The 71,877-nt window shown below is 42.9% G+C and overlaps 3 protein-coding genes across 6 annotated transcripts; all 3 read left to right on the top strand.

The window, feature by feature from the left end:
* Positions 1-26,269: 26,269 nt before the first annotated feature.
* Positions 26,270-58,877, top strand: phc2b (polyhomeotic homolog 2b (Drosophila)). Of its 3 annotated transcripts, XM_076096809.1 has the most exons (16): positions 26,302-26,402; positions 34,457-34,541; positions 37,802-38,096; positions 39,088-39,246; positions 39,391-39,468; positions 39,713-39,874; positions 40,173-40,307; positions 40,564-40,846; positions 45,604-45,914; positions 47,140-47,374; positions 52,673-52,887; positions 54,064-54,193; positions 54,911-55,016; positions 55,378-55,492; positions 56,257-56,581; positions 56,673-58,877. In XM_076096809.1, exons 3-16 carry the CDS (start codon positions 37,860-37,862, stop codon positions 56,825-56,827), a joined length of 2,646 nt encoding a protein of 881 aa, XP_075952924.1. In that variant the 5' UTR covers positions 26,302-26,402; positions 34,457-34,541; positions 37,802-37,859; the 3' UTR covers positions 56,828-58,877. The 3 variants fall into 3 exon arrangements, with proteins under 3 accessions (XP_075952925.1, XP_075952923.1, XP_075952924.1); XM_076096810.1 differs by lacking the exon at positions 34,457-34,541 and having other exon boundaries at positions 26,270-26,402; positions 52,676-52,887; XM_076096808.1 differs by lacking the exon at positions 34,457-34,541 and having other exon boundaries at positions 26,270-26,402.
* Positions 58,878-59,307: 430 nt separating this feature from the next.
* LOC142955358 (T-complex protein 11-like protein 1) lies at positions 59,308-65,664 on the top strand. 2 transcript variants are annotated; one of them, XM_076096856.1, is made up of 8 exons: positions 59,308-59,434; positions 61,116-61,206; positions 61,324-61,453; positions 61,582-61,702; positions 62,437-62,657; positions 63,166-63,302; positions 64,451-64,632; positions 65,477-65,664. In XM_076096856.1, exons 2-8 carry the CDS (start codon positions 61,128-61,130, stop codon positions 65,660-65,662), a joined length of 1,056 nt encoding a protein of 351 aa, XP_075952971.1. In that variant the 5' UTR covers positions 59,308-59,434; positions 61,116-61,127; the 3' UTR covers positions 65,663-65,664. The 2 variants fall into 2 exon arrangements, with proteins under 2 accessions (XP_075952971.1, XP_075952970.1); XM_076096855.1 differs by lacking the exon at positions 59,308-59,434 and adding an exon at positions 60,266-60,409.
* Positions 65,665-66,065: 401 nt separating this feature from the next.
* Positions 66,066-68,554, top strand: LOC142955359 (T-complex protein 11-like protein 2). Its single transcript, XM_076096857.1, has 2 exons — positions 66,066-66,290; positions 66,905-68,554. The coding sequence occupies exons 1-2, from the start codon at positions 66,068-66,070 to the stop codon at positions 67,135-67,137; spliced, it is 456 nt and encodes a 151-aa protein (XP_075952972.1). The 5' UTR covers positions 66,066-66,067; the 3' UTR covers positions 67,138-68,554.
* Positions 68,555-71,877: the final 3,323 nt, after the last annotated feature.

Below are 71,877 nucleotides of genomic sequence, written 5' to 3'. Positions count from 1 at the left end.
GGCACAGAGGCAGGAGGAGAAGCCTCCTGGATGATCAGTCCCCGTCCGCAGTCGGTTCCCGATGATCTTTCAAGGGATCCTGTTCGTGACGCCAAGTTTGTGGTGGAAAAACGATTCAATAGGACCGAGTGAGTCCTATAATACTGAAACAAGAAACATTGAGAGAAGGAGTTGTTAAAGTATTTATTCTCTGCGCAGAGAAGGCTTCACCGTCATACTGACTGCAACACAGTCCGCAGAGGATGAGCCAAGAGTTCAGTTTGTCTCCTGCTCTTAAACATCTCAGCACACAGCAGGGGGGGATCATCAGTTATTTACATTACAACAGTGGTGGGCCGTCAGGGCCTGCAAGGCCTTCTCTGCTGGCCTAAACAGAATCACAAAGTTATAGCTATTTTATAATTTAATCATTTTTCTTAAATACCCTACATGTATTATAATTTATAAAATTATTTTTCCCATTATCTTATTTTCTCAATGCACAGCTACTGTCTTCCTCAGTTGCTCTACTTCCAGTGCAGCTTGTTTTAAGTAGAGCTTTTATCCAATCAGATTTCACCTCTGAGTCTCTAGGTAAGAAGAGAGGCCCGAGGCCTGCAGACTCACAAGTGCATCCCTTTGCAGTTTAAGTGAATGGGGACGATATTGTTGATTGTCATATTCTTCAACCAATCAGATCTTTAGTTTGACATGTTGGGCGTATTGTTTGACGTGTCAGCGCCTGCTAGCCGGCCTATGGCTACGTCAGCATTACGTCCAGTTGCAGCTCTGCCGCGAGGTGCAGAGTGTGCTGTGATTGGTCTTTATTACCTTTGATTATCTCTGGGAATCTTCACACCTCAACATTCTCTGGTTAAACTGCAACCCCCATTTGGTTACTTCCCCTTATCAAAGCAAAGGCAGAGATAACCCATATGGTAATGTTACCACTCTCCTAGATTACAATCATATGTCACATATATAATTTTGTTAGTGAGTAAGGCACAAACTAAATCACAGTAGAAATGTACTAGCACAACCACATTTCCTATCACACATTGCATCTGCATTTCATGGGAAAGGGAAGAAGACAGCATGGCAGACTTGGAACATTTGTGATGAAGTTTCTGAAACCATCACCAATCTCAGCCAGCATCCAACATCAATAAGTGACCTGGACCTGCAACAGTTAGAGAGATTTGTTGTCCTCATGTACGATAGATCAAGCGCAGTTACTGGTGTGGATGAAGCAAGACTGGATCTCTTTGCCCGCAAACGAAGGCCCCACAACTCGATTCCACCAACTCAGGCAGCCCTGAGAGAACATGCAAAGAATCAGAATCAGAATCAGCTTTATTGGCCATGTATGTGTGCGCATACATGGAATTTGACTCTGGTTACACATTACTCTCATAGTACATACACACATATGAAATATATACAATAAACAAGAGAAATATAAGAAAAACAAGGACATTTAACAGCTATGTACAATGTAAGTATAAATATATCCCTAACAAAAAGTATATGTACAGAACCCTCCAATGTGGCTGAATTACAACAATTCTGCAAAGATGAGTGGGCCAAAATTCCTCTACAGTGCTGTAAAAGACTCATTGCCAGTTATCGCAAACACTTGATTGCAGTTGTTGCTGCTAAGGGTGGCCCAACCAGTTATTAGGTTTAGGGGGCAATCACTTTTTCACACAGGGCCATGTAGGTTTGGATTTTTTTTTTCCTTAATAATAAAAACCTTCATTTAAAAACTGCATTTTGTGTTTACTTATGTTATCTTTGTCTTATATTTAAATTTGTTTGATGATCTGAAACATTTAAGTGTGACAAACATGCAAAAAAATAAGAAATCAGGAAGGGGGCAAACACTTTTTCACACAACTGTATATATGATACAATAGTGCAAACAGAGGTAGTAGTGCAATATGACTTATTTATTGTTCATGAGAGTGACGGCCAGTGGAAAGAAGCTGTTCCTGTGTCTGGTGGTTTTGGCGTACAGAGCTCTGTAGCGCCTACCAGAGGGGAGGAGTTGGAACAGCTTGTGTCCAGGGTGTGAAGGGTCTGCAGTGATCTTTCCAGCCCGTTTCCTGACTCTGGAGGTGAACAAGTCCAGGATGGAGGGCAGGCTGGAACCAATGATCCTCTCTGCAGACCCGTCAATCCGTTGTAGTCTGTTTCTGTCCTGTATGGTGGCCGATCCGAACCACACAGTGATGGAAGAACAGAGAACAGACTGGATGATGGCTGAGTAAAACAGGATCAGCAGCTCCTGAGGTAGGTTGAACTTCCTGAGCTGGCGCAAGAAGTACAACCTCTGCTGGGCCCTTTTCCGGATGGTGTTGATGTTGGGAGCCCACTTCAGGTCCTGGGATATTGTGGATCCCAGAAACTTGAAAGTCTCCACAGCGGACACAGTGTTGTTGAGTATGGTGAGGGGGGGTAGTGTTCGGGGGCTCCTCCTGAAGTCCACTGTCATCTCCACAGTTTTGAGCCTGTTAAGCTCCAGGTTGATCTGACCACACCAGAGGACCAGATGTTCAACCTCCCGCCTGTACGCAGACTCATCACCGTCCCTGATGAGGCCGATGACCGTTGTGTCGTCTGCGAACTTCAGGAGTTTAACAGATGGGTCCTCTGAGGTGCAGTCGTTGGTGTAGAGGGAGAAGAGCAGTGGGGAGAGCACACATCCCTGGGGGGGCGCCAGTGCTGATAGTCCGGGTGCTGGATGTGATTTTTCCCAGCCTCACCTGTTGCGTCCTGTCAGTCAGGAAGTTTGTGATCCACTGACAGGTGGAGGCTGGCACAGTGAGCTGGGAGAGTTTGGGTTGGAGTATTGCTGGGATGATGGTGTTGAACGCTGAGCTGAAGTCCACAAACAGAACCCTTGCATATGACCCTGGGGAGTCGAGGTGTTGCAGCATGTAGTGCAGTCCCATGTTGACTGCATCATCCACCGACCTGTTTGCACGGTAGGCAAACTGCAGGGGGTCCAGCAGGGGCCCTGTGATGTACTTCAGGTGGGTCAACACCCGTTTCTCAAAGGATTTCATGACCACAGACGTCAGGGCGACGGGCCTGTAGTCATTTAATCCTGTGATGGAGGATTTCTTGGGGACCGGGATGATCGTGGAGCGTTTGAAGCATGAGGGTACTTCACACAGCTCCAGTGATCGGTTGAAGATCTGTGTGAAGATGGGGGCCAGCTGGTCAGCACAGACTTTCAGGCACGAGGGTGACACACCGTCTGGGCCTGGTGCCTTCCTGATCTTCTGTCTGTGGAAGAGCCGACTCACATCCTCTTCGCAGATCCTCAGTGCCGGAGGGGGGTCGGTTGGGAGAGATGAGGAGGCAGGGGGTGTAGATGGTTGTTTGATGATGATGGGGCAGGTGGGGGGTGTGAGAGTAGGCTTAAACCTGCAGTAAAACACATTCAGGTCGTCAGCCAGTTGGTGATTGGTCTCCTGTAGTTGGTGAGTACTTCCAGGCCTCTCCAAACTGACGAGGGGTCGTTGGCTTAAAACTTTTTCTCCAGCTTTTCAGGCCATGTCCATACTAGTCCGTTTTTACTCCGGATTTGCTACGTTTACACTGAGCGGCCACACTACGCCGGAGTTTTGGAGCACCCTAAACGGAGGAGTCTGAAAACTCCCCAGAGGTTGGAGGTATTTGAAAACTCCGGGGCTGCGTTTGCGTGTGGACGGTCGGATACGGATGTGTGTTAGAAAAAATGAGCCCACACCCGTGTTCGCTACTGGATTGGTTATTAGCAGCCATGACGTCTCCGTCCCTGATTCGTCACACTCACTATCACGTGACGGAAGAAAACAAACCAAAAAAGACCAGTAATTCATTTCAACATGGATAACTAATTTCAAGCGTTGCTGCTAGCACAGCAGCTAGCAGCTGTTGTGCAGTAAAGTCTGCATTTCTGTGGAGGAAGCAGCTGTTGGAGCGATTAGTGAGCAGCGTGACCAGCATCAGCCCTATGGAGCAGCTCGTTGTTTTTAGATTCTACTGAGAAGACACGTTGCACTAACGTTTTACTTCTTCCGTTTGGTAGCCTTGAGAGACCTTAGTCTGTAAGTATGTCTTTATGAAGCATGAAAAGATTTACGTAGATATATTCTATTCGCGTGTTTAGTATAACATTTGTGTTGTATTAAATGCTAATCGCGGTTAGCATTTCTCCATTGGCGGTAATGTTAAAATGAGCTTAGAAGCTAGCTAGGCGGACATGTTACATGCTGGCTATATCATGGATTGTTGTTTTGTATTCATGTATGTGTATATGGACAGTTTGTAAAGCCATATTTCATATTGTGTTTCCACAGTTTTACAAATAAGAAAGATTCACACTGAAGTCTTGAAACTCTTCTATGGATTCCATGGTCTTTATTTCACGGATCTACTGTTAACGATCTGCTAAGCTTTATGCACGAAGCAAGAGCAGAATAGAGTGAGAGACGTGTGTTGACCACATTTATGGACCCATAATCTAGTAAACGTTTACGTGTAAGTGTTGATGTTAAAGTAAATTTGATGTGAGACAGAGAGAGATAGACCCGCAGCGCTGTAACTACGTCTGAAAAATAAAACTTCTAAAACTTTCCACGAACTGTGTCTGTTTGAGTTTATAGAGGGAGATTTTAGAGTATTTTTTTTTTTTAACTAAGCAAGCAATCCACTTCCTGTTTACACCGTCACGTGCATGCCCAGTGTACGTTAATGGTCACGTGCTGTCCACCTTCGAAGGCTGCCGTGTGGATGCAGATCAACTCGAGAATGATGCTGAAACTCCCGTGTGGACGGAGATCGTTTCTATTTGACAAATCTGCATCCAAGTAAAAACGGAGTAATGTGGACAGGGCATCAGTGTAGCTCCTCTTAGCTACCTTGATCTCCCTCGTCAATGTGTTTCTGGCCTGGTTGTACAGGATCCTGTCCCCACTTCTGTAGGCCTCACCCTTGGCCCGACGAAGCTGCCCGAGTCTTGCAGTAAACCATGGTTTATTGTTGTTCAATGTGCAGAAGGTTTTTTTCAGCACACACATGTCCTCACAAAAACTGATGTATGTCAGTGTCAGTGAGCCCATCCAGGTCTGTAGCAGCAGCCTCAAAAACACTCCAATCAGTGCAGGCAAAGCAGGACTGTAGCTCCAGCTTTGCCTCGTTAGTCCATCTCCTCACAGTCTTCACCACATGCTTTGCAGATTTTAATTTCTGCCTGTAGGTCGGGAGAAGATGGACCAGACAATGATCAGAGAGTCCCAAAGCTGCACGAGGGACAGAGCGATATGCATCCTTTATGACAGTGTAGCAGTGGTCCAGTGTGTTTTTGTGCCTGGTGCTACACTTAATATGCTGTCTGTATTTAGGCAGTTCTTTGCTGAGGTTTGCTCTGTTGAAGTCCCCAAGAACAATGAGAAGGGAGTCTGGGTGCTTGTGCTCCATGTTGATGATCTGCTCAGCCAGGTGTTGGAGAGCCTCACTCACACAGGCCTGAGGTGGGATGTAAACACCGACCAGGATGAATGAGGAAAACTCCCGCGGTGAATAAAAAGGTTTGCAGTCTATGAAAAGTGTTTCCAAGTGAGGGCTGCATGATTCCTTTGACACTGTGACATCTGTACACCAACCTTCGTTAATGTAGAAGCAGTTCCGCCTCCCCTCGTTTTCCCCGACAGCGCCGTGACGCGGTCCGCTCGGAGGAGTCGGAAGCCCGGCAGATGTAGTGCGCTGTCCGGGATGTGGTCACCGAGCCAGGTTTCAGTGAAGCACAGGGCGGCGGATCTGCTAAAGTCCTTTTTTTGTTTGTTGAGGAGCAGCAACTCATCCATCTTGTTGGCCAGAGAGCGGACGTTCGCCAGGTGAATTGACGGGAGCGCAGTTCCGAGTCCCCGTCGGCGCAGATTAACGAGCGCTCCTGCTCGCTTCCCTCGTCGGCGTCTCCGATAGATTCCGAGTAGAGCTGCTGCTCCCCCAACTAAAATCTCTGAAAAACTTTCTGGTTCTATGAAATGTGGCGAAAAAGTTTGGCCAGTGGATAGACCGATGTTTAAGAGTTCCTCTCTACTGAATGCGATCAGAGAGGGAGAGCTGGAAACAAGACAAACACACAAAAACAGAAAAAGTACGAGAGAGCGCAGTACCGAGGCTGCCATCTGCGGCGCCATCTTGCATCTCGAGCGTGCTGCTTATCAGGCTGGGATCATCTGGGGCCAGACAACTATCTCCAGGCCAGACATCGGCAGTCCTACTGATTGGGGGTGGACACAGAAAGGAGAGAAATGGCAGGTATGTTGGTCGACGTTACCCCCCATCGCAGCCAGCTGTCAGGAACTGGCCAAGTGTTCCTGTAAGAAAAGTTGCCATGGGAGGTGCAAGTGCTTTCAGTTGGGACTTCCATGTACAGCACTCTGCAGCTGCATATGTGAGCAGTAGCAGTTGGAAGATGAATGTGCCCGATGACCGTACCTTTGTGCGGAGTTACTGCAGACATTCAGATCGGAATGATACCCCCTGAACAGTGACATTGACATTAATGCACCTAAATTTGGTGCTACATATTAGTTTGAGGCCAAGTCCTCAGCAATTGTAAGTAAAATTGCATTTAAAGAACTGAAAAACGATAAAAACAAAAAAAAATGTTCATGTTACAATTGGTTATAATCACTTTATGGCAACTGCAAAATTGTTGATTTTCATATCAGTTCAGTATCTAGTGCTGTAAGATAATTAGTTTCCGTCCAGATTGACTAGTCTAGCAATGTTTCATGTGTTATGTAAAGTTATAATCTCCATAAAGAATCTCAACTACTTTCCAACGGTGCGGATATATCCTAGCAACTAGTCTTATAATGTTGTACATGTGAATTTAGCTGCTTTGATTTCGTGTTTAGAATAATATTGTAGATCTTATATGAAAATGTAGCATCTTTTACAATGTTTAAAATGTGAAGTACAGTTCTTTCATTTATTGAATGAGTTACAACTTTTGTACCGTCCATACTGACTAGACTAGTCTGGGAATGCGCTATAAGTTACACATTTATCTTTAATATCAAATGTATTATTGTTAGATGAATTTAGTGTCCAGTGCCATACAGTTTGTTTTGTCCAGTTTGATATATTCTTGTAATGTTCAATTTGAACATAGTTGAAGGAAATGATTTTAATAAAAGAGTTGAATTATTAATTGACAGTTATATTTGTTAATTTTTCCACTAAATGTCCAATGACATCAGCACATTCATTATTCTAGTGTTATAGTTGTGGGTAATTATTAAAGCATCTTTTATTACCTACAAATTGACACCAAGATCATTCAAATCGGGGAAATACAAATTTTCGGGAGGCCCAATTAGCGGCCATCTTGGATTTTTGAATGGCCAATCAGGCCGGTTTGACCAGATACCTCTGGAGAACAACTCCACCAAATTTCATGCTTGTATCATAATTTGCACGATTAATCTACTATCTGCCCCACTACATAAAACATTACACGATCATTTATATCAGTATTTTAAGAGGATATATATATATATATATATATATATATATATAGTTTAATTTCTTTGCCATATTTTAAGATGAAGATGAAGATTGTCTTCAACAGTTTCTAGATGTTCTCCACGAAAAGAACGAAACCGCGAAGTCCACCGAGGGGGAGATGGAGGTATCGAAGAACCTCTGTCAGGCTACTGTTGATAAACACTTAGATGTCATCAGTCAGCTCAAGGAGGCTCTTCATAAGGCCGAACAGGAGCTGAAAAATGGTCAACTACAATGGCAAGAGGAGAAGTCCTCCCTCAAAGCACGCCAGCAAAAGAACTGTGACCACTTTCACTCCCAGGTGCAGGTCATCGCATCCATTCGAGCACAAGAGCAGGAAGCAGTAAAACAGAAGCTGGAAAAAGCTCAGGCTTTCTATAAAGCCGAGATGGACGAACAGAGAGCGGAGACGAACAGGATCACAGCAGCTCTGAAAGAAACACAGGACCTGCTGGAGACTGAGCGTCAGGCTACAGTTGAACAGTTAGATGTCAGCAGTAAGCTCAAGGAGGCTCTTGATAAGGCCGAACAGGAGCTGAAAAATGGTCATCTACAATGGCAAAAGGAGAAGTCTCTATATCATGCCAAGGCTTTCTGTCAAGCCAAGACTTTCTATAAAGCCCGGATGGACAAACAGACAGCGGAGACAAACAGGATCGCAGCAGCTCTGAAAGAAACACAGGACCTGCTGGAGACTGAGCGTGTTCAACATAAAACTACCACCAAGGCTGAGTTGGAGATATTTAAGAATCTCTGTCAGGCTAGAATTGTTGAACTGGTAGATGAGAACAGTAAGCTCAAGGCAGCCTTTATCAAGGCTCAGAATGAGCCGAAGAATGGACATTTACTGTGGCAACAGGAGAAGTCTTCCTTCATGGATCGGAATAAAAAAGCCTGGGGACTTTATCATACTCAGGTGAAGACCACAGCTGATTCAAGAAGAATGGAGGAGGAGGCTAAGCAGACGCTGCAGAGATTCCAGGCAGACCATGAAGGCCAGCTGGACGAACAGAGAGCGGAGACAAACAGGATCGCAGCAGCTCTGAAAGAAACACAGGACCTGCTGGAGACTGAGCGTCTCCGTTTCCAGGAACAGTCATCCCTCACGGCACACCTGGAAAAAACCTGCAGGGACCTCGATCATGCCCAGCTGAAGAACATAGCTACTCTTCAAACATTGGAGGAGGAAGCTATGCAGATGGTCAAAAGAGACCAGGCGTCCCAAGCCCAGCTGGAGGAGCAGAGAGCGGAGACAAACAGGATCAAAGCAGCTCTGAAAGAAACACAGGACCTGCTGGAGACTGAGCGTGTTCAACATAAAACTACCACCAAGGCTGAGTTGGAGATATTTAAGAATCTCTGTCAGGCTAGAATTGTTGAACTGGTAGATGAGAACAGTAAGCTCAAGGCAGCCTTTATCAAGGCTCAGAATGAGCTGAAGAATGGACATTTACTGTGGCAACAGGAGAAGTCTTCCTTCATGGATCGGAATAAAAAAGCCTGGGGACTTTATCATACTCAGGTGAAGACCACAGCTGATTCTAGGAGAATGGAGGAGGAGACTAAGCAGACGCTGCAGAGATTCCAGGCAGACCATAAAGGCCAGCTGGATGAACAGAGAGCGGAGACAAACAGGATCGCAGCAGCTCTGAAAGAAACACAGGACCTGCTGGAGACTGAGCGTCTCCGTTTCCAGGAACAGTCATCCCTCACGGCACACCTGGAAAAAACCTGCAGGGACCACGATCATGCCCAGCTGAAGAACATAGCTACTCTTCAAACATTGGAGGAGGAAGCTATGCAGATGGTCAAAAGAGACCAGGCGTCCCAAGCCCAGCTGGAGGAGCAGAGAGCGGAGACAAACAGGATCAAAGCAGCTCTGAAAGAAACACAGGACCTGCTGGAGACTGAGCGTGTTCAACATAAAACTACCACCAAGGCTGAGTTGGAGATATTTAAGAATCTCTGTCAGGCTAGAATTGTTGAACTGGTAGATGAGAACAGTAAGCTCAAGGCAGCCTTTATCAAGGCTCAGAATGAGCTGAAGAATGGACATTTACTGTGGCAACAGGAGAAGTCTTCCTTCATGGATCGGAATAAAAAAGCCTGGGGACTTTATCATACTCAGGTGAAGACCACAGCTGATTCAATAAGAATGGAGGAGGAGACTAAGCAGACGCTGCAGAGATTCCAGGCAGACCATAAAGGCCAGCTGGAGGAGCAGAGAGCGGAGACAAACAGGATCAAAGCAGCTCTGAATGAAACACAGGACCTGCTGGAGACTGAGCGTCTCCGTTTCCAGGAACAGTCATCCCTCACGGCACACCTGGAAAAAACCTGCAGGGACCTCGATCATGCCCAGCTGAAGAACATAGCTACTCTTCAAACATTGGAGGAGGAAGCTACGCAGATGGTCAAAAGAGACCAGGCGTCCCAAGCCCAGCTGGAGGAGCAGAGAGCGGAGACAAACAGGATCAAAGCAGCTCTGAATGAAACACAGGACCTGCTGGAGACTGAGCGTCTCCGTTTCCAGGAACAGTCATCCCTCACGACACACCTGGAAAAAACCTGCAGGGACCACGATCATGCCCAGCTGAAGAACATAGCTACTCTTCAAACATTGGAGGAGGAAGCTACGCAGATGGTCAAAAGAAACCAGGCGTCCAAAGCCCGGCTGGTGGAGCAGACAATGGAGATAAACAGGATCAAAGCAGCCCAGAAAAAGACAGAAGATCTGTTAGGAGCTGAGCGTTATCTTCGGCAGCACGAGAAGTACATCCTTCAGGCCACCGAAGAAGATCTTCAGAAACACATCACCAACATGCAGAAGAAGAAGAAAAAATGGTTCAAACTCTTCTAATGCCTACTGTCAAAACATCAGACAGTAAAACACTGACGGGGTACATTTTACTGCACGGGTACTTCTACTTTTGGTACTTTAAGTACATCTTGCTGAATATAACATAATTGACTAAGGTTTTGAATGCAGGACTTTTACTCGTCGTGGATTGTTTCATCAGTATGGTATTAGTACTTTTACTGTAGTGAAGGATCTGAATAATTTTTCCTCCACTAATTACTTGTAAGTGAGTTTGGCAAACAGTTAATATACAAACAGTGGTTCTTACCCTGGCTCCAGATCCTTGACCGGATTAAGGATCTGGAGCCAGGGTTAGGAACCACTGTTTGTATATTAACTGACTTACTTGGCAAACAGTTAATATACAAACAGTGGTTCCTAACACTAGCTCCAGATCCTTGACCGGATTAGGGATCTGGAGCCAGGGTTCGGAACCACTGTTTGTACATTAACTGTTTGCCAAGTAAGTCCTTACTTGGCAAACAGTCAGTCCTTACTTGGCAAACAGTTAATATACAAACAGTGGTTCTTACCCTGGCTCCAGATCCTTGACCGGATTAAGGATCTGGAGCCAGGGTTAGGAACCACTGTTTGTATATTAACTGACTTACTTGGCAAACAGTTAATATACAAACAGTGGTTCCTAACACTAGCTCCAGATCCTTGACCGGATTAAGGATCTGGAGCCAGGGTTAGCAACCACTGTTTGTATATTAAATGTTTGCCAAGTAAGTTCCCAAACTTGGATCACTTACAAGTAATTAGTGGATGAAAAATGATTCAGATCCTTCACTACAGTAAAAGTACTAATACCATACTGATGAAACAATCCACGACGAGTAAAAGTCCTGCATTCAAAACCTTAGTCAAGTATGTTATAATCAGCGAGGTGTACTTAAAGTACCAAAAGTAGAAGTACCCGTGCAGTAAATAACCCCACGCCCCTAGGGTTCATTCTGTACACACGACATCATTGCACTTCTGTCCATCCTGGGAGAGGGATCCCTCCTCTGTTGCTTTCCCACAGGTTTCTTCCTCTTTTCTCCCCGTTAAAGGGGTTTTTGGGGGGAGTTTTTCCTGTTTTGATGCGAGGGTTCTGGGACAGAGGATGTCGTATGTGTACAGATTGTAAAACCCTCTGAGGCTAATTTAAAAAAAAAATAAAAAAAATAAAAAGAAAAAAATAAAAAAAAAATTAAAAAGAATTGAATTGAATGTGTGTTTTAATTATGTCATGCTTGTGAACCGTTGTTGAAAATTCTAAGTTGTACTACGGTCATGTTTAATATTTTAATGTGTAAAAAATACATTTTGATGTATAAATTCAGGGACAATCACTGATGAGTTCTCATTTGCACCCAACAGCCTGAAAATATACAGTAAGTTGGCTCAACTGATTTGACATGTTGGCCCAAATATAGTGTCTATAGTCTGTTGGTCATCTAAAGAGAATAATTCAATTAAAAACACCTGAACATTACTTTCTGCAACATTTTGCTGGTTTAGTACGAGTCTAAAGTGGCTTGAGAACTTAAGGCAAGAAGGTTCATTTAATGTCACAGCACCTTTCAAACACAGCTGCAATTCAAGGTTTTATGGCAAGGAAATGCATTAGAAAGGTTAATATATCCAGCATCCAGCAGCAGAAGTGAGCAGAGGGCTGTAAAGACCCGCTGACGACATCATCAACTGTCTGAAGAGACCCGAAGCCCCGCCCACGCTGCTGCACAGAGCGCCAACGCTTGTATAGTATTAATTATCGTTAATATTATTTATTTATTCAGATGCATCAATACGAAACATATTTCTGATATCAGTCCAAAACTGACTCAAATAGCTGAATCAGCTATCGGTGACGACATGCAGATCCGGTATTGGATACCAATATTTAAATAAATAACAATTCAGTACATTTTTATCTATGTATTTATTTGTCTAATTTTGTTTTTCAAAGTTAGGAAAGCAATGTTTAAGTCAAGCCTGATTTTGCCTTAGACATGAAATAACGATCATAGGAACTTCCACACAGTGAGGCATACAGTTAATTAATAACACCGGTATCAGATCGGTACTCTGTATCGGCCGATACACAAAACCCAGGTTTCATTATCGGTATAGGGACGGAAAAAGTCAGATCCTTGTACTTCTATTTATTTATTTGTATATTTCATGTATTTATTTATTACTGTGTTTATTTATACATTTATGTTTACATACGTACATTTAAAAACTTAGGTATCATATACTGTGTATATATATATATATATATATATATATATATATATACATAAAATTGTGAATCAATTAGTATAGTGGTTGATCTGCTGTTCAGAGGCAGTTTACAGAATAACAGCGGCAGTGAATTAAAATCACTGGCATTTGAACCCACGCCTCCATACAAACAAACACATACTAACTTTACACAGGTTCAGGTGGTTATATGTGCATGACTACTAATCCTCAGATGAGGTGAGTGAAGGTAGGTGACTTTGGACCTACCTGACTTTACAAAGCTGGTCATCTCGTGGTCTTCAAACTGTGCTCCCTTTTAAAATCAGGTCCCACCATCATTTGTCTTCGGATATAGGTAATGCCAATTTACGTCAACGTTCTGAAAGAGTTTTTACAAACACTTTATCTTGCGTTGATTTGGTGCAAATGTTACACACTGAATGATGATGATGTCCATTCAGTTTTCCAGATTAATGTATTGTGCTGTGAATACAAGACAGTGTCAGATGACTCTCCTTTCTGGTTTAGCTCGCTTATCTTAGACAGGAATTACATGAATTGTGAACACACAACTTGAAATATACAGCCTAACAAACTACTGCTTATATCTGTCACAGGACACACCATTTATCTGTATATAACCTTACATGGGAACAATACAATTATCAGGCCAGGTTACTGACGTTACAATGGCGCTAAACCGCTAGCGCGCGAATAGCCTCCTTTAGCTAATGATGCTAGCCTTAGTTAGCCGCCCTACGTTTCAGTATTAAACACTTTATAAACATCAAAACATGGCACCGCAAAAGCGAGCGAACTTAATATAAATGTATATGGCGCCTGTGTACTTCTCTCACCTGTGAATACAACAACAAGACAGTTTCAGATGAATATCTGCTTCTGTGATCTCGTGTCCTTTCTGGTCTAGCTCGCTTATCTTAGACAAGAATTACAGCGCCAGTCAAACCAAAACCCGCTACTGCCACCTATTGGCGAAAATGAGTATCGCCCTGCAGCTACTTTAGGTGAAAATGGGTGAGTTTAAAAGTCACACAAAGCGTTTTAAATTCTAATAACCAGAAAACAATAGCGAGGGGGGCAAGGTAATGACACAACTAATACAATAACAACTGTGCAAATAATTGTAGCCATTAAATGGTACAGGGTGCCACACATGCATGAATCACAGAGTAATTACACAGTTAAACCGTCATAGTGTGAATTCAAGTTTCAATGGAGCGTTGTCGACCGTTACTCAGACAAAATATGCGATCGAGATGTCGGCATTAATGATTTATATTTGCCAATCCCTGATATTGCTACAACATGTTGGAATACAGCTACGGTTATTATTTGTTTCGTGTAAAAATGAAGCCAACACCTGTAGATACACTATCTGCCTAGAGTGCGTCTCCTCTCTGCTCTGACTGCAGCGCGAGGCTTCTGTGGGCGTTGGCGGAGGGGCTCACGGCAGCACCCGCTGCGTAATGTACGTGCTTTAACGTCAAAACACCAGAAAATTCTCCGATAACACCAGAACAAGTCGCTAGATTTGTCACTAGTAGCTTTTGCCATGAGGGTTTGGAAAGTCGCAAGATTTAGCGAGAAAGTCGCCAAATTGCCAACACTGGCACCGGCTAAATATGTCCCCAGAGCAACTTTGGACGTAACAATGGTTCCTCTCACATATAAAACCAAACAAAATCTTCATAAAAACAAGTTGTACAAATAATAATATATAAACAAGCATATTAAAGCTACTGCAGATGTAGAAACAAACGCATTTAACTTACCAGAGCTGCTGTTCACTATTTAAAGACAAAGTGCATCCTCCTTTCTTTGTCCCAGTGAGCACTAACCCGGATTTCAACGTTGATTTCTGATTGAAAAAGCGTTGATATGGGGTCTGAACGTCTTAGACGTATTTTAACCGTCTTTTGAACCAGCTAAATTACGGTTAAAATATCAACGTGTCACAAAACACCAATTTGTTTTAAAATATTGATGGTTTGTTCAGTTGTAGGTTGAAAGAGACGCGATTTTGGTTACTTTAAACGTATTTCTCCAAAATCATATTACGCTGGCAGTTGATATGTGGTCTACACGAAGACGTTATTTCAACGCATTCAATGTCTCATACAAAACACGTAAACTACACGTGTATTTTCCGTATTTTTCTTACTGTCCGTAGTACTACGGACAGCGAGTCGGGCTGTACACATTTTATATACTTGTTTTATTTACAGATGTCCATCTTGGAAATATGGAAACCGGCTCCTGTGTGGCTTTGAAAACGACATTTAAAGAAGGAAAAGGAGATTATGGTTTTATATAATGAACATTGTTTATATTGATATTGTGCTTTAATAAATACAAATGAACTGCTGCCTGTGTCACTTGGTCTTTTGTCCTGTAAGTGGAAACTGTTGATGTGTTACTAACATTAAGTATTTAGTTGCTACATATTGCTCTGAGAGCATTTTTTAGCCGACTATTTGAAGACGTTGATTCAACGTTCAAGTTTAGACCAGATATCAACGTGATGTCCAATACTGGCTTTCAACTGATAAATGTGGATGTGGTTTCTTAGTAAGCCTCTAAATCATGATATATTATTATTAGCACAATGTAGAGGACATACAATTATAGTATTGCAAATCACGTTTAAATCTGGTCTAAGCGTGAATGTTGAATCAACGTCTACAAATAGTCGGCGAAAAAACTTTCACTTTTGAACCAATTCTGAACGTCTTTTCAACGTTGGGCGTAGACGTCTTTTAAACGTCTATTCAACGGAAAAATGCTCACTGGGGTTAATAAAGAGTTTAATCTCACGGTTGTTCAGTACATCCGTGCGTTTTAGTTCCAGTAAGAAGTCCTTCTCCATTCATGGATGCCAGTGAAGACAGTCGAGCCTCCCCAGTTGTATTTCTTGAATACATTTTAATGCGTTTGAGGGCTGAAAATGTCTGCTCGGCAGAGGCAGCAGAAATTGGGATTGTCACCGCCCAACATGTCAGGCTAGCCCACTGACCAATCACGTACTTGTAGGCCAGCTAGCAGGCTATGACACATCAAAGAATACGCCCAACTTGTCAAACTAAAGATCTGATTGGTTGAAGAATATGACAATCAACAATATCGTCCCCATTCACTTAAACTGCAAAGGGATGCACTTGTGAGTCTGCAGGCCTCGAGCCTCTCTTCTTACCTAGAGACTCAGAGGTGAAATCTGATTGGATAAAAGCTCTACTTAAAACAAGCTGCACTGGAAGCAGAGCAACTGAGGAAGACAGTAGCTGTGCATTGAGAAAATAAGATAAAGGGAAAAATATTTGTATAAATTATAATACATGTAGTGTATTTAAGAAAAATGATTAAATTATAAAATAGCTATAACTTTGTGATTCTGTTTAGGCCAGCAGAGAAGGCCTTGCAGGCCCTGACGGCCCGCCACTGGAAAATACATTGCAGTAATATCCTTTAGGATCATCTGCTGGGGGACCATCCAAATCAAAACCAAATGTCACAGTTAGTGGCTGTGAAGACATCTTGGAGAGACCAACAGATTGACAGACCATCATTAGGGAACCAGCTGGCTGACCATCACTATCATTCTAATTTTTTCGGCCCTTTCACAAGTGACTGAAACATATTTATTGTGTACTGGAGAAGACTGTGATTTATTTCATCAGGCGAGGCGGCGAGAGCCGTACGTCGATGTGAACTCAAGAGGAAACCCAAGGCTGGCTGTTGTTTTCAGGATGGTAATGCATTATTAAGACCTTACAAATAAGGAGGGACTGTTGCAGCAGCCGGCACATTCAGGATGACACTGGTTCAGCTTCACGCACTGATATGTCACTATGACTAGTCACAGACTCCCCTCTCTCCTTTTTTCTCGCCCTACATTTCTGCCTGCACATCTCGTCTTTACTGTTTTCAGTTTTAGTCATAAAGACAAAGGGGAAAAAGGCACCTGGTAGCACTATATGGAAGGATAATATACTTTTTTTCAATTTAAGAGTGGAGAATTATTTGTGTACACCTTTCAACATTTAATAAAGTTCTATCTTATCTTATCTTTTTTGGCTCACTCACTGCCTCTGATGATTTCCATTATCCATCTCTTCCTCATTGTTTAAATTCAGTTTAGTATACACAAGAAGATGAGCAACATTATTTACTCAGGCTCCTATCTCGTCTGTCTCTTCTTTGTCAGTTGAAAACATGCATGCGCTCATAAAAATGCACACGCGTGCACTACATGAGAAACAACGACTGGTTTGCATATTTCTAATAACACAAATATAGAGTGCTACTGGAATCAGATCAGATAAGATATACTTTATTGTCCCACAGGGAAATTTGTCTTTGGCTCCAAGCCGCTGCATCACACGATACACTTGCCAAGTCGACAATAGTTACGGATAATAAATCTAGGTGTGATCAACACAGATAATAAATAATAAAGTCACAATATATTAGTCCCCAATAAAATCTTATCATATAATACTACTTGAATGAGTCCTAAAACACAAAATTGAGTTTGCATTTATGCACTTCCGGCTCCCTCGTTAACGTTTTGTGTGCTGCACTATAAAATACGTCAGTAAATATCCCTCTTGTGAATTTTGAAGCTTTAAAATGTCTTAAAAAAGGCGGTTGCTAACGGAGACAACAAAACTTCATCACTAGAACAATAGTTCGCCTTTATCTTATTGGTGGTGACGTTGAAGTCATGTGATCTGAATTTACATTTTCGCCTCAAAAATCATAAAAGCAGTGTTCCTTTGTGAAGATTATCTTTCTGAACAAAACGTGTACGTACCAATCGTTTATAACCACAGACCTTATTTTCTGCAATAATCCAAAAAGTTGTGTCAAGGGAACCAGTGCGATGTTAACTTTTAAGGTGGCCTAAAACATATGTCATCCCTTCACACTCTACTGCTTTATCTAGTTTTGTTCAGCTATTTATTTGTTCATTTAGCATTTGGTGTTTCCGTCTCGTTTCGTCGATATTTTTCAAGTGTATGCCACGGCCACTGTTTTGTGTACCGCCCGTTGCGGAAAAAAAGATATATATTTGTGACACTACGCCATAATTAAGACCAAGCCTTGGTAACCAGTTTGTGGTAACAGGTGTAGCTCTTCCCATTGTGCAGCCATCTTCCAGTACACTGACAGGTACCTGGCTCAGTTCACCTGTTCAGTTTCAATCACATCAGTGACGTCAGTCATTCATGATATAATAATGATCTTGTGACTTTCCTAGGGATTGATGATGATGCAGGCACCTCTTCTTGTTCGGCGTCATACTGTCATGGTGAACGTGCACAGTGTCTGGTATACTCATTCTCGTTGTCTCTGTCTGAGTCACTGTTAGTTGTCTGACTACACTTGAAACTTTTTTTTTAGGTTCTGCCTCTTCACAGATCAGCCTCAACGCTCTCTCACAGTGGCAGACTGAAAATAGAAAGTGTGTGCGTGCAGGCAGGCATGCTGCACACACTCGGTAAGCTGCAGCAGTCCGCCCGGCTGTAGACAAACAGAGTGTCATACAGCAGAAAGACATCGAGTTCACCATATGTAGCTACATATGATCAGGTTTTCAAGTTAAAAGAAATTAAGCTTTATAGGTCAAACCACTAACGCATGTCTGGTAGTGCATGTCCCGCCTACACTGTTCCTGTTAGGTCACCTCATTTAACCTGCAATGCTCACTCTCACACACACACACACACACACACACACACACACACACACACACACACACAAACACATGCAAGAAAGAAGAGGGAAAATGAGTTTCTAAATAAATGTCATGTTATCATTCCTTAACTCCGCAATGATCTTTGCCAAGGGAATTCACAATAATAATCTTATCACCATATCTATAGAAAATTTAAAAAATATGAGTTCCTGGATTATTTACACGATTTTATCAAATGTGTATTGTAACACGATATTATCATTTGTGTGTTCACACAATATCAATATTTAATTTGTAAATATCAGTTGTCATTAAAGGCCTGACAAATAAGCCTCAAGTATTCTTGATTTTTTATTTTATCATGTGGCTATGAACAGTGACAATCATTACCACGCGTACATCCAACTAACACACCACCTTTTATGAAAAATACAATAATTACAAGGACACATTGCAGTAAAATCTTTTTTCAACCGGTGTTTTGTTTTTGTCTGTGCAGCTTTGACGCATCAGGATGCTTTTGATTGACGTCATTTTCGAACCTTTTACACCAATTTGCATATCGACAACATTTAACAAAACGGCTTGCATGAGCATTTTTACAAAATGTACAAAATGTATAAATAAGTTATATTAATATAATATGTTCGTTTCCTTTCCAATTAACTTCCTTTCCTTTTTTTTAAAGATATATAAATTACAAACACACATGTATCTGCACAGCCTGACAAGGAACTATGTATTTTTTGTTATATTTGGCGTTTTGTGTACTGCTTCAAAATATTCTTGGTTTTATGCAAGTATAGATAATAATTGTGGAGACTAGCTATACCTAACACAATCTTCACATTGATTTAGAGAGGTTTCTGAAGGGCTGGGGATGTCCCTTGAAACATTTCCTGAGAATTTAACATTTAAGCACACATCAGAAAGAACAAGAACCGAAAACAGTTTAAACACAATTTTACTGGAAGGGCATTATGTGGACTTGAATGACTATGACTGAGATATTTAGCAAGTAGAGAGGAAGGAAGCAGATACAAATATGTTCCTAGTATTCAGACTTTCGATGTGATGCACAGATAACACTCATAGTAAAGCAATCATGATCACATCCATAATGATTTATATGTTTCTATTTGTCATACATCTCTTTGTTAGGAGCCGTTATTTTTGTGATAACCGATATGAACTTCATATTTTTTTCCAAATATAATTTGCAACTTGACAACTTAAAGGAAAATGATGAGAGTAAGCCGAGCCAAAAGGCAAAGAGGAGGCAACAACACACAAAAACCAGAGCCGTTCATTGGCAGTGAAAGCGCTGGCAACACACTGGACCCTTGTTCCTCCTCATACATCACTGCACACAACCCGGCATGTTGGAACTTTGATGGCAAAAATCCTATTATGATCGGGTGTAAGGAAATTGAAATAATGAGCGTATTCGATGTACTCTGCCATGCAGGTTCCGCCGAGAGGGTGAGAGTCTTTTAAGCTGCTGTAAATCAGCTGGGAGGTTTTTCCACAAATGAAACTTTGAAGATCCACGTGCTCTTATTAAAGAAGAAATACAAGGAAACAGGTCTGAGGGATCAGAAAAGGATATGATGCAGAGGAAATCCTCCCCAAGTTCTTTTTTTTTTTTCCAGGATGCCAGTCTTAAGTCATTTTGATTTGTCAAGAACAGTAACTGGAAAGACCAAAAGGTCATTTCTGGGTTGAATTGTAAATCAGAGGAAGTTGGCAGCGAGTCATCCTCCTGTGTTGCTTCATACAGGACTGACAGCTCCTTTAACTGGTTACCTCTACTCGTGAATAAGTGTAAATGCTGGTAGTATTGGTGTAAGCACACCACGACTGAGTAGACACAGAGGTCAACATACAGGCAGCCTGTAATCCCAAAACCTGTTTTATGCGGCAGGGAGGGGATGTCTGCTGGTCCTGAATCAGACTAAATATCCTTCCTCACAATAGTCATCCCTGCTGTACAAACACCGAGTGAGACAAATCGGAGAACTACACAACAATGAGGAGAAAACCGAGTAATTCTTGAACTAATAAGCAAACTTTGATGCGAGAGGCCACTCTATCGTCATTCCCAAGCTCTTTCATGCAGAGAAAAAAAAAAAAAAAAAACGGTTCAAAAGGCATCAAGGTGGTGGTTTAGTCTCTCTCTTTGTAGAGGATAATAAAAGCAAACACAACCGGACTAACCAGAGAGGAAGCAAACGCACGCAGCCTTTCATTTCAGGAATTTTCATTGTTTCAGGGGAACAATTAACCACGTTCCTGAATGCTATTTTAAACACATTTCACTGGCCTGAATGACGACAACGTGTTGAACTGAGACAACTGGTTGAACATTTATTTTACAAATGTTTATCCATCCATCCATTTTCCTCCGCTTATCCGGGGTCGGGTCGCGGTGGCAACAGGCCAAGCAGGCTGACCCAGACTTCCCTCTCTCACAAATGTCTATACATTCTTTAAATCTCTTCTTTGAATACCAAACAATTCATAGATTTTGTGCATAATGCTCACACTAACATCATTTTCCAAAGACAACCACATAATTCTCCACTACTTATAAAAATGAATTCGGGAAATCACACTTGGTCGGTAAATCTAAGGCTATTTTATATGATGTCTCATCTTTGGTTTGTCCAAATGAGTGTGTGCCTGCCTGGAGGAGCCTGAGCAGTGAACGTGCTTTGTAGACAGATTACATGATGGCGCCCCCTTGTGGAAGACAAATGCAAGAACATCACACGACTTAAAACATCTGTAAGAGAGATAAACATGTTTTCTGCAGTATAGATGTACATCCCCCCATACATCTGGATCCAGTAGTCAGATAAGCTTTTTCCTGGATGAATAAATGTAATGAGGGACACACCCTCCGCCTTTAAAAGTCTTGCTTTTGCTGGGTGTTTTCACATGTTGTTATAGTGAATGTAGTGTAGTGTTGGTTTGGATCGTTCCATCTTGATTGTGACTCACTAAAATGCTATGATGCCTGACTCTGTGGTTGCTTTTCTTGATTTTTGTTATTATCGTGTCGTGCATGGATAATATGCCCAAACCAAACAGCCTCACAAGACACCATCATTGAGAAAAAGAGACCAGAAACCAGAGAATCCATTTTGTCATCGAGACTGAATGAAAACATTTCAAGATTTCATTTAATATAGATTTTCTAAATAAAATACAATGAAGTAAATACAAAAGAAAATGTGATTCATTCTCAACTTCCCCTAATTTGCATGATTCACACAACCTGGTTTATTTTTAAACTGCCAACATCAAGCGCCCGAGGTAGGATTCCTGATCTCAACTGTGCTACTAAAAGACCTTTGACTTCTTGGTACATTTACTAGAACATAAGGTTCATTGCCATGATCGCGCTTGATTTGAATATAAGTTTTTCATTTTGGTATCTTTCAGCCTTTTTTTCCAACTTTACCAAGTAACTTTCCTCTAATTGTATGTTGAATTATAAATGATTGCTGTTCATGTATTGTAAATTGGCTCCCTCAAAAACATCATGAAGTTCCGTTGCCCATGGAAAAGAAGAAACATTTTCTTATTGACCCTGTGTTCTGAGATATTAATCAAACGATTCTTCTAATCCATGCTGCAACTCAAACAAAAAAACTTCAGCTCAGGGTTTGTCTTATGTGTGTATTGCTACGTCTTGTAGGTCTCCTTGTAGTTACGGACAAGATGTTCAATCAGAGGGTAAAAGCAGATTTTCAACCTCAAGTTGAAGACAAGTACGTGTTGCGTCATAAATAATCCATCCTCTCGGTATAAATATTTGCACAAACACGCAAAGTGACTCATCCGGGGCTCGAATGATTCACGCTGCATCAACGGGGCCGACGACTTCAGTGACTGAATTTCAATTAGAGTATGTGCGAATTTAAAAAAAAGGAAATATTGCATTATAATAATGAGAAAGTAATATAAAAGTCACATTTTATACTCATGCCGGTCTAACTATCAGGTCAAGATGTAACCTGATAGTAACTTACCTACTGACTGAACTTCTGTAGACTCTTTGGACTCTTCCTGACCTCCACCTGAGGCTAAATCTACTCCTTTATTCAGTCACAAGAGAGTCACTATACAATATGTATAACGTGTACAAACTGCATGTATAAGCTAACAAAAGTGGTGCTTTCCTTGGTTTTATGGGGGGTTTTGACAATATTCTCTGGGACAAAAATCGATGTTGTGTTTTCTTTAAATGACAAAGCGTTAATGCTTCCAAGTGGCAGTCAGTTCTGCTCACTCACAGTTTACTGTTCCCTTAAAGGGGCATCTTCCCGCTCTCCCATCACCTCAATCTATAATGTAGTGCAGTCATTATGTGTCAGAGAAGAGCTCGTCATGAGTTTTAAGGCTGATTTATTCAACCTTGAGATAAAGCGACAGATTGCTTTAGCTGTGAACTGTTAAACATGGAGGTCGTTTAAAACTTGCCACACTAAACTGTATTCAAGATGGCGTTGAATTAACATACAGTTTTTTCTTAGAACGAATCACGAGCGTAATGGAAGATTAGACACCGTCTATTTAGATAGCCGGTGGTATAAAGATATAATTGCAGATGGCTGAATCTTTGAGGTTCATTTAGGTCACAATATAAAATCGCAGCAAGTAATGCAACAGCTTTAGATTATCGAAAAGAGATGTGAAAAGAGACGATATTCCTGTCAATTCAAATAATTTCCCCTGAGAATTAAACCTTTACATTGTAAGAATTGTACTTTACTGGGTAAGATCAGTGTTTTATCATCATTTATCAAAACATATTACATGAGCAAACACTACCTGTGTGTTTCTCCAGCAGGAGGCTGTGCTATCATGTATTCTCACAGAAAATATTTTCTTCAGCTTTGATCAGCTATAATACTCAAGATAAATGCTTCTTCTTATCTAATTCCCCCCTGGGGATGAATAAAGTTTATATCTATCTATCTATCTTTCTATCTATCTATCTTCTTCATGTTTTGTTTTGACCCTAGCGCTGGTCAGCAGGGTTGAAATGGTAAAACACATTCAACTAGAGGCCATCTTACGATGCGATCACACCAGCAACGATGCATAGTCACTGGGGAAGGGGCCAATTCTCATAGCACCCCTTACTTCCGGCGCCCTAGCTCGACCCACACCCATCTTCGAACTCGGCCTTCATTTTGATCTAAACTACACACCTGGATAATTACGGGCCTCCATCTTCCACGGTGGTGGTGCTATCACTGTCATAACATCTGTCCAAGGACAGAAATATAAACACCTGGAAAAGTACTTGAAACCTCTTCTGTAGTAGTTCTTGCTACAGTAGAAGTCTACAGGACCACATTTTGCCATGACACACACACACACACACACACAAACACGGTAAAAATAATAGACCGTATATAAGAAGTCGACATAGTAACTATGACGTCACCATTGATTAGTGCGCTGCCGTTTTGAAGCCTTAAGTTCGACATTTTGGCCTTTGCTATCTTGGCTTTTTACAACCAGATGTAAAACCAAACGCTGAATAAGGCGCTTTTAGGCGACCACAATGTTATAGTTAATTTTCGTGAACTGCAAATACACGGAGAAAGGGTTAAAGTTGTGAGACGAAATAATAATATCTCATAATGTTCCGTTTCAAACCAGTGAGCAGCACCGTGCAGACACAGAGACACTTTGCTTGCTGATAGAGAAGCAACCACCCAATCCCTGACCTTGTTGAAATGGAGGATCAACCAAGCTGAACGGGAGCCCACATAAATATTCCATTAGGATTCTCATGTATTATCTACACATTACATCTGGCCCATTATCTTGCATAAACATCACCGTGCAGGTATGTTCCAGCCCAGCAGAGCAGTGCTTGAATTTAGCGTCACCTCTGCAGCAACATTAATATCACACAGTGTGTCTGGCTGCGAGCCCATTATGCGCCTTTGGGGATTAACCGAGTAGCTGGAATGATACTGTGCTCATGCTGATGCTGCGAGCGAGGTATCAAGGGAGCTATGAAAGACCAGATAATTAACTCAAGGGCCAAGCAAATAAGTCATATTCTGATAAATTATTCAGTATTTGCGGGCGGATGTATGCACTCCCTGCTCATATTGCGAGGAACACAATAGCGACTCACTGAAACATTAGCCATTCATGGCTGATCGATTTATCACCGTGCTCGGTCGCTTGGATTCAATGCTTGTTGTCCAGCACGAGAGAGAGGATCTTCAATCATCTTTACTGTATTTGATATTACCGGGCCATCACAATATTTCTCATAGGACGCACAATATATACACAAGAGACCAAGTAAAGGTTTTGTGGATGTATGCACAGTCTCATCATTCTCCTCTAGAGAATGAAAGAACATCACAATAAGAAAAGAAAAAGAAGTTCAATAAAATATTTTTAAAAAGCAGTTAAAAGAATATAGAAATAAAGTACTACATTTGAAATAAATATATTAATTTAATTTAATAAATGTCCAGGCTATGGTTTTTTTTTTGCTGATGAAGACCGAGCAATGGCGAGGGAGAATTCAGAGAAAGCAAATACACACATTTTTCAATTGAGATTATTTTGTCGCACGAACACCAAAATGGTCTTAATTTAGGGGCAACAATCCTCTATTGTTTATGGAGATATTAAACAATAAATTGTACTTTGTAGTGATTAGCCTATGGACAAGCAAGTAAAACAGTTGTGAAAGAAAACAAAAGCTTCCTCTGACCTGCTGAAGTGCTCAAAATCCCAAATCTCGACCAGCTAGTGGTCCCGTTTAGAATATATCTTCATCTTTAAGACTTTGCTCTGGTCCTATGGTCACTATTAATATGAATAGTAGAATGTGACTAAGTGCATTTACTCATATAGCCGTCTCACACTCGCAGGTCCTCCTCAACACGAACACTGTTCACACAAACTGCAACACCTCCGAGCGCACGCAGTCCAGCATCCACAATATAGTCAGCCTGCTACTGCTTAAAAAGGTCAGAGATAATTAGCAACAGGTTATATCTGTGCCAATTAACCCTGAACCACTCCCACACATCTCTCCCCTGCAGCTGAGCACAGACCATGCCCACTAACACAACTCAGTACTGTTAATGTTGGATGTACTTCTACTTTATACTTTATTCAACACAACTTTATACTTCTAGTATACAGTTTCTTTCATATAAAGCAGGGATATTAATCCAAACGCATCATATATAATAATAAAACCATTTTACTGCACATTAAGTAGGCCTACTTTTACTTTATACTTTGGGGCATTAACTGCAATATCAATGACATAATCATGAACCTTCTGTATCAACCATGTTCTCTTATAACTATACTTCAGATCTGATACATGCATACACCTAGACTGATCCTTACCGTTCATTTTTTTATTTCTTTATACATACTGTTAACTGATCTTGACATTGTATTTATTGTATATATTTTGGATTTGCACCTTATCATTGTTACCTTGGAATTTACACTCTATATTTGCACTTTTCCCACTTTTTCATGCAACTGCTGCACAGCAAATCCCTTTATCTATCTTATCTTATCTTCAGTAAATTCTGCTTAAACTTCTATAGGTTTTGAATGCAGGACTATTTCTACTGTTGCTACTTTTACTGTAGTAAAGGATCTGGATACTTCTGTAGCTGAAAGTGTAAATAGAGGACAGTGCAAGGGTTAAATCCCTTGTTGCCATGGAGATGAAGCCAGCGGTAGCTACTTGACAGGCGCGTGGAACCAGCCACAAGGCGGGCGGGGTGGAGAGGGGAGGGGAGGGGTTGGACCTGAGGGGAGGAGGGCTGACAGCAGAAGGGGCGGTGTCAAAGAGCATACTCTGTTCTGATTGGTCAGATTGACGTCACGTTGTCAGCTAGGAACGCAAATGCAAAATAGTTGCTCTGGCCCACCCCTGCTCTGCTCCCTCTCTGAGCCACCGTCCACAAATGGTGAATATCAGGAAAAACAGCCAGGGACTGCGAGGCTACGAGGCTTTTTACGATAACGGTAAGTTGATTCTTCGCACAGGGTGTCACGCTCGGCACGGGCGGGGGTCAGTCACCGCGTGTGTATGTAACGCTACGTGTGTAATGTATGTAACGCTACGTGTGTCGGAACGCGTAAAGTTAACTGGTCGTATTAGCTGACGTCTTCCCGTCCGGGGCCCCAAAACAACAACAGCAGCAGCGTTTGCTTCTAGCTTGCTTGCTAACGTTGTTTAACGGCCACGTTTAAGCCTGCAGTGTCTCCATAAAACCAGCTAAAACTAGAATCCGTGTGGTGGTGAACAACAACCCAAGTAGCTCTAGCGTTAGCCAATGTTGTGAAGGAATTCAGTACCCGCGAGGGAAGGAGAAAATGAGCTATGAATGGAAGTCAGTGCGTGAGAAAAGTGTGTTCACTGAATGTTATGGCCAGCGACAGCAACTCTTGCCTCATCCTTCTAAAGACGTTTGCTAAAGTTAGCCAGGTGCTCGCCACAGGAACTTCGGTCCCAGAGGTCATGGCCTTTGGCACAGAGGAGGAGTTTCGTCGTTAAGTGGAGGTCATCACCCCGATGCTCCAGGAGAGCTGGGGTAGTGTGGCCGTGGCCCTCCAGTGACCTGAATGTAGTCAGAATAACATCACCGCTACAGCCAGCCCTTCAGCGCGTCTGTGTTTGGTTTACACACTGTGTATGGTCACGTGGGTGTGTTGGCACCTGGGCTGCTACTAACAGTTGTTTTCCATTATAGATCATGCGTTTTTTCTCTCGCTCTTATTGCTTTGTTTATTTCCCAGAATGCAAGACAACATCTTCAAATTGCTATAGTCTGGAATGCAGAGATATGGAGTTTTCTAGGAAATTAGCATTTTTGCATGGAAAATGACAAACAATCAATTGCTTATGTAAATAGTAACTGATAGGATTTTGTGTCTAAATAGCTGATTTAAAGTTTCTGTCAATGATGTGTCATTTCAGCTCTCCGACACATGATTGACTTTTTCTCGTCCAACACACAAATGTGTAGAAAGCGTATCTGTAATACGAGCAAAGACGTCACATCACTGTAACTTTATGCTGATCAGTCGAAAACAACCAGCGCCGAACTTCTACAGACCGAGTCAAATAAATAGATGTAAAGATGTAATATCGGTGCACTGCAAAACATCAAGACTGAGTAGGGTTCACCAAGTGGAGAAAAAACAACAACACACACTCACTGCTAATCACACTCGCATGCCACTCTTTCTCAGATGCTGGATGAGTAAATTCGTGGCTCGTTAAATGAGCGACAAAAGTGAGAGCACCGAGTGCATTTGACTACAGGCACACTCGAGGTGGGGCTCTTAATGGGCAGCGTGTGTTGTGGTTAACTCACTTTGCAATGGCCTTTGTTCAATTAGGTCACACAGCCGCTTTACAAGATGATGCCTGATGACACGTGCCACCTTTCACATCCGTTGGGAACCACTGAGTGGTCAAGACTTTTAGGGGAGTGTCTGACGACGTAAATATGAAACATAGGAATGGACACGGGTTAAGTTCCAGTATTTTGCTTCACTGGGCAACATGACTACTCATCAGATAAGGTCACTTCAGGCCATGGGTGCCTCAGATCCCGAGCACCTACAATTGTTGCCTATGGTACCACCTCCTCATATGAGGGTCAGATCATGCCCAGTAATTTGCTTATTTCAGAAATATAAAAAGCAGCAACAGGCTCAGTGAAGAAGCTCATAGATTTTCCTCACGGCTGCCGGGGTTAATTACAGGGGGGGGGGGGGGGCGCTCGCTTTATCCACTTACAGAAAGGCGGGCGGTTATTATAAAATAGAGTGACTCTTTTTAAACATCGCACAGTGTGGGAAAATTAGCCCGAGAAAATTGCACATCCATTCTTATAGTTGACACCTGGTCTCATGCATTAAGCTGTCGTGTGCTATTTATCTCGGCGTCATGAAAAGGCTGATTTGTTTATTGTGAGAGCCACACGTCACACTCGTGTTTTGTTTAGACATATTTGCAGGTGAGATGTGACGCTCCGTCATCTGTGCCCACTTTACTTTCTCTTGCTTCTTGCGCTACATCTATCAGAGGAAAGCGTGAGCAGCATCAGAGGGGCTTGATGCCTTCACTCAGGAGGAAATAGTTGGATTGATCTTATTCTAGTGCAAAAGCAGCAGACCTGGGCATGCTTTCATTGGCATTACACTCACCAGATGTGTTCCCGTATGTGCGATGTGCCAGTTGCAGTCACAGTGAAAAATCTCTCAAGGTTACCGCAGATGTGGGAAGTTGAATCTCTGCAGGAGCGTACGATTAGAACCGCTTCTTAGTCGAGGGCTTGAATCACACGCTTGGTCTTTCCAATTGAACGTTTTCTTTGTCGTTGCCATATATTGAGGGATAGGTGGGTGTGGTTCTGAAACAAATATGAGAGAAATATACAGCAAATTGAACCACAGCATATAAATACACGTGTTATGGAAGAAATGATCATTGTTGCCCTTCGTTACTAAACTAACTTAACACATGAAATGATGAAAATATAGCAAAGGATAGTTCGACCACAGCTGCCATAATCCAAATGCTCGATAACAGCTCCTATGCACAGCATGAACAGGAATTGTGGTGTGTAATAACAGCTATTTAACAAAGGTATGGTAATTATTTACATGCAAAACTTAATTAGAAACACCTGATAACGTGAAGATTATTAAAATCAGCAATGTGAAGCGCCACGAAGAGACAAAGCACAAATCTTTTGAGCAAACATACCCACTCACATCAGAAATGAAGGCACATAAAATAAACAATCTTAAGAGACAAATATGATCAGAGTCCTGATTAATTAGCTGTTTAACAATGATGTTAAAAGAGAGGAATAGAGCTGAAACAAGTTTTAATAACCACAGTGGATGCACATTTCTCTTATAAGATGAGAATAATATAATATTCTGGCTTTTTTGGTTGACATCACTTCACTCTGAATGAACTGAATTTAGAGCTGCAGGGCAAAGACAATTCACTTAAATTCATTTTTCTTAAATGAAGTACTTTATTTTACGATGCACATTTTTCAAGCTGTCTACGGTTCCTTTACTTGTCTGCTGCTAACAATCTCTTCATTGACAATAATTAGAGCTGCCTGTGGCATCAGCTAATAGCTGCACATGATAGGTGGGACAAACGTCAATCAATGAAACGACCAATCTGAGCCATTGAACATAAAACAGCCATGCTTTCTCATTCAGTCTCTTTTTTTGTTTTTACACACAAACAGCCAGAATTTCCATTTATAGTCACCTACATGTTGTTAGTATGTGTGCAAGACATCAGGAAATAATTGCTTTTTTGTTGTTGTTGCCAATTTCATGTCTGATTTTGTAATAACAAGTGCATATTTGTTCATCTTTTTAGATCTCTTTATGTGCAAATGTGACAATTATTCAACGGGTTTGAATGGGTGAAGTCATCGACATCCAACTGTGCCCTGATAAAAAACGCTGTGATGACTGAAGGGAGCAGAATCTGCGCTTTATTCCGTTGTTGTCGGCCTACTGACAGTCGGCATGATACGGAGAAGCTTTACAAAGATCCACCTGCTGGAAAAATGCAGGAACAGAGATGTTTGGAAACGTTTCCCTGAGCAAATGTCACATGTTTTCTTCCCACGCGTTGAAGTAATCTGTGCTCGTCACACCAAGTGATTGCAGGCAGCTGGAAAATGTAGTGTTTGTATTCAATACAGGTACAAATATAGAGGAGTGGTGTTTAGTCCCCTGCACCAAGCAGCACAGTTACAGCGGTAAGAGTCTGTTGGTGCAGACTACAGTCAAAGCGGTGTTCCACTAAAGTAGATAACAACAGCATCCGCCACTTATTATTAATATGAACAGCGTCGGTCAAAGATGTTCGTGAAACGGTTCATCATATTAAAAGGCTGTGCTTTTCTTTTTTTTTTTTTCTTTAGATAAACACAGGAAGTGCATTCCAAAATGTCAGATGAGATCAAAGAGCACTCCGACCCAGTGGTGACCTTTAAATCCATCTCAGGGAGCCGGCTTATAGATGATCAGCTCGACCTTTGCGTCTGCTTTGAACAACACAGTGTGTGATCAGGATGTTTGTTATGAGATTAATATTGTTCCGAATGAAAGGGAAATGAGGTCCTTCATTTCTAACCTCATTAGCATACATATGAATGCCATGTCATTTTGGTCTTCTAGTTCATAGAAAGTTGATAAAGGAATACATCCTTGCAGATATCCCGAGTCTCCGGTGACCTGGAGGTGTCTCTGTTATCCCTCTGATGTGGGGCCTGGTCCACTGCTGGCGTTGATGGAAATTTAAAGTGCTCGTGTCTGATGAAGGCAGCGAAGCGCCACATTTTTCCGTGCTGCTGCTCATCTCGGCTCATACCTGACCTATTTTATTTCTCCTCTCGGTGCGATCGACGCCCGAGAGTGATGCCTCGGAGACAGCTCTGATTGAACAGTCGGGATTGAAGCTCGTTGCTAATCTGCGAGCTTTGCCAGAACTATTTAACTGCGGTATTTATAAATCGTTTCGTTTTCTGCCACAGTCTGTCTCTGTGCTTCTCCGTCTGCTTCTCCGTTAACAGTTTGAGCGTTTTTTTTTTTTTTTTTGCGAATTTCACCGAGCAATCGGCGCTTCGCGGGCCGGGGGCCTGACTAAATAAAGCTGAACATGAAAAAGACCACGGCCCTCTGGGGAGAGTCAAGTGAAAGGGTTTTGTATCTTCACAGCATGAGGCGATGTGTGCGCTGGAATGGACACACACACACGCTCTGCACACTTAACCTGGAAAGCAGCCAGCGTCTCTTTGTGCTGGCTTACTCGGCTGTGGAAGGTCCGTCTGAGTGAGACGGCTCAATTACGGCTACCCGACCAATCTGGCCCCGGGATCAGGGGGTATCTCTGTCTTACACATTGTAACAAAGGCAGTGCCCTGCTCGCTCTGTTTGGACAAGACCCATCGACCGGCGTAACCCTCGGGGGACACCGAGGAAATGCTGCTCTGGAGAGGAATCTGACTTTTACTGTTATCATCTAAACAGCAGGGCTTTCCCTCTCAGTCATTAGAAATGAACCACAATATAGGAGACTAGAGATGCACCGATACTCTTATCGGTCCGCTGAGGACTCAAATAGCCGGATCAGGTGTCGGTGACAGTGGGCCAATCTGGTATTGGATATCATTATTTTAGTAGATAACAATTCAGTACATTTATGTATTTATTTGTTGCATTTTGTTTAACAAAGTTAGGAAAGCAATGTTTAAGTCGAGCCTGATGTTGCCTTAAGAATGATCCCAGTCACTTCCACACAGTGAGGCGTACAGCTTATTGACTAAACGCCGCTATCGGATCGGTACTCGGTAGCCCGGGTATCGGGACTGAAAAGGTCAGACCGGTGCGTCCTTATATATGACATGTACGTTAAGATTTGTTAGTCCATTAGTTCAACATGATCACTGCACTGAACTTACTTTTTCGATTTAAGAATCTGTGTTTTAAATGTCAGAAGAACTTCCCCTTAAGAGTCGACGCTGGTTGTTTTTCCACAACCAAGAGTCCAAAACTCAAAGATATTAAAGTTACAATTTCACATAAAGCACAAAAGCTGCAAATCCTCTCATCTGAGAAGCTATTTATCATTAGAATCTATTATTGTACATTTTCTGTCGATTGACTCATCAGCCCTATAATCGTGCATACGGCGTAGTTGGTTTCTTTTCTTTTTTTTTCCTCCTTTTTTTTTGAGGAAATTTCCAGCCGCTTGAACACTTTGTCCATAAAACTTGATGAGCCTGGCAGGCAGATGTACATCCTCCCTGTGTGATTATAAACAGGCACTGCTCACCAAAAAATAATTGAAGACAGACAAACTCAACCAATAGACTCATCCCTTAAAGGAAGAAACCATTATCTGTTTTTAAAGGACTACGGTGTTTAATTAAGCAGCTCGTGTAGCTCATTTGTCACTTGACATGGTTTCATTTAAAAGTTTTCACATAAATCATAACGAGTATAGAGTTAGTATGTTTCCATCAAACTTTTTAGTGCATTGGTTGGCGATGTCTTTGATGTAGGTGTCTCAAAGCTAAGGCTCATATGGTGCCTAGACCATTTATAATTATGCTGCTCCCACCATGAGCTTGTTTGGCGTCAGCGTTCTTAAAATTAATAATGAGCTTGAATGCTCTTTTGAACAAAAGGTGTCTGGGGCTTATTTGTTTTAAAGCCCCTTGCCGCCTCACTTCACTGCGACCGCTCTCTGTTGATCTGAGAGTCCCGGGCTCTCAGATGTTGACGTCCATCATCAAGCGGCTCACGCCGTACTGAGCCGCCCCGCTCCTATCTTTATTTTACTTTTGATCCCTCAGCTCTGTCTGCCAAGTGTCAGACTGGAGGCTTGCGATGATTCCGGCTGCACCGCCAGCTAATCTATATGCTAATGAGAAGATGATAATCAATGGGGATCATGCATGGTTGGCCCCAATCAATACCACATTGCACCGGCAAACGGTTCAAATGGCTACATTTCATAGAGCCAGACGGTTGGGTGGCGCGCTAATGTGGCGGGGCAGAGCATAAGTATGCCATTACCCTCTGGTTTTATCTTTCCTATTTCACATCAATGAATTCTGTTGTTAAAGAGAGGTTTGGATTCAGCTGCAAAGATATCCCGTTTCAATTTTAGGGAGAGGGTTGCAATTTTCTAGTCTAATTGTTGAGCATTTTATTTCCATAACTGCTATGAGTCGGAGGTTTGATGCTTTCCTGCTGCGACTTCATAGATCCTGAAGTATATTATTAGTGGAGTTTGGATTTTAAAGGTGCGGTTTTAGCAGGATTATGGTACTTTAAAAAAAAAAAAAATTATTCTACCTCACAACTGACAGTTACTGGGTGATGGGCGTCTTGACGGATCATGATTTTATTTATTTCATAGCATCAGTGTCAGTCACAAAATTGATGATGATTACTGTGCTACTAGTCAGATGATGGGTTCAATGCTCTGGCCGTGAGTTACTGCTCCTGTCATGTTATGATACAAAATTGGCCCACTTACTGCTGCTGGTTATTTGTGGAAATAGTGCTTTCTATAACTTTTCCTGTCGACCCTCAAATTTGAGGCACTGAAATGGAGACATCTGTTTTCACCTGTCCAGACGTAGACTAAACAAAATAATGCATATGCTGTCATTAAAATCAAATACCTCATTACCTTGGATTTAACAAAAAAACAATTAGGTGGTGATTACACAGTCTACCTTATGTTGAAGGGTCTAAGCATCCTAAAAAAAATCAGTATTCAGGCAGCAGCAGAGGGGGAGGGGAAAGACAGGGTAAAATCATTACCATCATCTTCATTAGAGAGCGTCCTGCTGACCAATGAGCACGCTGCTCTGCACGGGGATTCCATAGGCACCCCGTTGGCTGTCGCTAGGATACCAAATAATCAGGAGGCAGCCCGCGGCCTGGTTGGTGGAGCGGGGTGTTGATGCTGTGTGTTGGGGGTAGACGAGAGAGAGGTGCTGGGTTTTTTTTGGGATACGGCACGGAGAGACGCGCTCGCACACACACGCGCTCATTCATTCAGTCCGTCGGCCAGCCAGCCAGGCAGACAAAGAGGAGCAGCATCCTGCAGGAGGACCGCACGCTCCCGGGGGATGGGGCATCATACCCCTGCATCGCGTTGGGGGGGCCAGAGGAGGTAGGAGCACCGGGGTTAGGGGGCTTTGTCTCAGCAGAGTACCCCATCACACACACACACACACACACACACACGCACACACACACGCACACACACACACAAGCAAACATTGCTCAGGATCTCATGGCTATTAAAGCCATTATCGCACATCTATCGATTTGTGCGGCGTTCCTAGTGGTATTTTTTTTTTAATGTGGGTCGTCAAGAGTTTTCCTATCTGTGCACTGAAGGATGCACACTGATGGAGGCTACTGCACTTCCTCACTGTGATCTAAGCTCTGTAGAGACAGCCAGTCTGTCTGACAGTCTCTTAACCGCTCTCCTCTTCCTGCAGGCCACGCAGATCCTCCAGACACAAGTCTGACAGTCGCTTCTTGCGGTCTTGTAATGCCAGCATGAGCAGATCAATATGTTCTCTGGTGAGGAACACATTGTGTTGTTATGGTGCTGACTGGCTGTTTGCTGGAACTGCTTTGATTTGCTTTCAAACACTCTTGGCTTCACCACTTTTCGTGGGTACCATCTCTAAACCATCTCACGGCATGCTTGTAGATGTGGAAGTGGGGTTAAGGATTGGAGTGTGTGTGTGGGGGTGGTTGTTCTCTATTGCATCTCTTCACTGATGGATGGCTGACTCCCCTCAGAAAGACGGGGCATGAAGGCATCATTACCAGAGGGGATTCCCTCCCCTCTCCACACATGGTGGGTAGCAGACTCTGGGATGTAGGCTAATGACGGCATACTGGCAGAGCTGGTGCTTTGTTTACAACCAGAGAGTCCTCTAGATATCAGCTTCTGAATGGAAACCCACTGTTCCTTTGTTTTGGGGGACGACAACTGATTTTAGTTTTTATATTTTTACTAAATTTAATTTCTGCCAGTTGAGGGGGGGGGGGTCTGGGTTTGATATTCATGTTTTATTCAAAGTGTCCTCATTTCTTGGGATGACCCCAGACATGCTTGCTTAGAGAATAGTGTTCAAGAGATTTCTTCTGTTTTGCATGTCAAAGCATATTTAATTTAAATGGTAGGATGCTATTCAGTCACTAATTGCCTAATTCATGAGCAGCTATAGAGCACAATTCTCCAAACAAAAGCCAAACTCAACTTCCAGTCTGTTTCTCATTCACAGATTTAGGGCTGATCTGCTTTTGCCATTTCAAAGAACAACATTTGGTTTAGTGAGATTGCAGTTTGTTTCCTCGTCTGCTTTGTGGCATAAGTGGGCTGTAGAGCCGTGTTCTTTGGCCCCGGCCCCTAATCCGTTCAAAAGAATAATGAGGAGGAGGAAATGGCTTAAGAACTGCAACATGGCGGCAGCATTGGTCCTTATTTAATTACTTCCATCACACCCTCTTTCCACTCCAACCCCTTTAAAACCCTCAACCTGCTCACTCAACCTCCCCCCCCTCTAACTTAATGCTCACATCTCTAACCTCAAGGCTAGAAATTCCATCCTCCCTGATTTGGCCTCTCTTTTCAGCTCTGTCACATCCCCCCCCACATACACACTCATTAATCCCACCTCGTCCTCTACACACCACCAGCATCTCAAGGCCTCCTGTCCCATCTGAGCCCTGCTTTCATCAAAGAAAGACCTCTGAACTTTCTCCGTATTCTTTGAACAAACTTGGCAGTTGCCTCCACCGAGGAAGGATCCTTCCTCTCCTCCCATCCTCCTCTTCGCATCCACTCAGCTGTCACGCTGAAGCCTCCTCCATCTCGTCTGTCTGCAGAGCTCTGAGCCTCTTCCTCCTCCATCTCGTCTGTCTGCAGAGCTCTGAGCCTCTTCCTCCTCCATCTCGTCTGTCTGCAGAGCTCTGAGCCTCTTCCTCCTCCATCTCGTCTGTCTGCAGAGCTCTGAGCCTCTTCCTCCTCCATCTCGTCTGTCTGCAGAGCTCTGAGCCTCTACCTCCATCTCGTCTGTCTGCAGAGCTCTGAGCCTCTTCCTCCTCCATCTCGTCTGTCTGCAGAGCTCTGAGCCTCTTCCTCCTCCATCTCGTCTGTCTGCAGAGCTCTGAGCCTCTTCCTCCTCCATCTCGTCTGTCTGCAGAGCTCTGAGCCTCTTCCTCCTCCATCTCGTCTGTCTGCAGAGCTCTGAGCCTCTTCCTCCTCCATCTCGTCTGTCTGCAGAGCTCTGAGCCTCTTCCTCCTCCATCTCGTCTGTCTGCAGAGCTCTGAGCCTCTTCCTCCATCTCGTCTGTCTGCAGAGCTCTGAGCCTCTTCCTCCTCCATCTCGTCTGTCTGCAGAGCTCTGAGCCTCTTCCTCCTCCATCTCGTCTGTCTGCAGAGCTCTGAGCCTCTTCCTCCTCCATCTCGTCTGTCTGCAGAGCTCTGAGCCTCTTCCTCCCGTGCTAATGGACAGCAGAGCACCAGGGGAGCAACCTTAAAAAGGCTTTTACGGAAGGGTGGTAAATCATTCCTTCTTTTCTCTTCCTCCTGACTGACGAGAAGAAATGGACGTGGCGCTGTTTATCTTATGAACTTGTTGTTAAGAAGGACACTGTACTCTCTGAGAGAGTCTAAGTAATAATCAGGCCTTTACTTCTAATAAAGACAGTTTGTTGTTTGGGGCGGTTCTGATGGGAGTGGGAGCCCCCTGCTGCCTTCTTAATTAACTTGCACTAAGTGTGCGTGTTGCTGTATGTGACACGCTCCACTTTTTAAGATGTCATTTAGGGAGACCACTAATGTTAGCCTGCCGCTCCACCTCTTATGCTTAATTTCTCTGGATTTCATTAGCTTCCCAAATGGCATTTTTGTGCGCTGCCCTAACCAGCTTTGTTGTGCCATGCCTCGCTTTTCGCTTTTTTTTTTTTTTGGAGAATGATGTCATACTCTTTGTTTAGGCCAAGTGTTTCAGAACCTGCCTGTTTCTGTCTGTAATCACAGGACAGTGCAGGGGTAGTTTATTTTAACAGGCTCCTACATTTACATTTGATATTCCTGCTGAGGATTTGTGCATAAAAATAAACTTCAAAAGAATCCTTCATTTCCCAGCTGACTCTCGTCCTGCTGCAGAGGAGTGTTGTGCAGAACTTTGCTTTACTTTGGTATTTACTGCAGTGAGTCAGTTGACTGGCAACTATGTTTATCGGCAACTATTTGGTGATCAGTTGATGGTTTCAGTCAATTTTTCAAGTAAAAAAACTTGTTTCTGGCTTCTCATTCTCTCTTTGTCATATATGAAGGTTAACTGAATATCTTTGTTTTGTTGTTAGTCGACTTAAAGGAGCTATCTAAATAGAGCACGTTGAGCTGTGGGAAACAGGCATTTTTCACTATGTTGGGGCCTTTTATAGACAAAAAGATGAATCCAATAATTGAGAAAATGGTCTTCAGATTAATGGATAATAAAAACAATCGTTAGCTGCAGCCCCAAAAATGTTTCATCTCTGACGTGCCCACACTCACTTCCTTTATGGTTTCTTGATCAGATCAAATCTTGACATTTCGTAAGTGCTGCTGGTCTCACATTTGCTCTGCGTTGAGCTGCTCATTAGCTGCCACGTACAGGTGTAGTTTAGCTTCTGCAGCTTCAGCTGTTTCTTCGCTCGTCCATTGTGTTCTTTTCTTTGAATCTGATGAGAGACGTTCGGGTGTAAAGAAAGTACACAGTGCGGCACATCTTCTCATGTTATCTCTCTCTCTCTCTCTCTCTCGCGCTTCTCTTTCTCAGGCACAGGAGAGCCATTCAGAAGAGCCGGGGGTCAAAGGTGAGAAGAGCAGAGGGCACCATGGAGAGCGAGCCGGGGGCCCCCGCCTCCACGGCCAACAGCACCATCGCCTCCTCCAGCACCACAGCTGCCAGCAGTAGTGGTACCTCTAACACTACTACTACTACTGCTGCTGCTACCACTTCCAGTAGTAGTAGTAACACCAACAGTATTGCCAGTAGTAGTACTACAGCAGGAAGACAGACAGTGCCTCAGATATCTGTTTACAGTGGGATACCTGATCGACAGACAGTGCAGGTGAGTTTCTTGAAGTTGTTGACCGCTTGATGTAAAGTTGAGGTATTGTGTGTGAGTGACAGACGTATGACTGTCCCTTGCTCTACTGCCCTCTATTGGTGTTTGTAGCGCCACATACAAGCCAACACATCATGTTCTAATTGGAAATAAATGAATGAGATAGCAGCCATTGGTCTTCCCGATCGACGCATCGCTGGAGGAAACTCAAATGAGTGGCCGTCTCACAGGATCTGTCCCAAGTTGAAGGAAGGAATGCTTCATGTGCTTTAGTGCTGCTGACCCTTTTGACACCAGGATAAGCCTCTACACAGGCTTTTAACTTTTAGTGCTGATGCTTCACAGCGTCCTGCTCTTGTACTCAGCCGGCTGACGATTACACAACTACAAGGCAAGCGCTGTTGTCGCCCACTGAGCACAAAGGACTGCTGGTCGTTTATGGTCAGCGAGAGTCGTGTTGCGGCCCCCCCCCCCCCCCCCCCCCACCCCCCCCCCCACGGTGCGGGTCCGGATGCTTCTGTGGACCACAGGTCAACATCCTCTCTGGTTACTTGGCAACCAGGAAGAGGGCACTTTCAGAGGTGAAGGGTGAGGAGAGTTATTTAGGAGCTTCAGTCACGGAGTCTCTTGCGGACAATGATTGAGGGAATGGGTTTATTTTGGTCTGCATGCTTTGCGGTGATCACAAGTTTTGGATGTTTTGAAACACTCTAGAGGCGAGTTAATCTCTTCCTGTCAGGTGATATTTATCGACTCTAGATTCACAGTCTATGATCTATTTTAAAAAACTCCCAAGTCATTCAAAGCCCATTCCTTTCAGCCGTGACTTGGAGATGATATTGTTACTTTTTTTACAAAATGATTTGGACAGATTTGGGACAGATCTGTGGTCGTGTACCAACTCTTAGATGTTCTACTCTTCTAATCTTTCACCCAGACATCATTTGATTTGTGCACATTACATAACCAGCTCTCTCTCTGTCTTTACATGCAGGTGTTCCAGCAGGCGTTACACAGACCCAACACAGCAGCACAGTACCTGCAGCAGATGTACGCTGCTCAGCAGCAGCACCTGATGCTGCAGACCGCAGCCCTCCAGCAGCAGCACAACCTCAGCACCGCTCAGCTCCAGAGCCTGGCCGCTGTACAGCAGGTCGGCAGACGCTCATCGCATGAAAAAAATCACGCTCACCGTGTAGCAACGATGTTGTTATTGTTGACCCCCTCCAAGATGCGTTTCAGGAAATTGCAAATTACTCCCTTTCCTGCCCCCCCCCCCCCCCCCCTCTCTCTCTAGGCCAGTATCGCAGCTGGCCGGCAAAGCTCTTCACAGAACGGCACTTCCTCCCATCAAACAGGATCAACTCAGACTACGGTACGAGCAGTTTGTAGTGTCGGGTCTGTCTCCTAAGAGCCTCCCAGGTTAACGTTATCATTGTCCATTAGATTGTCATAGAACTAAGCTGATTTTAGTGATGCTAAAGCGCCCCACTAGCTGTGCTCCTTCTCTTTTGCTTGTGGGTTTCCATTTCACAACATGCCAAACCCACATGACATAGACAGTTCAGTAAAGGAAGTGCATAACCTACCTAAGTATCCCGTTCATTGTCTCCCTGTAGATCAACCTGACGACCTCTCCGGCAACCGCTCAGCTGATCAGCCGGGCCCAGAGCATCAGTTCGACTCCCACCAGTATTTCCCAGCAGGCTGTTCTGCTGGGCAGCCCGTCCAGCCCCACATTCACGGCCAGCCAGGCGCATATGTACCTGCGCGCACAGATGGTGAGACAAGGAGCATAGCCGCTGCCACATTTACATGAGCGTGCATCTTTCTGTGTGTTTTGGGATTGGTGCTTACTCTGCCATAGTAAATAGTGCGCTTTATTCTCATTTTGCCACCAGAGGAAGTGGTCGGAATAATCTGTTGTGTCCTAGAGGGCTCGTTAAACACTGTCAATGTCTTGAATGTGCATGCATGCTGAAGGAATACACATAGATTTATTGGCTTATTTTGCTGCTGGTTACGGGAAAGTTGTCTGTTTGAACTTGCCATCACTTGTTGTGTGTGTGTGCCTTCCAGGCGCAGCAGAGTAACCTGGTGCAGGTGGCCAGGAGCCTGGGCCGGGCTGTTCCTCTGTCGCCGCAGATCATCTTCACTCCAACGGCCACAGTGACGGCCGTCCAATCAGAGAGCTCCACGCAGACCTCCTCACAGGTAGGGCCATGTGGAGGGTACTCTCACTAAATAATTACCAGCTTATATTAAACGTCCTGGACTTGATCCCTCTGGTCAAAAGAAATAGAAATGCAGAGGTGAATGTAACATTTAGAGAAACGGTTGCAATGAGTAACTGGAAATCGTGCATTAGATTATGTGAAATTGCAAAGAATAGGAGTAAGAATATCTTCGACTGATATCTGATCCTTTAACCCACTTTGTAAATCTCTCCCGTCATTCTGTCTCTATCAAGAATCAGGTCCAGAATCTGGTGATCCGTGGCCAGCAGGGGGCGCCCACGTCCTCCTCTCAGACTCAGACCCTGCAGGCTCTCAGTCTGAAGCAGAGCCCCGTGCCCATCCAGCCCGCCTCCCTCATCAAGAACCCCGGCCAAGTGACGCAGGCCTCCGCGGGGGGGAAGGCCGGCTCGTTTGAGGCGGGGAAGAAGGGCGACAGCGCAGCGGTCACAGAAGTCCGAGCTATAAACATGAGCCGCAGCGTCACCACCATCAGTGCTCAGCCCCTCATTTCTCCAGGTGAGTGGAGACACAACCTCACCGCTGAGAAGTTAGAATAATGTTAGAGTCTGAGTATGTGCAGGCTTCTTAATACTGATCCTGGCAGTGTTTACATCAGAGCCAACCAAAGGAAGGAACGCTCTCACAAAGGCTTTCAGTGTTTGGTCTATATAGTGAAAATAATGCAAAATGGCAATATGGGTTTTAGAGTGGAATAAATTAGTGGATTAACTCAACTTCGATGATTGATAAAGTGTCATCAATCTGTCACTTCCAGCTTCTCCAATGTGGCGATTTGCTGCTTCTCTTTGTCTGATGTGATAGAAAAGTGAATATATTTTTCTAATTTGGACCTTTTTTTTTTACCATTTTCAAATTGCATCTAATCAATCAGTTGATAATGATAATTATCATTAGTTGGGTAAAAAATATGAAAAATGGTGAGACACTCAGACTTACATATTTATTGATCAAGTAAAGAGCAGAGTTAGCCATGCTGCCAGTGTGATACGGTACTACGGTCGACTCTTCTTCTTGTTTTAAGCTGACAGAGCGACACCGACACTCAAAACTCCATAGGAAGTTTATTTGCATTTTTTGTTTCGCAGATAAATTCAACTGCCAACTTTCCTGCCAGCTGCTGCATTCTTCTTTTTTTTTTTTTAAACAGATGTCCATTCTCAAACCTTGAAATAGACTTGTGGGGCTCCAGGCAGCTGTCATGTATGCAGTAGAAATGTGTTCTTGTGTGTAAAGATTAGATGAGGAGGTTTCTTAACAGCTTTCTCTAGGCTGTATGTGTGAACATGTCGGGGCCGCACCAGAAACCCCTTCACTGACTAAAGAGGTGAAACGAGCCGTGTTAAAGTGCGTTGGTCTGTGTCTGGAGCAGTCGAGCTGCTTTTTCAATTAGAAGCTGTGAAAGTCTCACTGCCACGCAAGAGTCTTTCTGAACCACTTATTATGTAATCAAAAGTTAGCAGCTGCTGTTGTTTCTTTTTAGTGTGAATGGTTGTGAATATGCCAGCAATTCAAGCTGATTAAACACATGAGGAGGATAAGGCCCTTCTGATGCATTAGCACATTTTAAAGAGGGTCCTGATATGACATGCATGGACCATATGCATGTATATGTGCTGGGAGGGGTTTACACGACTGTAAACCTTAGTGTGTGTGTGTGTGTGTGTGAGTGTGAGAGAGAGGGGGGGGGGGGGGGGGGGAGTTGGGATTATCTGAGCGTGTCAGTGCACCACTGTGTCTTGCTTTGTTGCAGTAATGGATTCACATAAAATGAAAGGGAGGATGGAAGCTGAAAATCTGGCTGCACGCTGTCTGGGAAAATTACCATGGGTTGCCATGGGTTGCCATGGCAGCGGGCGGTGAGGGACAGGTGTGCACATGAGATGCTGGAGAGTTAATACACCGTGGACCAGCGGAGAGGAGGTCTGATGGGACTCGGATTAGGATAAAAGCTTAGATTCAACGTGACTGTGACGACTGGGTCGTTATGCAGTTTGAATTACAACGTTCGGTCAGGGGAAGGTTTTTAGTGCCGACGTGTCACCGATTACTTTCATGACTGATGTTTAGTCATTTAGCTTTAATGAGTAAATATAATGAGGCTTTGTGTATAATTAGTCAGTATTTTTATTGTTAAAATGTAGAGAATTACGCGTAATTGTTTCATTCAAAAGTACTAGCATTAATACTGCCGTCTAAATAATGACAAGATCTTCTATAAATCAATTTTTCGGAGTCATATTTAGTACATTACCTCTCGTTTCTTTTCAGCATTTTGCTCAGAATCTGAGCTCTGACATGAAAAACCCGGGAAACGCGTTTGGCAGATAAGATGCCAATCAAGAGTTTAAAAAGGGCTCAATAATTATTTTTTTATCAGGTCTGGAACCTTATCAATAACCATAGTGTGATTACTGAAGGTGTATCGTAAATCAAACACGTCTTTACGTTCTAAGCGCTGAACCTGACTCAACAGAAACCAGCCTGGCCTGATCTGAGAGAACAACATGGAAGAACTGTGATTTATTGTGTTTTTTGGTGCTATTTTTGGTCATCAGTTTTCATCTCGCCTTCCAAAAGATGGCAGATCATTTTAGAGCTACGTCTCTGCTACTGACATTCAGAGTCAGTGCCTTGAATAGGAATTGGATTGGAAACAAAATGTTACTTCTGGCTCGTTGCAGTCAGCGTTTGTCATCACCTTACTGTAGACAAAAAAGAAAAACACAGCAGGGAACCCCCAAAAGCACCATGCTCACACATTAAAGACCAGATCTGCACACAAAGCAAAGTATTTATGGATATTTATGGAGCTTTTATCAGTTGCCAGTTTCACTTGAAAATGATGACCAAAAAAAGAAAACCCACAGTTAAACTTTAACTATGCAAAACTTAATGTCTACTAATAATTCACCTTCCTATCTTTTGTCTTGTCTATTAAAATTAACATTCAGCATCTCACTTTATAAAAATAGTGTGTGATCAAATACAAACCTGATGGTGAATCGTACTAAAGGGAGGAAAGATGTTGATTCATGAACGTGAGCCAAAGCAGCAGAACAGTGACGATGTGGAATCTCAGGGATTTTCCAGGACCGGGTGCTACAAACCCATCGGGAACGTAGACTGTCCTCCGCGGCGGGACGTTGTGCAACAACACGCAGAGGGAGTACTCAGGGGGCGTGGAGGCCACTGCCACATACTGGATATTGCATGATTATATGTATGTGGGCGGCTGAGTCATTCCAGCCCTTAATCCCAAGACCTTGAGGGGGGAAAGCATCTAAATGAATCCCCCTGTCCTCGTCTCCTTCCAGGACGGCCCTCTGCTCCTCGTTAGGGGCTTGAGAAAGTCACCAGGTTTCACTGGTTGTATCCGGTTTATCCGATTCAGAAATCCCCCTCCTCCGTCTGGGGCTGAGAAATCTCTCGCTACTTTATGATTTCAGGGACATTTTTTCACGGTGCTACTATTAAATTCCGAAAACTACATAAACATCAGTATTAACCATGAAAAAGGTCATGTGAGTCCTTTCATTACCGGTAATGAAATGGTTGAGTGAAGGTTTGGCTGCAGTGCAGTCTGGGTATGTTGTGTCTTGGTTCTGATGTGAGTTTTCAGTTATGAGTTCCTTCACATGCCCTGTTGTCCTTGAGCTGTGCCACTTTCTCATGGTTGTTGTTGTCTTATTAATTGGTTTCCAGACATTGAGTACGCAGGTCATGAGAAGGAAAGGAACTGAATAACTGCCCTCATCCTTGACATATTTTGGTCTAGCTTTTGCCTGAGTTTGTATATTAACGTAAATTTGTTGAAACTAAAGTCGAGCTTTGAGCGTCGGCATACGGTTGGCAAAGCGTAAGAAGACGCCGGGCGAGGCTCCTAACATGGTGCCACGTAATATTTACATTCTATGTGAGATTAGGGTTAGGTGAAACAACAGTTTAAAATAGATATTGACATGCAAATTAATTGCAGGAAAAACAAAGTGTGTGTGTGTGTGTGTGTGTGTGTGTGTGTGTGTGTGTGTGTGTGTGTGTGTGTGTGTGTGTGTGTGTGTGTGTGTGTGTGTGTGTGTGTGTGTGTGTGTGTGTGTGTGTGTGTGTGTGTGTGTGTGTGTGTGTGTGTGTGTGTGTGTGAAGGCCTTTAGGCTGAGCAGCTAAACTGATTGATGTTGTTATCACCTGAAGCGTCTCAGCCTGAACCCTCCTATAGGCTAACATCTGTGATTATCCTGCTGCAGGACGTCTCTACCCGTCCCAGGCTCACATGTATCCTACTCTGAATATTGTAAATATGCATGTACACCGTAGATAACCAGGTTTTATTCTCGACATGTGAGAAAGAAAACACTCCTCAGCAGATCCTGCAGCATCAAAAGGACTCACGACACGCTGGATAGAAACATCCATGTATTCCACAGCGGGGCTCAGACTGCGGTTGAGGGAAACTTTGAAACCAGATGGACTCTGTCCCACACAGAGCATCATGAGAAGAACAGGGGGGGGGGGGGGGTGATCTGAGACAAACGCTGACGTACTTGGCAGTTTTCCACGCTCGGATTTATTAGGGGCTTTATTAACACCACCTCCGTGTTCACGTGCCTCATATAGCAGAGGCTGTGCTGCGGTGCAGGAAGCCTTCTTGTTTGGCTTCCAGCAGTAAGAAGGAGTCTATTAGTTCTCAGTATTTCCTGGTAGATTTGCTAGAGATGAAGGAGACAGCAGAGGGGCCCCCGGACCTGCTGACTCAACATTAACTCCATGAAGAGTGTTGCGGTCAGTTGGCTCTGCGTGTTCGTTCTTACATTGAGCTAGCCTCGGGCTGCTTTCTGCTGAACCAATCTCCCACTCAGACGTGCTCCCGAAATACAAGATTGATGCTCTGCGTCTCGCTGCTTCGGGGCAAGTTATGAGTTCAGGATGTCTTTTCACTGACAGGTGGTGACGGGCCATTTTTAAACGATTAGTGAATAATGGCCAGGGCCTCTCTGTGCACCTTTCAACGAGCTCTTACTATCCCATCCTGTCAACAAAGGGGCACACAGGTGGAGGGAGAGCTACGCAACTACTTGAGATATTTCTGAGTTACCTTTAGGGAGGACGATGGTGTTTGATGAGACTGTGGCACGCAATGTGTGTTGTGTAATCACACATGTCTATTAATCTGCAAAATATTTTTTCAATACATTTTTGGGTCTGTCAAACAAAAAAGGAGTAGAGACTCAAATGTGACGTAAATGTTGTCATTCCAGCGTACACACAGATCCAGCCCCATTCGCTGGTTCAGCAGCACAAGCAGATGCAGCAGCAGCAGTTTGTGGTCCATCAGAGTCAAGCTTCCCAGAGGGCCGCGGGCCAGCTGCTGCAGACCGCCTCCATCCAACCGTCGCAGCACCCCGTCCCCGTTCTGCCCAAACCTGCTCCGCACCAGCCCTCCATGCCCGGCCAGCAGGCCACCATCTTCCACTCCACCATCGGCCCCCACGCCCTCCACCCCTCCCTCAACCACGCCAAAGCTCAGCCCGTCCAGCTCACCGCCATCAACCTCCAAATACAGCCGACGGTGAGTTCACATACACACACCAGGCTCTCAAACTCAAGAGCATTTGGATAGCTTAATAACTGTTGCCAGCATCACTGATAAGGTTAAAGCCATAGATGGATGTTGGTGTACAAGCAGGACAGGGACTTCCTCTTTTTGCTCTGTCAAATCAACGTCTGTGTTTAGATTTAGTTCATGCAGAAAGGCATGAAAATATTTTGTTATTGCAGTGTTTCTGAAGCATAATGTTGGCGCTAGAAAATAATGTTGCAGCATCGTTCTTCCAGTTTCAACGGAGAGCTCTGTTAATTGGGATCTAAATCATTTTGTTTTTAGCCATGCTAGCTAGCAGCGTGGTTATAGGGATGGGCAATGGTCTGTTTGTCAGTCGGTTGGTCAACTTTGGCCCAGACCGAAATAGCTCAACAACTATCAGATGGATTTGCCGTGATATTTTCTGCAGACATTCATGGTTCCCAGATGATGCACCCTACCTACTTTGGTAATCCCCTGACTTTTCTTAGAGCACCACCACCATGACGTTGACATTTGTGGTTCTGAGTAAAACGTCTCGACAGCTGTTGGATGGACAATTATGAAATTTGCCTAATGCATTTATGCCCTCCCCCCCCCGCCCTCAGGATACATTATCACTTTGGTGATCCCCTGACTTTTCCTCAGCCACAAAGGGCTGCTAGCTTGGCTGTAAACTCGTAGTCTTGTTGAAAGTGATTTATTTCATTTGGAAATACTTGGGAAGATGAATTAAAATGTGGACAAACAGTCGATTTTTGATTCTACAGAGTAATATTTCTCATATCTCGAGAGGATAGGAGGGCATCTCTTTCTCCCAGTCACAGAAAATCCATTGTGTGTTTCCAGTATTGCATATTTCATGTGATTCATTGTTTTTGTCCACTATTTGTTTCCAATGGGACATGACTTTCTGTCCTACTTAACATCTTAACTGCTCACATTCTTCTTGTTTTTTTTTTTGGGTGGTAACCAGCAAAATACAAACTACTGTTCCAACAACAGCCACCGAATCAATTTCCCCTCCAAGACATACATGTAGAAAAAACACAGGAATCTTCTGAGTTTGGGGTTGGCAGTGTAACATTTTCCCACTGGTGTGATATTTTCCAAGCCTAATGGTCTCTTAGTGTTTGAGTCACTGACATTAAAAGTACTGACAGCCCCTGATCTGTCTCACATTTCTCATGTTTTCCCTTTTCTCACATCGTAGGCCTCCCGACTGGTTCAGGACAGTAAAGACAAGCCGACCTCGCTGGTGGTCAGAGAGACGTGTCCGCCCCCCCTCACCGCCTCACAGCAGCCACAGCAGCAGCAGCAACAGCAGCCACAGCAGCAGCAGCAACAGCAGCCACAGCAGCAACAACCTGCGCCTTCGCCATCGCAACCCACCAAACCTGTAGAGCAGCCCAAGGTCACTGCAGCCCCACCAGCTGTTCAGCCGCAAGGTAATGACTCAGCATGATTTCCTAAGCTGCTGAATTAAGAGTTCTCAAACGTTTAAACCAATGAGCCCCTGGGACTAGAAGTAGCAGTTAAACAAAGTGAAACGTGTCTTCTTTATTTGTGCTCTGCTCTCCTCCAGTTGGCCAACTCTTAGAAACTGTCAGTGGAGGGAAAGAAAAATCAATGTTTACTTGTAATTCAGAGCGTGTTGTGTCTGCGGCACATTTAGTTTCTCTACACTTTGTCTCTTATTGCTCTGTTTGTCCTTTTCTCTGTGATTTTTCTCCCTGAGCTAAGGCCAAAAAGCTCATCTGATACCCACAACATTAACAGTAATACAACCCATCTCATAATGCAACTTTATTGTTTTCATTATTTTGTTGCCTGTAAATTATATTGGAGACCGTTTGGCGCACACTGGTTCACTGTGTTTGTGTGGTAGTAACGGGGTTGAGGCCAACACCCACAATGCAGTGGGGGCGCCATGGTCATGTTTTGTTCAGTCTCATTTACATACCATGAGGGGGGCAGAACTTTTGGACAAGCTGTTTTATAATGTTGGTTGACTCTGAAGTGATTTTCAAAGCATAATCCAGTCAAAAAGCTTTTATGTAATGAGAAAAACACAGAAAAACACAGAAATGTTGCATCTACTTGGTGTGCACATTTAGTCAGCCAGGTGATTTGGATAAAAGTGATTAAGCAGGCTCTAATAAGTGACTCATGGCCAGTAGTGCATCGCCCTGCAGCAGCTAGACTCTTCTTGCTGAGCATTTCATTATTTGGGTGTATGTTTTCTAAATGTGGACACAGATCAGTTTCTATAGTGATAATTCTCCTAAATGGTTGGTAATGGGGCTGATGCTGTGTTTCTTGTAAAATGAAACATTGTGTGGACCACAAATTGCTGTTTTATTGGCAGCGTGTTGGGTGTGATGCTCATCACCAGAGCAGGAAACTATTTTTGTAATCCACTGGCTGCAGGGGCTGATGTTGACGGGCCCAAACCTTTTCTTTTTTTAACTTTAGGAAAATTTAACTAAAACTGCTTTTCAGTGAAATTGGCTTATTGAGCATTCGGGCTTTCCAGCTCCAAAGATGTATGACACCTCAGCCTTTAAAAAAGATATTCAGACACACTGTCTCTTCTCTTTCAAGTATTTAAATTGTGTACATTCAGAGTAGCGGGCATTACTTTTCTGTGTATTTGGAGGACCCAACATTGGGATCACATTATGCACCTCACTATTGCTTTCTTAGGAAAGTTTTGCAAATATTAAATTCATCTTACAAAGAGTGATAATGGACGTTGTTTGTAGTTGAAGGTGTCCTGTCAAAAGGTTTCACAGATGTCTCTTTTATAGTGGTGGTCAATGGGGGGGAAATGTTTTTAGGTACCAGCACCAATCAGTTAATTTGTCCCAGTGGCTTCAAACTCATTGATCTGTTAGCAAACTGGACTTTCTGGATTCTATTTCATATGATGCAGAATGGCACATTTCAGTATAATGTGCATTATATTATTGGATTGAATTATTGATGCAATAATATGTAAACTGGTAAAGGTGGAACTAATTCCATCTACTTAACTCCCTATCTGCTGGGTATCTTGTGAATTTCCCCTGGGGGTCAATACAATTATATCTTAATCTATAATATTACATAATTGTTCATTTGTTATTTATTATTAATCTGAATCTGCAAAGTAACTAAACTCATCAAATAGATTTAGTGTAATAAATGGAGTACCTCAAAACCAGTGGCGGGCCGTGCATTTTATACCTAGCACAGGGGTCGGCAACCTTTTCTATCCAAAGAGCCATTTTGCCCTATTTTCCACCAAATAAAATTTGTCTGGAGCCGCAAAAGCTATTTGATATCACAGCTTATAAAGTTGTATATATAGTTATATTATAGGTACAAAAACTATAGTTTGTTGTATTTATGAAAATATAGAACAAGAATAAAGACAAGTCTTGACATTATTTTGCAATTTACCTGATATAACAATATCAAACTCTGATGAAGAGGAGAGTTTGCTGCAGCAGTTGAGGAATTGCTCTTTTTCGCTCATCTCCAGCGTTACACTTTTCAGCAAATGCTGCGTGTATGTTCTGGAAGCATAGAGGTAAGTCAGCATCGTTGGCAGTGAAAGCAAAGGAAGACGTCCACGCAGAGTTAAACTCTCTATTTTCCTCCTTGACTTTTCTTTCTTTGGATTTATCCATTGATAGTTTACAGAGGGCGTGGGTCTGAAAATCATGATCAGCCACCTGCAGGGAAAAGCGCTTGACAGGGGTAGAGGATTTAACTGCCTGTGGGAATAATTAACATATAAGATTCTGTTCATTCTTGCTTATAAATTATATTCTCTCTGAACACGTTTCTCTTTTTGGAGAGTCATGTGAGATAACTTCTTCGATTAGCGCAATTTCCCTGCTCTTCTTTCTATTTCCTCGTCTCAGCCCCGTGTGTCACGTGTGTGTAAACCTCACTAGTCAGGAAACGTGTCAGAATACTCATATTTGATTGGCTGAGCTGCATCACCTGATGTGATTTGCAATGCATTGGTCGGTGTGTTTCCTGCGCCGCCGAACAAGTGCCGTAACGGCTGGATAAGAGGCGCCGGTTAAAGTTTAACCTCGGTGTCCAATATGTATAATTCCGAATTATCTATCGGTTTTTAGTTCCTGGGTCCGGATCCGGTGCGCCAGTTGGGGACCTCAGGGAGCTGCTAAAGAGCTGCATGCGGCTCGCGAGCCGCAGGTTGCCGACCCCTGACCTAGGCCTTCACTGCTGTCCTGCAGCTGAAATACCACCTTATAACCACACGATGGCGCCACAGCTATTATTCGTTTTTAAGGCTGTAACTATGTACGTGTTCGTATTAAACCGTTCGATACGATACCTTTGAATAATACTAGACCATTTGGAAAATGCAGAAGCTTAAATTCAGGAAAATATAATGTTTCTGTGCTCATGGAGGACAGTGGTTCTCAGCTGGTCTGGCTATGGGACCCACCATCATTTCTTAATGACAATCCACGGCCCAAAGAGTTTGTCTTATGATTTTACTTTCACAACTATAACATTAGACGTACTGCTCTGCAACCTGTTTCCTCGTCTCAGTCCCCTGTGTCACGGTGTGTGGCACATCTCACTCGAGTCAGGAAACTTGTCAGAATGCCCATATTTGATTGGCTGAGCTGCATCACGTCATGTGATTCACAACGCCGACTAAGCCTCTGCTGTTAAGTTTCGTTTCACGATAGTCACGTGCTCGCCCACTGACCAATCACAGCACACTCTGTACCTCACTGAGGAGCTGCACATGGACACTGAGCTGCACGTAATGCTGACGTAGCTATAGGCCGGCTAGCAGGCTCTGACACGTCAAACAATACGCCCAACATGTCAAACTAAAGATCTGATTGGTTGAAGAATATGACAATCAACAATATCGTCCCCATTCACTTAAACTGCACATGAATGCACTTGTGAGTCTGCAGGCCTCGAGCCTCTCTTCTTACCTAGAGACTCAGAGGTGAAATCTGATTGGATAAAAGCTCTACTTAAAACAAGCTGCACTGGAAGCAGAGCAACTGAGGAAGACAGTAGCTGTGCATTGAGAAAATAAGATAATGGAAATTTTTTTTTAATAAATTATAATACATGTAGTGTATTTAAGAAAAATTATAAAATAGATATAGCTTTGTGATTCTGTTTAGGCCAGCAGAGAAGGCCTTGCAGGCCCTGACGGCCCACCACTGCTCAAACCTGTTCTTTAGTACAGTACTTTGGTTACTTTCCACTACTGCTGCACACTCCACCAGAATGTTCCAAGCAGTGTGGAAAATAAACTTAAATTCAAAAAGAAGAAGAGCCTTTATGTGTCTTTTCTCAGAGGGTGACTTGGACCCTAAAGTTTCTCTCTCTATGTATCTGCTGAAAACGTGAGTTTGTGTGGTTTTAATGGGGTCTAGTTGAATTGGTTGTACTGGTAGAGTGAGTCCATGGGACTACATTAAAAGACTGAATCTGGAGACGCAGTCGAACCATGTAGTGTCATAGCAGATGCAGGATGCTAACGCTAGCATGCTAACGCTAGCTGCTGTGGGAGGAAGCAGGGAGGCGGACCCTGGTTTCAAAGCTTATCTTTAGCGGCGCTGCGACTTCAACGCGAACTCAGCCTCAGACAGCAGCTGCAGCAAGTCGGTGTGTGCGTGTGTCGCGGATCATCACAACAACAAACACGAGGAGCAAACCGCACATGTTTTCTCTGTGAACTCAGCGGGAGTCGGTAAGAGATCCAACTCAACGCCGGTGACTTTACGCATGAAGCGTCGCGGCTTCGTGTTTACTTTCGCTCTGTGGGGTTTTGACGTGGGTGTTGTGATGGTGGGAGTGATCCGTGACGCGCTGTGGATTCACTGTTTGTTATTGATCGACTGTGCGGCAGCAGGTCACTTCTAATGCTCAGCTGTTATTAGACCGGTAAGGAGGCAGGTGGACATGACCGGATGCTGTTCCACATGTCTCTGTAATGTGATAGCTGTGTGTCTCGTTAGAATAATAGGACTTCATAAAGGCTGATTATATAAAGACAGGTACTGCATAGCTCGATGAAAATAACCAAACGAATCATTTAAAGTTTTAGCTATCTCTTATTCCTCAGAAGTTTAAAGACATCAACAGTTTGATGATGTACTAAAAATAATGTGGATGTGCCGAGTTAAGGTGGATTTACCCTCTTAAATTCTGCATCGTTTCTTTTAGGACTGCAAGGAATGATTCATTATTGTTGATTAATCTTCTAGTTGGTTTCAAGATTACTTATGTTGACCTATCAAATGTCAGAAAGTACTGAAAATTAATTCTCATTACAGATTCTTCGAGTCCAAAACTCAAAAATATTCAGTTTACCATCATATATGACAAGGACAAGCAGCAACACGTGAGAAGCTGGATTCAGAAATAGTTTTCTTTCACTTCAAAGATTGAATCTGACAATTCATCTAAGGCTGCTGATTAGTTTCCAGATTAATTGCCTATAAAATGTCACAAGACGGTGTAATTATCCAAAGCACAACTTGACATTTTCAGAAAGCTTGTTTTGTGTGACCAACTGTCCAAAACCCCCAAAATATTCACTTTAAGATCTCATTAATCAATTGCTTGAAAAAACGACTATGGATTAATCAACCATTTTCCTTCAGACTCAATCCACCAGTGAGCAGCGCTCACAGAGTGCATGCTGTCTACATTGATGGTGATGGTGTCGTATTCATTTCTCTGGTCAGCAGGCGGGGGCTCGACCAAGAGGCCGAGCGCTGCACCTGGGACCGCGCCTCCGGCCATGACCTCGGGGAACGAGAGCGAGGCGCCCACGGTGACGGGCAGTGCGCCGCAGAACGGGGAGAACAAACCGCCGCAGGCCATCGTCAAGCCCCAGGTCCTCACGCACGTCATCGAGGGCTTCGTCATCCAGGAGGGGGCCGAGCCGTTCCCAGTGTGTGTGAGTGGCCCCATCTCAGCATGATAAACAACCCAGAGCCAACTCTCTCTGGTGTACTCGCCTGCAGGGAGCCGTCAGCGCAGGCAAACACAGATCCCTCTGTTACTACTATTACTGCCGACGGCACACAGCTTCTGTGGGACTCAGTCATTCATTTTAGAGCTGATGGATGTGTGTGTGAGTGTGTGTAATGAGCTGCAGCCTCTCAATTATCTCAAGGCATAAAAAAATCTGTCATCTCCCTTCAAATTGATGTTACTACATTGATTATCTGGTGTTTGTACACAGATGTTGACATGTGTATCATCCAATCTGTATTATAATCACACACAAAAAGGTAAACGTTAGACTGAACAGCCTTTTGTTCAGGTGCAACATGCTGACATGTTTATTTCTCGCCTTAGGGCTCACTGCCCCCTACTGGACATGTGTTGTAACTGCTCAGTATACAGTATTTGAATGCACTGGATAAAGGCTCAAACAATGCATACTGTTGTGTAGTATCTACATTACAAAGATATTGATATAGTACTTTGAACTGTGTTTGGTGACCGTTTTATTGATTGTTGGTGTTTATATATTCTGTGACTGTGTTTATTTGAAGAATGGCACGGGAACGTCTTCAGGCTACCCATTCTGTCTGACGAACAGAACAAAGCCCCTTCAGACATTTCATTTTAAATGATATTAAACATAGAAAAGCAGAGCGCATTCATTCATTATTTTCCCCCATTTGTGCTTGATTTAATGGCTCGATTATCACAATGGTTGCAGATTAATTTCCTGCTGCTTAACCAATTGTTTCAGCTCTATTGAAAGCAAACTTCTTTCTTTGCCAACAATGTCTCCAGTTGTAAATGAATTATAAAAGGGGGCCCAAAAATGGCTATTTTATTTCTATTCTGTTTTTAAAACGAGGAAAGAGTCTGCTCTGCGTTCAATAATGTATGGAGGAGATTGATTATTATTTGGTCGCCATATGACATTGGTTGGTCTCGTCGTCGGGATGGACAGGTGGAAGTCTTTGCACTCAAGAGAGCTGTTGTGAAGTTTTGTCACAGTTACAATATTGCAGTCGTTCAAATGACTCTAATGTCACTCACACTATTGTTACTGCTGGAGCGTGTTGCCGTTGTTTCATCGGTAGATTTGTGAATGTTTTCTTCCCGTCACCAGGTGGAGCGTCTGCCGATTCTTATCGACAGCCCGAAGAAGCTGGATCACCAGCTCTCCTCGGACCCCGACAAAACCCCCGTCAGCAACGCAGCAAACAGCGACTCCGACCCCGAGGACATGAACCAGACAGGTGAGACAAAAAGTATTAAATACTGTCGTCTGCTAAAGTACAACAGGTTGTGTATGAAACGCGTGATGCACCGATGCAACCTTTTTCCAAAGCCTGTTCAAATCAGTTTTGGGAAAACTCTCCTTTGTCAAGCGACAAAACTGCAAAAGTCATCATTAAGGAGTTGGGTTAAACAGTAGGGCTATGTCTGCCTTCAAATTAAAGTAACAATAAACAAAGGGGGACAGAAAACGATTTCACTTTTTATCATTGACATTCAGCTGATGTCTGTTTCCTTAAAGTCTTAAAGAAAGCAGAGTTGATCCAAGTATCCAAAAACTGAAAAAAATTCTCTATATATATATATATATATATATATATATATATATATATATATATATATATATATATATATATATATATATATATACTCTATCTCTATCAATCAGATCACAGACGTGCAAGTGCACATTCCTGGTTATTACTTTTTAACGCTGTATTTCTACCGTTCACCTCGCGATCGTTGCCGCTGTGATAACTTTGCAGAGTTGCAAAATCTTGTTTGTGGGCATCACGCTCAGTGTTTAAACACATCAATCTGTCACTCAAACCAGACTCCCTGGATCCTATTTCATGTCTCACTGGTACCTGAAACAACACGCCCTGTGTGTAACGCACTTCTCCAGGAGAAAATGTCTAAAAAACCTAATATTGAGTATTTTTTTTCTAATGCTCCAGAAAAAGAGCAGGAACCCAAGCTGACGTGTGAATACTGTGGATGGGTCGACTTTGCCTTCACATTCAAAGGCTCCAAGAGATTCTGCTCCATGGTTTGTGCGAAGAGGCAAGTCACCTTTAGGTTTTATATTATATATATATATATATATATATATATATATATATATATATATATATATATATATATATATATATATATATATATATATATATATATATATATATATATATATATATATATATATATATATATATATATATATATATATATATATATATATATATATATATATATATATATATATATATATATATATATATATATATATATATATATATATATATATATATATATATATATATATATATATATATATATATATATATATATATATATATATATATATATATATATATATATATATATATAATGAATAAAAGCTCTAACAGTGGACCTCTGTCGACAGGTACAACGTCGGATGCACGAAGCGGATTGGCCTCTTCCGTCCAGAGAGGACTAAACCGACCAATCGCTGGCGCAGAAGATCTCCGGGTCGCTCCAGTGTGCCGGCGAAGAAGCAGGTACACACACACACACTTTACCTCCCATCAGATACTGCTTCCACTGCACATTTTATGCCCTGCACCTTTCACGCCTCCTGCTTTTTAATGAACTTAAGCATAATTTGTATCAGTGCCCAGTTATGTCCCTCTGTCTCTAAATGTACTTTATGGTCTTTGTCAACATTTATTGGTGACCAGCAGGAGCAGAGAAGCATTGATGGAGATGTTCTGCCTGCTGCACAAGTTATATAAACATCAAAAGCCTCTTTGTTTGCCTCTTTGTTTCGTTTTTTTTATTAGCCTCTCATGTGAGACTTTGTCGTGGTTCTTCTCGATATCCAGTGACACGACTTTCCCGCCCTTGAAATGCTGAAACTTGTAATGACACAATAAAGTAACATTTTTACAATCGAGACAAATAGTTTAGATGACACTGAATAATGATAACGGTCTTTTTTTTTTTTGGCTGGAGAACAATCTTATTACGGTTTTACAGCCGAAATCTTTTGAGTTATGTAATGCCTCGAGGGTTGAACCTCCTGTGCTTTTGTTTCATGTTTGGACCAAGAAATGACTTTTATAATCCAGAGGGTTCAGCTCTGTCGAGGCGCTGGTATCCATCAAACCCCTGCAGTGTACTAGACTCATCTGAAGCTATTGAACAGTATAAATCTCACTCATCACCCCTTTTAATCTTAGTGGCGTCTAACACAATGTCCCGGTGGTATTTTACTGACGATCCATTCATTTTCACGTCATACTCGAACTGCTTCACTCCTCAGAAGCTGCCCCCCTCCCCGCAGCAGACTCCGGGCGGCTCCGTTTCCTCGCCGCACCCCTCGCAGCCTAGTCAGGAGGAGTCCAGCCCGTGTTCGGACATGTCGAGCTACGAGGAGCCGCCGTCCCCGCTGTCGGCGGCCAGCTCGGGGCCCCTGGCTCCCGCTCCGGCCCCGGCTCAGGTCCCCGCCCACCGGCATCAGAGCAGGGCCTCCGACCAGGACGTCTGTAGCGTTCGAGATGCGCCTTCGCCCTGTCGGCGCTTCTTACCCAACGACCCCACCAAGTGGAACGTGGAGGAGGTTTACGAGTTCATCCGGTCGCTGCCAGGTCAGAGAAGCAAACGCGGCGTTGCATACACACATTTATTCTGCTTAGGAATTTGAGTGTGACTTGACTTCTTCCTCTGCGGCTCGTGCAGGTTGTCAGGAGATCGCGGACGAGTTCCGCTCTCAGGAGATTGACGGACAGGCCCTGCTCCTGTTGAAGGAGGACCACCTCATGAGCACCATGAACATTAAACTGGGACCTGCACTCAAGATCTTCGCACGCATCAACATGCTCAAAGACTCGTAGCAGCAAAGAGTGACTCACGTGCGTCTGTCTGCAAGTGTGTGAGAGAAGAGCGGACTGTAAAACTAAATTATGATTACTCCTCAGAATTATCCCGACGATATCGTGGCACTGACGACACAGACTGACTGCACTATGACCTCGCCTTCTCCCCACTACTGGACTGGTTCCTTTGAAACACACTCATATTCACCTGCATCTGCTCAATAACGTTGTAAACGTCAGCTCTGTCTTTAGCAGGACTGATGGCAGTTATGTTTAGAGCTGGAGCGCTGGAAGCTGTCTGTGTTTATGTGCACTCACAGGGACTAAATTCAGGAGCCACAGTGAGGTTTGTGCCATATTACAAAATGTTCATTCTCACATTAAATGAGTGAATGACACACGTGGTACTAACATGCAAGCTGTATCTTGATACCTGATCTGGCTAAAGAACAAGTTGTTCATGACGTCGTGTTCCTAACTGGGCACCAGTTTTGAGCTGAACTTTTGTCAGACGCAGTGCTTCTATTTGTTCTGGTTGCTTGCTTTAAACGGCTGAATTTGGTGAAGTTAAAATGACGAGCTGGAGGGAGATCGACAGGGAGCTGAACGCTTCTGTTTGCTACGTTGTACGTCATTACCAGGAAATATCACAACATAACGTGTGTTTTCTGTTTAAAAAGTACAAATGTGGGAAGATAAAAGGCACAACTCACCCATCCTTTAAGTTCTGTCGCCAGTCTTATCTCAGCCGCACAGCTGCTGGTTTGTTTACATGACGTAACGTAGCGCTAGCTGTTAGGACACGGCGTCTCTCTCTGTGGCCGAGACATTTTCCCCAATCGAATATTAATATTTATATTCCAAATCGTTTTTTCTTTACCCTTCGAATATATTAAAATTGAGAATATTGGTTGACAGCCCCAACGTGCATGCAGAACACACAGCATTGGGTCTGCTGTTGGATCCACCAGACCTGGAACCCAACACTGATCAGATCACAGCCAGGTGTGCCTATTTAGCATTTTAAGATCTTATCATAATGAGGGCAGAACATTCGACAACAAGAGCGCTTATTAATACCAGGTGATGATGCTAAGGCCTTTATTACATGTCACTGTCCAGACAACACATCTAGTGGAGGTTCCTTGATACGAGCAGGTGTAAAGGGGAGAAAATATCAAATAAAACTGAAAGAACCTGTCGTGCCAAAGTGCACTACAGCTCAGTTGTGCCCGAGTCGGCTCTCTGAATTACGGCATTAGGACAACGTGAGTGAAGTCTGAATGGATTATTATTATTATTAGAGATGTTTTTTTGTACAGTTTTGTTAGCGTGAATGAAAGAGGGCCCCTTCTGTGAGGCTGGGAACAGATACTTGCGTTGATCAATGTTCTCATTTTTATTCAGTAGGCGCTCTGTTGCCTTTTTCTCACAATGCGACTCGCAGCTCTCCAATTCAAAGCTCGAATGCAGAGAAACGGTTTCTTTCGTGACATTGATTTCCCTTTCATGAACTCCAGTTTTTCGCCTGTAGATTTTAACGACTTACAGATGATTTTTCGCAGCTTTTTCAAAAATGATCTTCCAGAATCTGACATTGATTTCTTGTCTCAGTTTCATAGGAAGACACTAAGTTATCTGAGGAACAATGAGGGTGTGCTGCTCTCGTCACACAGCCCCACTTTTGGCACTTATTTTCCTTTTTACTTGCTTTTAATGTTATGAGACACTCCACCAGAGTGAGAGTGGAATTTAAACAAGTGTATATGTACATATATGTACATAGCAGCTTGATTGAGGGGGAAAGACTGAAACTAAGTGTGAAGCTGTGGTTAAGACAGAAATTTAATGGTGTTTAATATTTTGAAATATGCAAATGTATAAATATCATGGCCTGGGAATTGTTTTTTAATGTTTGTTTTTGTCTAATGAAATATGTTTAAATCTATTTGTGTATTGTGGCTGTGATGGAAGGTCAACCTTTTTTTTAGATGAGGCTTTGTCAAATGCTTGTATTTATCAAAACAGTTTGTTACACATTTTGCAATTATAAATAATTTGCAATACAGTTCTGTCTTCGGCCATTTTTTTGTGTAAGTCTGTGTGAAAGAGTCTATTTCTGTCTCGGCACCTTCTCAAAGGTAACAGTTCCTGGTTTGTAAGAAAACAATAACTCAATTCCTTTTTAGACCATCCTTCACTATGCCGAGGAGGAATTGTAATTAGCTGTAGTCTCGTATATCATATTTATAAAACAAGCTTTAGCTTCTGCAACGAGGCCGACGGTCGGGACGCAGAGACCGTGGGACAGACACACGAGAGCAGGTGTTGTGTAGAATACTGTTTGCCATAGATACCTGAACCCCTCCCTCACCCCTATGCCTAACCAGCGAGGGCGCACTATCATTGTACCAGGAGAGAAACACTATTTGACACGGGAACAGACTTTGACATAACACCAAGCCTGGTTTAGCGTACAGTTGCGGGAGCCACGCCCCCTGCCGTTTTCATTTATTCAAAGTTTATTATTACTGGAATACTGCTTCGTCCAAATTGCCCAAAATTCGACACGGTACTCCTCTGAGTCCCCAGCAAGTGTGAGATAGGTCGGATGTACCAAATAATGTAAGACACTTTTTATTAAGTACAACTGTCACAACAATTTCAAGTGTTTGTAACAACGTTACTGTACGAACAATGACATTACAAGTATAATTTAAAGCCCCCCAAAATACACAAATACATTTTAAAAAGTATAAACAGACGCATAAATCCGACAGTATTTCTAAATGGAGTGGGTGTCTTCAAAGCAATTGTATGTATAGATATTTTAGGGACATAATTAGAAAGTGCATGCATAGTAAACCGTGTATGGGAGCACGAGGCATTTAAGGTACGCTGTACATAAATAGTATCTAGAAAAGGATATTGATGATGATTTCACCAGAGATGTTTATTTAAAGAATTTGGAGTATATTCTTCACGTGTTTGGGTCATAGACTGGTTTGTGTTCACTGCGGTTTTAATCTCTTCTGTCTCGGTGCTCTCTCGAAGTTCCTGGTTCATAGGAAACAGGACATTTCCAGCTGTTTAACTCATAAATGTGTCAAACAATGGACCGTTTATACAAACACACCGACCGCTTTCTATTTTGTTTCCACTGAACAGGGAACAGGTACGAACAGGCTGAGTACAATACGTTTCCTTCAAAAGCAGTAGTGACACGCTACTGACACGCCCACTGTTTTGATTTGAGAACGGACCAAACCAAATGAAGCCGCTGTCTTTTCCTGTATTTTAAATAAGAAATGTAGAAGAGTCAACAATCTAAAGCGTGTACATGAACGTTTACATCACTCTACAATTGTAGAAACAGGTTTAGATTATGTGTTCAAACGATAACAATGGCTGTCATTTTTAACCTCCCCCTATATCCTTTTTAGAGTGGTTTAGCCCAGGTTCAAACTTTAACGCTGATGTTGTGACAGGATCTGTATGATACTTTTAAACGGTATAGACGGGTGTGTGTAACGTTTCAGCTTGTTATTTCCCATTTTTCATATATAAGTTTGAATAAAGTGACCGTAATACCAGCTACAGGTAGGCTATTCTCTAAAAGATGTCTTATAGTCGTCACAGTGTCATGCTTGCGTTAGATTGTTCTTTTAATGTATGACCTTTGCTTTGCTTTTTCAGTGGTGGTTACGTTAACCTTTACTGTGCTTAACTTTAATTACAGTGGTGGAGGAAGTACTCGGATCCTTTACTCAGTAAAAGTATTATCAACAAAATGTACTCAAAGTATCAAAAAGTAAAAGTCCTCGTGATGCACAATGGCTCGTTTTAGTTATTTGTTGTAGAATATTACTTTACTCTGTTTCATCACCAATTCATACAGAGCATTGTAATGTTGGAGTTTGTCAGTGTGAAGCCAATTTCAGATACAGTACTTTGTATACTACTGCATTGATGGAATATTACTGCATCCTATTTAAGTTTCCAATGAATGTAGTGGAGCAAAAACTACCATATTTCCCTCTGAAATGTAGTGTAGTAGAAGTATAAAGTACCATAAAATGGAAATACTGTATGTCAAAATTGTACTTGGGCACTATGTAAATGTACTTAGTTACATTCCAGCACTGCAATCTTGAGGTACTTGTGCTCTACTTGAGTATTTCCATTTCCTACTTCTTTTGCTATGACCGTAATCTAATAATGTTGGCTACAGTATTTATGAGTATTTCTACCCTGTGGTATTGTTACTTTTACTTAAGTAAAAGATCTGAGTACTTCTTCCACCCAGACTTTTGCCTAAATGCCGAATCAAAGAGACGAGGCCGCTGATGATTCCCCTGCGGATCTTCCCTGTCTGGAAAAACTTGACTCTCCCACAGGTATGAAGCTTCATTATGGCCGTTATTGGGCCATTAGGGGACCATTAGTAATTGAATTACTACCACCGTGGCAGCTTTAATTATCTGCGTGTGTGTGTGTCCTGTCTGTGGTGTCAGGGAGCCCACCCACCGCCTCATTATCCAGTCTGATGGAGCTGGAAAATTGTCTTTCCAACCTGAACCTCGCACATGAGATAGTGCTGAACCGAGACTTCTGCTTCAAACCAAGGAGCCCTCCGACTGACAGGCAAGAAAAACACACCGAAAGTGACCGTGGTTATTTCTATATCCCAAATTAAATGAGAGTAAAGTCTCTTTTGAGCTGTTTTTTTTTTTTTTTTTTTTTAATCTTTAATAGTTTTTTCCCTTCTGTAGCCTGGAGGGCAGAGTGACGGAGATCGTTCACCGGGCGTTTTGGGACAGTCTTCAAGAGCAGCTGACCAGCGATCCTCCAAACTACAGCCATGCTGTCATTCTGCTACAGGAAGTCAAGACTGTAAGTGTGCACGGCATCGAATCAGAGGCATCGGTATAGCCGAGGAAAGACCCCATTCATCCTGATGTGAAGATCAAAACAGAGTGTCTACAGTATGGACAGATGACGAGATAAACACATGGCTCATGAGAGCTGTGTGCTATTCACAGGGAAGTAAATTAGGGGAAACAACTGAACATGTTTGTTATTGGTAAATCTATTCACGCTGATAGATAGTGATGACAAAGACAGTGATGCGGTACTGTCAGTTGGTGTAATAAGTGATGATAATCTTCATTGTGCTCATTCACTTTCAGGCAGAGTTAGATGGGAGGATTGATGCCACTCTTATGTCTATTTCTTGGTATCTTCTCATCTAACTCTTAGCATGAAAGTGAAAAACATGTATTTATATCGATTACAGTATATTTATTTATTTAATAACCAAGGGACCATGTTCAATATTAAATATAAATGTTAGTATTTGATGTTCTGTACCAGAGTTGGCTTAAAGCTCGTCTGTCAGACGCTATGTTTAGAGATCAAAAAGATGAGATGAAGATGTGTCGGCGTACATCAGAGACTCGACATCAAATGCCGTAATTAAAGAATTATAATCAAGCTACAGTTTGTATTTTGTCATTTTACAGTGTTCTCATCTAACAGCGACACCATTTCTAAATGACCTCACACACATCTTTGGCATTACTGTACAGGATTTAATTATTTTTCTTGTTACTAATATTTCCCTGTAGATGCTTCAGTCCCTGCTGCTGCCCGGTCACGTCAGACTGAGAGCTCTGCTGGACGAGGTGTTGGACATGGAGCTGATCCGGCAGGAGGTCGATCACGGGGCTCTGGATCTCCACAGACTGGCAGGATACATCATCGACACCATGGCATCTCTATGCGCACCTGTACGTGACCCAGCGGTCAGGGCGCTGAGGGACCTCAGGGACCCTGTGGAGCTCCTGAGGTGAGGGGGGAAAACTGACACCAGACAAAACTTGTTATATATTACGACATTCTTTTATCAATTTCTCTAAAAGATAATTAACCAACAATGTTTGACCAACCCAGAAAACAGATTTAATAAATTGGGTCGCACCAGTGAAAGTTCAGGAATGTCCTAGAGATAGTAAAGACTTTAGTAAAAATCATATACAAGGAAACATCTCTGGTATTGTCCAGTCAGAAGCTATCAACTATGTAAACAGGAAGTCACTGTAGCATCCCAAGCTGTTTAAAAAATAGGATTTTAGTAGGCCAAATTATATATTTACCTTAACTGCCAATCCTTTGTAAATGTGGGTTTATTTATATACTTTATTTCAGTCATTTAGTCAACAATATTACACTTCCTCAGTTTTGAGAAGTGCATCATAGTTCGCTTGTTTGCTTTTTTCATCCGAAAAGCTGTTTCACTCAGAAGCGCTTCCTCTCTCCCCCCCCCCTCCCCCCCCCCCCCCCCCCCCCCCCCTCAGGGAGATCTTCCGCGTCTTGGGCCTGATGAAGACCGACATGGTCAACTTCACCATCCAGAGCCTGAGGCCTCACCTCCTGCAGCAGGCCGTGCAGTACGAGAGGGCCAAGTTCCAGCAGATCCTGGACAAGCAGCCGGGTGAGGAAGGGTGTTTAAATCTCCAACCTGACTGCTGTGTGTGTGTGTGTGTGTGTGTGTGTGTGTGTGTGTGTGTGTGTGTGTGTGTGTGTGTGTGTGTGTGTGTGTGTGTGTGTGTGTGTGAGTGAGTGATGGTTGATGAAGGTGACTTTGTCACTGTGAAATTTATTCTTTTCAATTAAACTGATTTTGACCTTTGTCCCTCTAAGCACCATCCTGCTGTTTTCCAGCTTCTCACAGATGAAGTGAAGAGCTGGACAGCCAATCAGTGACCTCTGGCGCAGATATTCTGTCTTGGTACAGCTGGCCAATCACAGTCTTTATCTAAGACGATTGCCCTCCAAAAAAACATATTTTTAGTAAATGAATTACTGTAGTTAATAAATGTTTTCACTTATGCCAGCAATATCTTAGTTATGGAAGAAGGTGCCAGTATATTTCAAAAAAGTAATTTCCTCATCGTGTTACAGCTGTTGTGAGAGTGAAGCAAATGTGCTGTGGACGTAATTTAACCGGTTTTATTCCCCGTACTACCTAAACAGACATTTAAAGGTTCAATTTACAGTTTTTGGCCGCATGCTCCAAACAAATCCGGGTTAGTATTTCACCTTTACTAACCGCTAACTGACCTCCCAGCGGCTCCAGGAGAAGTCAGTTAGCGGTTAGCTGGACTTGTTTCGTGGTGGCAGCGAGGACACTTTGGATTAAATTCAATAAACATACTATCAATACGTAGGCTAAAAGACGCTGTACCCCAAAAGGCAACACGCCCTTGGAGCAGTTACTTCTTAGTCCGCTCATGAGGGCAGAAAGGACGCTACCGTGACTCACTATCGCCTCTAGAGGTACAAGTGGTATTACAAGACAGGACTGTTTGCGTGCTTATCTCAGGAGATATCTCTGCGACACAAAACAAAGACGTCTTTGACATGACACCAACACGTCTTTACATATCCTGTTGATACTGTTGGTTTATTTTTATTTCATGTTTTAAACTACAAATACTGGGAAGATTTTATACATTGCCCCTTTGAACCCATTTTCTGAGGAAGAAAACTGAAGCAGATCCATGTCTGTACCACCCTAAACACCATGTGACTCCTCTGGTAACCGCTACCTTTGTCGTGTGTTTTACTGTTTTCCTTCAGCCTCTCTGGACGACACCACCGCTTGGCTTCAGGCAGTGGCGTCAGAAGAGGCGGCGGCCGTCGGAGCTCGGTCTGAGTCCTCCAGTCCTGACAGCCGGGGTCCTGTCAGCGCCACCGCTGTCCTCGACCGGGCCTACATGCGTCTGCTGCACTGGGACCCGCAAGGCCAGAAATATCCCGAGGTCAGCTGCAGCCTGCAAAAATGACATCACATTGCACTTTGCAATTTCAATCGAGTGATATTTTATTGATCCTCAGGAAATATTCAGTCCCCTCACACACTCCTCCTCACCCCGCCGCATGTTAGCGCATGTGACAGCACATTAGGGCTCAAGCAGCACCTCTTCAGTCTGATGCACTGACGCAGCCTGTCAGATGAGCTCAGACACTCCTTCATCAACATCACCCACCATGTGACCTCATCATCTGATTTTAAACTCCAGGTTACTTAACACAATTAATTATATAAAAGCAGACATTGTTAGCCTTCGATAATACCTTCATATAATTAAACTGAATGTTTGGGTGCCTTTTGTCAAGTTTGCATTTCTGTGTGCCTAAACACGTATCCATTTCTTTTATCTAATAATTTCAACCACATATTTATTACTTTTAGCCAGCTATTTAAACTTTTTATCTATTTTATCCATCTTAAGTTATTTTTATTCATTTCTTTTAGTCATCAATTTTATCCACGAGGCTACTTTTAGCTTTTTAAGCAATTTATTCATGGCTTTAAGCCACAGATTTGAATAATTTATCCATCACTATTAGCTAACTTGTTTAAACTCTCCGCTCCGTTGACGCCTAGTTTTCATATCATATTTATCATATTCTATATGATTAAATAAATAAAGTAGTGTTTTCCATTATTTTTCCATTTAGTAGAGCTACAATTTGTCCCTGTTTCCAGTGACACGTTTTCATCTAGATGTAGCTGTTTGCTTTGTTTGAACCTGCTTCTATTTAAGCTGCGGATTCCCTGTGATTAACCATTTAACACGTGACCCTGACCTCCACACGCAGACTGTGCTGATGGACCGAGCCCGGCTGGACGCTCTGGGCCAGCGGCTCCAGATGCTGGTCCTGGAGGCGTCTGTGCTGCTCCTGACCAACGCTCAGTGTGGGGACGCCGTTTTCTCCCTGCAGGGGTTTGTAGGTAGACTCAGGCAGTCCGTCACTGCCCTGCTGGAGGGCAGTCACACCAGGTAAGAGGAGGATTTGGTGATGCTTGTACTGGCTGTCATGGGGAACAGGTATTGTATGAGAAGGAAACCGATGGAGGTGACAGGAGACGAGTGACCTGTCAGAACGGATCCAGCTAACCTCATTCTTTCTGTTCAAGAGAGGCCCCGTCATGATTAGTGGATAAATGTGGAACAGCAGCTTGTGATATCCAAGGCCTGCTCACACTCCAAGCTACAATAAAATGCAGCACCGGCTATTTCTCAATTCTTAATCACCTATAATAAAATGTAATTTGATTTAATCTAAACCAGAGAGCCCTAGAAGCTATTAAACACCCTTATTTATTGACTTCCATGGGTCCCAGGACTCTTTGCTCAACACTCCTTATAAATGGAAAAATTCATAGGCCTTTGACTTAATACACATCTAATGAAGCCTGCTGGTAATGTGTCTCATGCTGGTTTCTGGTGCCGCAGGGAAGCTAAACTGAAGGGGGCGCTGCTGGGGCTCGGGGAGACAGTGCTGCAGCTGGTGACCGAAGCTGTGCGCGGCCGGGGAGGAGCAGCAGTGCTGCCTCGGGAGAGCCAGGATCTGCTGAGAGGACAAATATCGGAGCTGTGGAAGCACAACAACCCTGTCCGCACACTCATAGGTCAGGCTGAGCACCATCAATGACTACATGAAGCACAAATGGGGGGGGGGGGGGAGTGGTAAAAATCCACATAGAAGATTTAAGTTTCTAAGTATTTAAAGCTGTTATGGCACCAGTGTTAGTTTTATTTCTGTTTTATTTCTTTTAAAGTGTGTGGTTTAGAAAATTCTGTTAGTTTAGGGATGCACCAAAAACACGCCCTGCAAGTAACGCTTATGTTCACTATTGGTTAATCCGCCCGTTATATTCTTAATTGACAGCTACGTTGACATCCTCACACACATCATTTTCAGTCCAAAACCAAAACATTTTGCTCTCATACATGAAAAAAAAAAAACAGTAAATCTTCACATTCAGAAGCAGGATTTTTTGGGCATTTTGGCTTGAAAAAAAATACTGGCTATTAATTGATTATCAAAATAGTCACAGAATAATGCGGTATATGGTAGTATATTTTAATCTGTAGGAGAGAACATGCGTTAAAATGTCAGTTAGTTTGCCTTGTCACATGTCCACATGGATGTTTTTGAACTTGGATGTGTGCCGCCGCAGAGTGCCGACTTCGTTCCTTCTCTCGCCCTCCACCCCCTCATCCCTCTCTCCATCAAACATAGGAGACAGAGTACAGGGCTTCCTCCGGGCCATGCTGCAGGGCGGCCTCGCTAAAAGGAGTCCAGCGCTGCCCGCTCCCCTCGGGCTGGTGAGCGCCGAGCTAGCCGAGCTGGGGACGGCCTTTGGGCGAATCGTCCACTTCAACCGAAGCGTCTTCGGGCCCTTCTACGCACCCATCCTCAGGAAAGTGCTGTTCCCACCAGGAGAGGCTGAGACCGGGGAGGACTCACGCTAGGCTGAGGGCCACCTCCGGTGACCTTAACATAAGATGCCATTCGCCATTGAATGCGTCGCTATAGTGTAAATACAGTGAACAGTGAATGTTTGAGGGAAAGACATTTACAGTCTGCAGACTTAAAACAAAAGTTGTATATTATATTTTTTTAAGGTGTTTAAACAAAAAAAAAAGGTCAAAAACAGAAGGCAGATTCATTATTACTGCAGTGGTGCACCATCACCACACATTTGAGAGCACAAAACATTAGGAAAACAAAATGAATAACGGTTTTCACCCAGACAAGAGTAACAAATAGCTTTTAGTGTGCTAATGAAAAGAGTCACAACAAGAGACTGATTATGATCAATAGCCTGAAAAGGTTTTCAGTTCTCAGTTCACTTTATTTCAAGATAAACACCCTCAGGAAAATAACCAAATAAGTACCAAAGATGATGCTAAGTTTGTAAATAATACTTCTAATAGTTTTAATATGTAGCTGGTTTCTCTTCTTATCTTTATGTTGATAGATGTTTACGTATAATTTACCAAAAACTGTGTGCACTTTTTCTGAATTCATTTTTTTTTTTTTTGCACCTTTTCATTATAAACCAACAATATTCTCAATGTTTCCCTTACAGTTCAGATTGGTGGGAGGTGGTGGAGCAAACAGGTGCTTATTTGTACGAATATCAAATTGATTAATTTTTCACTTTTGAGCAGCCATGACTCACTCCACTCAACAAATGAAAATATGCGTATCGAAATTCTGCGAGGCCTCACGGTCCACCTTGATGAAGTTTAATCAGTATTCTGGGAAAATGATTACTGAATACATTTGTAACAGTTAGTTAGTTATTATAAGTGTATCCAGTTAACTTAACACGGGTTTAGCTAAACACAAAAACAAACTGAAAGTTCAAAGTGCAACAGATTGCCCTCTTAACAACCGGTAAGGTTGTATTTCAATCTTCTTTTTAAAGTGACTTGAGTCGAGCAAGTTTCACATCTCAGCTAGCATATTTTCATATTGTGCTGAAGTAAATACACACATGGACACCTTGAATGTTAGCCGAAATACAGACCAAATGTGAAATTGTTGTGGTAGAACTCTAAAGCAGAACGGTTATCATGAGGAAATAGTTTTCATAAAACGAGTTAAACATGTGAAACCACGTGTGTGGCCCTCTAACAGCTCCGAGCAGAGCAGGAAGTCAGACGCTGAGCTCTGGGGCTTGGATGTTACACAACAAATGGTACGCACACGTCTTTTGTTGATGTATTAGTTGCACCATCCACTATTCTCCACAGCAGGGAAACACTGATATTGTACAATGTAGTTACCATGTTGTTATGTTTGTCTCTTTAGAGTCCAAACAGCTGCTGTGATGTTTCTGTGTTTTACTTTTTAACCATAAAACAAAATCAATGCTGACAACAGACGTGAGAGGGATTATTTTGTCATTGTATTATTTAATTCTTCATTAATATAATATTGCTTTGAAATTTGAAACAGTATCACATTTTCATAGACAAACCGTGCTCTGTCCACAAACATGGGCGAAGCATTGTATGCTGGTAGTTAATTTTTTTGTTACATTTCTGTTTAGCCTTAATAACTGTGACAGTTACTACCGCCAATAGACCCTGAATCAATAGAAATGTTCGTTAAATGGTCTTTATCATTTATGGTCTACAGTGCTTTTAAACAAAACAGTACCTATACATGACACGGTCAGAAAGTCACATGGAGCTCAGGACATAGACGTGACCCTTTTCTGATTTCTGAGTGATACACAGGTCCCGTTTAGCCAGTGACGTGGGACAACAGGTCACCTTTTCATCAGTGTGTTGTGATTTCATATGAGGGGCAGTGGAGGAGCGGGGGATATACAGAGTGAGATCTAAATGTCTGCTTGGCCCTGCACGTTGCATAAGGCTTACCTCTCGTTTTCTCTCTCTCTCTCTCTCTCTACCTCTTTCCCACTGCCCTGCCCACTACAACTCAACACACACATCGGCTGCTCCCCTTCAACTCACAGCTTGGTATCCGGAAACTTGAACGCTGGGGTGAGCTACACAAGGAAAACACCAAATGTTAAAGAAGACTGGTACATGCACAGCCAAAAATCATGCCACCAAAACTTGCTTTAAATAGCGGCTGCTCATTAAAGTTGTAATGCTTTTATACTATGCATCCATACTAGAGCAGGTCGTCTTGGTGACACGCCAAAATGGAAGAACGTACATGACAAAATGTTGGGCGGAATGATGACGTGGAGGGATGAGGATGAATCGCTGTCATGGTGCGTGACGAAGAGAGGGGGGTGTGGGGGGGGGGGGGGGGGACATAAAAAGCAAATGGCAGGTGGGTGAGAGGAGACGGACGAGACATTTGCTACAGTACATACATAGACTGCTCAGGCTCAAGTGCATCGAAGGGTACAGAAAACACACACAAAAGAAACACTGCCAACATGCATCGTCAGTGGAAGCTAACAGTCAGAACAAAGTGGCAATGGCACAGCCACGGTACCGCACACCAACCAGTTACAGCTTAACAGTCAGTCTCCAGACACACACACACACCGTCTTCTGGAGAGGAGCTCAATACCTCACATCTCCTGCAGCACACACAGACAAGGACGGCGGGACAGTGATGGAACGGCCAAACGGTCCAAACTCCCATGAGGACAGACAACAAGGCATACAGCACGCACAGTAGGTAGTAGTGCACACAGGGGAGGACCAACAGATATGTGTCGACTCCACGACGAGCATTTTTGAGTCACAGTGCAGGAAGGAAATTCTTCTTTTAAAAAAAACAAAAACCTGTGTCATGTTCTCAGCATAACAAATCCATTCCCATCCACACGACACCAGAGTTAATGTAGTGGAATTAAATCTTTTCACTGACGTTCATTTTCAAGTGACATACTTTGCATGTACTGTACCTAATTCTAAATTGGTGTGAAACTGCATGGATACCGACCCATGTAATCATGATAATAAGATGGGAAATGTGCTCCGGGCTCATTAATATACGAGTCAAATGAAATCATGTTCCAATGCCAGTACACTCTTGTGTCGTTTTGTTTGGTAGTATTCTACCAAACATGTTGGTTTTTTTTTTGCCTTGGGGTTGTATCAACGTTGGGATCCTTCATGATCCCCTCGTAATCGCTCTGTCCAAAAGTATTTTAATCTGGTGTATCAGTCTATCAAAAAAGTATCACAAAATGCATTAATATCCTATTTGCACCGTAAGAAAAGAAAAATAAGGTATTAAAAGGGATAGTGCTACATTTTTTAACAGTGTTATTCTTTTCTTTCTTTTTTAATTGACACGTAGAAGATGTGAGTCGCAGTCTCTCGGTGCTACCGTGAATGCTGAGAGACTGCAGACGGGGCGGTACAAAGGCCAGAGCGAAACTCTCATCTGGACAAGTCTGTACCATCATAAGAACGACATCATCAGTCATCATCATCGTCATCGTCAGTCAGTTCAACACACCGGGGAATCAGAAGTGTTGTCTTTGTTTCTTTTAGAAGCAGAAAGGGAAGGCGTGCAGTTGTTGGGTGGTGGTGGTATTCAGGGAGGTCGGGGGGAAGGTGGGGGCTTTAGTTGATTATAGATAACCGAAATGACGTAAGGCTGTTGTCCTCAGTAAAGTGTAGGAAAGTTGTCCACCTGTGTGTGTGTGTGTGTGTGTGTGTGTGTGTGTGTGTGTGTGTGTTCGCGGGTTGAGTTCTTGGTCCGTTCGAGTTCAGACATCAGTGATAGATCCATGACCAAGCCATGGTGTAGTTATGAGTATTGTACAAATGCGTAGAAAAAAAAAAACACCAGGTTGTTTGCTGCATGTTGCTGTTTTGTCTGTCATTGATTTAATTGTCCGTCTTGCATCCCATGCTAGCAAAGCAGCCTCCTCATAGTGCCTCACAGTGGTAGATGCCTGGTAAGACAGGACAGGCTGAAGATGGAGAAAGAAACAATATGTATAACTTGTCTTGAGGCAAAACAACCAAACAATTCAGAAATTCTAAAAGAAAAAGTGATGGTGGAAAAACTAGAAAAGGATTCATGCTTTTACATTACAGAATAAACCTTCGATATGAGCGATATCCAAAGGGCGCGTTCAAAGGAAAAGTTAAACGTTTTTGGGAAAACGCTAATTGGTTTTCTTGTCAATATTGACACCACCCAGCTCCCACCCACCCACCCTCAGTTAACTTGGGTTAGCACAAAGACTGGAAACATATGGAGAAAGCTATTCTGGTTCTGTCCAACAACATTTAAAAAATCCACCTACCAGCACCTATAAAGCTCGCTAATTAACACGTTGTATGCCATTTGTACGTACGAAAACCTAAATGTAAAAACGACAAATTGGCGTTTTGACGGGGGTGCTGGACTATGTCCCGGTCAGGACCAGTGAGATGATGAGGTGCTGGTAGGAAGATTTATTTTTTATCTTTGGACAGAGCCAGGCTAGCGTTTTCCCCATTTCCAGTCTTTATGCTAAGCTAAATTAGCCTGCTGCTGGCTGTAGCACATTTACTGTACAGCTGTGAGAGTGGTATCTTTATTCTCATCTAGCTTTAATGAATAAGCGCCTTCCTCAAAAAGTTAAACTTTTCCATTAACAGTTGAACACACTGACCCTTTTGGTATTATACTCATGTTTGTAGTTTACTCATTATTATAAACTTAACCTTTCTGGAAATTAAACTATACTCATTTGGAGTCTAGAAACAGAG

Source organism: Anarhichas minor, unplaced genomic scaffold (assembly GCF_050575085.1).
Source record: "Anarhichas minor isolate MPS153535 unplaced genomic scaffold, ASM5057508v1 ptg000023l, whole genome shotgun sequence".
In the NCBI taxonomy this organism is placed as follows: domain Eukaryota; kingdom Metazoa; phylum Chordata; class Actinopteri; order Perciformes; family Anarhichadidae; genus Anarhichas; species Anarhichas minor.
This window is presented reverse-complemented; position numbering and strand designations above follow the sequence as displayed.

Bases quoted from the DNA above. Each gene is read 5' to 3' on its own strand.
- phc2b (XM_076096808.1), top strand. From the start codon at position 37,860: ATGGAGAGCGAGCCGGGGGCCCCCGCCTCCACGGCCAACAGCACCATC. The intron at 40,308-40,563 runs GTAGGGCCATGT...GTCTCTATCAAG, and splicing joins CCACGCAGACCTCCTCACAG to AATCAGGTCCAGAATCTGGT. The intron at 40,847-45,603 runs GTGAGTGGAGAC...TTGTCATTCCAG, and splicing joins TCAGCCCCTCATTTCTCCAG to CGTACACACAGATCCAGCCC.
- LOC142955358 (XM_076096856.1), top strand. From the start codon at position 61,128: ATGCCGAATCAAAGAGACGAGGCCGCTGATGATTCCCCTGCGGATCTT. The intron at 61,207-61,323 runs GTATGAAGCTTC...CTGTGGTGTCAG, and splicing joins AAAACTTGACTCTCCCACAG to GGAGCCCACCCACCGCCTCA. The intron at 63,303-64,450 runs GTGAGGAAGGGT...GTTTTCCTTCAG, and splicing joins GATCCTGGACAAGCAGCCGG to CCTCTCTGGACGACACCACC.
- LOC142955359 (XM_076096857.1), top strand. From the start codon at position 66,068: ATGAAGCCTGCTGGTAATGTGTCTCATGCTGGTTTCTGGTGCCGCAGG. The intron at 66,291-66,904 runs GTCAGGCTGAGC...CATCAAACATAG, and splicing joins CCCTGTCCGCACACTCATAG to GAGACAGAGTACAGGGCTTC.